The sequence below is a fragment of the Rutidosis leptorrhynchoides genome, chromosome 9 (genome assembly GCF_046630445.1).
Source record: "Rutidosis leptorrhynchoides isolate AG116_Rl617_1_P2 chromosome 9, CSIRO_AGI_Rlap_v1, whole genome shotgun sequence".
Lineage (NCBI taxonomy): Eukaryota > Viridiplantae > Streptophyta > Magnoliopsida > Asterales > Asteraceae > Rutidosis > Rutidosis leptorrhynchoides.
In genome coordinates, this window is record NC_092341.1 from 105,098,267 (window position 1) to 105,170,355 (window position 72,089).

Consider the following 72,089-nt stretch of genomic DNA (forward strand, 5'->3'; position numbering starts at 1 on the left):
AGTGCATTGACCTGGTGGAACAACTTGGTTAATAGTTTGGGAAATGATGTGGCTTATGGGTTAACTTGGAATAATTTCAAAGAAAGAATGATCACCTGTTATCGTCCCCGGGGTGAGCTTAAGAAGTTAGAAGCTGAACTTAAGAACTTGAAAATGAAGGGCACTGAATTAGATGCCTACGAGCAAAGGTTCTTTGAGTTGACTTTGTTGTGTCCTAATGTTTATGCTGATGAGAATCTTAAGATTGAAGCTTACATTGATGGGTTATCTGAGAAAATTGAGCATGGGGTTGAGTCTAGTGAGCCCCAGACTATCGAAGCTGCTATGTCTATGGCTCATAAGCTTAATGATAAGATTTTAAGGAGGAGTAAGGCTGATGTGACCGATGCTAGTGAAGAGGTTGTTAAGAAGACTAATAATGGGAAAAGGAAGTAGGATAATAACCGCAACCAGAACCAAGGTCAGCAAAAGAAACAAGATACTTTCGGGGCTAGTAACCGAAATCAGCGTGTGTATCCTCGATGTTATAAGGCTCATGATGGATATTGCACGGTTACTTGTAAGAGGTGTTCCAAACAGGGACACATTGCTAAGGATTGTACGGTGCTTCTGCCGGGTTCTGCTACTCCTGCTGTAGGTGGTAATAATAGTAACAATGCTGGTAATAGTGGTGGTAATGGTAATGGTAATGGGAAGCCAAGAAATGGTGGTAATCAGAGGGTTTGTTATGAATGCGGTAAGCCGGGGCATTTCCGTGATGCCTGTCCTAACAAAAAGACCACTGAGAATGCACGTGGTAGAGCGTTCAACATTAACGCCAGGGATGCTGAGGAAGATCCTAAACTTGTTACGGGTACTTCCTTGGTCAACGATTTATCAGTTTATGTACTATTTGATTCAGGGGCTGATTTGAGTTTGGTGTCGAGTAAATTAAGTCCAAAAATCAAAACACCATTAACTGCATTAGACAACACTTATGTTGTTGAAATAGCTAATGGTAAAGTGCTTACTGCTAAGACTGTGTATCGTAAATGTAACATTATTTGGCTAGTAGAGATTTTGAGATAGATTTGGTACCGATTGACCTAGGCAGTTTTGACACTGTTATTGGCATGGATTGGTTGTCTGCAAATCGTGCTGAGATTGTGTGTTATGAGAAAGCTATTCGTATTACTAATGTGGTTGGAGAGCCGCTGATGGTTTTTAGAGATAAGAAATGCAGACAGTTAAATCTTATTAGCTGTTTGAAAGTTCATAAACATCTTCGCAAAGGCTGTCATGCTATTCTAGCCCATGTTGTTGATCCCGATAAAGAAACGAAGAGCGTTGGCGATGTTCATATTGTTAGAGATTTTCCCGAGGTATTTCCCGAAGATTTACCTGGCCTTCCACCGCAACGCGCGATAGAATTTCAAATTGATCTTGTTCCCGGTGCTGCTCCTGTGGCACGTGCTCCTTACCGACTTGTGCCTTCTGAACTTCAAGAATTATCAAGTCAACTCCGTGAGTTGTTAGACAAGGGTTTCATTCATCCTAGCTCGTCCCTTTGGGGAGCTCCTGTTCTGTTTGTTAAGTAGAAGGATGGTTCTTTTCATTTGTGCATTGATTATCGTGAGTTGAACAAGCTTACTGTTAAAAATCGATACCCTCTTCCGAGAATTGATGATCTGTTCGATCAGCTTTAGGGTTCATCTGTTTATTCTAAAATCGATCTTCGTTCCGGCTATCATCAGTTGCGTGTTAAAGAATCTGATGTTTCAAAAACTGCTTTTTGCACCCGTTACGGTCACTTTGAGTTTCTTGTTATGCTGTTCGGATTGACAAATGCACCTGCTGTGTTCATGGACCTCATGAACCTTGTGTGTAGACCCTATCTGGATAAGTTCGTTATTATGTTCATCAAATACATCCTTATTTATTCGAAGAGTGATGAAGAGCACGAAGAACATTTGAAGTTAGTGCTCGATCTGTTAAGAAAAGAAGAGTTGTACGCAAAGTTCTCTAAGTGTGCATTCTAGTTACGAGAAGTTCAATTCCTTGGTCATATTGTTAGTAAACAAGGAATACAAGTTGATCCTGCTAAGATTGAGGCGATTGAAAAGTGGGAAATTCCAAAAACTCCTACTCAGATTCATCAGTTTCTAGGGTTGGCAGGTTACTATAGAAGGTTTATTCAAGATATCTCTTGTATCGCGAAACCTTTGACTGCATTAACGCATAAAGGGAAGAAGTATGAGTGGAAGGATGAACAAGAGGTTGCTTTTTAAATTTTAAAGAGGAATGATATTGCTCAATAATATTATATATATCTATCTCAATATCGTGTAAAATACTCTCTAATCAAGGATACTGAAAGCGTTTCTACAAGTGATAGGCCAAGATATGCAAATTTGTATCGGAGAGTGATTTGTAAAGAGTTTTGATGATTTATGACCGTGGTTGATCCCGATACAAGTTAAGGTCTAATTAGTGCTCTAAAATGGAAAAACAAGGCTTCAAATGATTGGGAATTCGTCTAAATGAAAGAAGATTGAAAAGAAAACGAGACAGTAAAATTTAGTACAATAGGACGCCGTCCAAGATTGTGGGACGCCGTCCAGCTTTTCATACTTGGACGCTGTCCAAACATTTGGGACGCCGTCCAAGCCTTAACAATGGGACGCTGTCTAGAAGATTAGGACGCCGTCCAGAAGTAGGTTTCAGCCTACTTTTGACTTTCTGACCCACTTTCTCCACTTTATAACCTCATGATTGAAGACCAGTTTACCAGATATGAACCAGAGAGTATAGAGACGAATTTTGGGAGTAATATTGGAGAACTCCAAGCTCTTGGAAGAGGCTCAACATCAAGGCATCAAAGATCAAACCTTCTTCATCCAAGAACTCATTGTTCTTGTAGGTTATTCCTTGTTCTAAAGCAATGATTTCCATTGATAATCTGATTGTTATGTTGTCTGTTACCATGATTGTTGGCTAGTTTCTATAATTTTTGTCTAGATTAATAACCGAGGTATTGGATGTAATCCTATTGATTGTATGTACTATGTGTGAAAGATTGAAGCTTGAATTAAAGAACCATGCTTATTGATGTTTAATCATTTGTATCTAGTTAATTGATATGTTGTTGATAAAGAGAACTCTTGTTAATGTATCATATTGATTTACAATCAACTTGTCTTAGATTGATTGTTTACTAAACCGGACCAAGGGGGTAAATTAGATCAATACGATTAAACGATATAGGAATGAATTGTGTAGACCGAACGCAAAGACAATTGTTATTTAAGTCTTTAATCTTGCTAATCAACTAGTCACAAACGAAAAGATCTAGGTAATAGGGAACCCTCACTTAGTACTTCTAGTTTGAGTACCCGCTAAAGAGAACTCTTGGCGGGTCGATTTAGGTGATTAGCATATTTCCTAGTTATTTGATTACAAACACGAGAACTATAGAGAAAAGGGAACCCTTGATCTTGTAATTGTGTTTGCGTGTTTATTTAAGAGAACTCTTAGTGAACCTATTAGATAACTTACACACATAATCATTCAATCAGGACTTAATAGCAAAACTTACATCCAATACAGAGGGTAAAATATCTAGATGAATATTTCATCTCTTTGATCTAAATCAAACTATCTTAATTGCTTTCTTTGCACTTATTTTCATTATATAAACTTAAAAGACCAAAAATATTGTTTTTACTTTTAACCTTCTCTGATTTGGCTAAATCGTTAAAAAGCCATAAAAACATAATATCTTGTACCTTTAAGTTTCATTTACTTAGTTAATCATAATATAGTTTCTAATTCTAGTTTGACTAATACAACTGTCCTTGGAACGATACACGGAACTAAACCATTATTTTTACTACTACACGATCGGGTACACTACCCGTTAGTGTGTAACAGTCTCGTTAACTGGTGTTTTCCAACGATAATTTATATACTGGATTTCGTACATCAAGTTTTTGGCGCCGCTGCCGGGGAACGAACCCGGGTCACCCGCGTGACAGGCGGGAATACTTACCACTATACTACAACGACTAATTTTGGCGCCAAAATAGAATTATTGACTAATTTGTGATTAAGTAGTTTCTTAATTATTTTAAATTATTAATAGTCTTTGAATTTTAAACTTATAGAATCGCTGCATTTAATAGTTTTGTTAGTTGTGTGATTGACAGATTTTAGGTTGCATATGCCACATACCCGAAGTTCAGATTCTCCATTACTTACACCGCTTACGGAACCTGATAGAAAGCTTGGTAGGATCCCGAAAGAAGTACTTGAACTTTTTGAATCTTCATCAAAGCAGAAAACTTTTGAGTCGGAATCAAGTACAACCAAGCCAAAATATTCTGAATTTGGAGAGCCCGTTCCTCCTCCAAAATTTGAAATGGAAGGAGAAGCAAGACCGGTGATACAAAGACAATCAATGGCAGCCAAGATGAAGGCAACCCGAACCGGACAAGGTAGTGCCATTACTCCGCCCACTGTTGAGGTAAATTTTGAAATAAAAGGACCTATTCTCCAAATGATTAATAACAGGTGTCAATTTAGTGGTGGTCCAAATAAAGATACAAACGAACATATTCGTCTCTTTCAAGAGATATGTCTTCTTTTCAAACTTAAACCAGACACTGACCAGGCCATATTTTTAAGACTTTTCCCATGGACACTCCACGGGGAAGCACGAAGTTGGTTAGATTCATTGGCCGAGGCTACGATAGAAACTTGGGATGGTATGTTGGAAAAATTTCTTAAGAAATATTTTCCAGCATCTAAGTCCGCGAGACTCCAACACGAAATTACCCAATTCTATCAAAAGCCGATGGAAACCTTGTACGAAGCATGGAATCAATTTTCCAAAATACTGAGAGGTTGTCCAAACCATGGTTTAGATACCTTCCAAAAAGTCCAAATCTTTTACAACGGTTGTGATGTTGCAACCCGAATTTCCATTGATCAAGCGTCCGGAGGTTCACTCATGGACAAAACCGAGCAAGAGGCTTATGAGATAATTGAGAAGCTAGCCGATTATTCTCATGAGTGGCATCAAGAACGACCAGTTACTCGTAATGCTCAAGTCCAAAGCGCCGGTGCTTATGATGACCTTAGTTCCCTAAGTGTGAAAATAGACGGTGTTGCTCGAAACATGGACAAAATCACCAAGGAAATTCATAGTATGAAAGTAGGTTGTGAATACTGTGGTGGACTCCATTTAGAAAAAGATTGTGATACCGGTCTAACAATGGCTCAAAAAGAAGAAGTGGTTTTCATAAGCCAAAGAAATAATAATCAATTTCAAGGAAGAGCCCAATTTAACCGGAACTTCAACAACCCCTACAACCCTCAAGGTCAAAATTCCAATTACCAACAAGGGTCAAGTAGTGAGTTTCAACAACAAACTCCGGGTTTTTATCAAAAACCCCCACAGGAAGAGAAAAAGTCAAATTTGGAGAGTATGTTGGAAAAGTTGATTGCATCACAAACTCAGCTTGTCACAAACATAAACCAAACAAATGAGAAAAACGAACACCAGTTTAGAAACCAACAAGCCTCAATTTAGAATCTGGAGAAGCAAATGAGTGGTTTAGCTAGTTTACTTAGTGAGAGAAAACCAGGAAGTTTACCGGGCGATACTAATAAGAACCCTCGAAATGAGCACGCCAATGTTATTACTGCACGGAGTGGTTTAGCATACGATGCTCCAAGAATGCCCAAAAATTCTGATTTCAGTGTTCCGTTGAACCGAAATGATGAACCGGTTAAGGAGCTGGAACAAGTGGTTGAAAAGGAAGAACGGGAGAAACCCGTAGTGAAACCATATCAACCACCGCTCCCATACCTAAGAAAGCAACAACAAGAAAGGCTAGAGGCCGAAAGGTCAAAATTTCTAGATATGTTTAAACAAATTAACATAAATATGCCTTTCATTGATGTAATCTCAGGTATGCCTAAGTATGCTAAGTTCTTAAAAGACTTACTTACTAATCGAAAGAAAATGGAGGAACTTTCATCCGTCACCATGAATGCTAATTGTTCTACAATTTTGATGAACAAAATACCAAAGAAGTTAGCAGATCCTGGAAGTTTTACCATACCATGTCTCCTAGGAGATTTGGAATGCATTAAAGCATTAGCGGATTTAGGGGCTAGCATTAATTTGATGCCTTATTCATTATATGTTAAGCTAGACCCTGGGGTACTAAAACCAACCCGAATGGCAATTCGACTAGCGGACCGCTCTGTTAAATTCCCTCGTGGAATTTTAGAGAATATGTTAGTAAAAGTGGGTACCCTAGTATTTCCGGCCAATTTTGTAATTTTGGACATGGAGGAGGATACACGTGTGCCTCTTATATTGGGTCGACCTTTCCTCAATACCGCTAGAGCTATGATAGATGTTCATGAGCAGAAATTGACCCTTAGCATTGAGGATATTAAGGTCACCTTGTCCGTTGACCATGCCCTGCAATACCTCGAGTCTACTGATGATCAATGTTATTATTTGCAAACCGTAGACACATATTCAGAGTTGTTGCAGGAATTTCCAGAATTGCACGGTTCGGGAGAATGCATTTTTGCAGAAGGTGATGAAGAGAACATGGTGGAAGAAGTGGAGATGTTGACCACTTTGATGGCTAACGGTTATGAGCCAAATGATGAAGAATACAGAAAGTTGGATTTAAAAAATGAGTATCGATGTAAAACATCGATTGAAGAACCTCCCGTTTTGGAACTGAAGCCACTTCCAAGTCACTTGGAATATGCTTACCTTCAAGAGGATTCTACTCTCCCGGTTATCATTTCATCCGAACTCTCTGTAAGTGAGAAATCTAAACTTGTTTCCATGTTAAAAGCCCATAAACCGGCTCTAGCATGGAAAATACATGACATCAAGGGTATAAGTCCCTCTTATTGTACGCATAAGATTTTAATGGAAGATAACTATAAGCCATGTGTACAAAGGCAAAGGCGACTTAACCCTAATATGCAAGAAGTCGTTAAAAAGGAGATTGTCAAACTCCTTGATGCAGGTCTTATTCACCCAATTTCGGATAGTCCTTGGGTGAGTCCGGTCCAATGTGTACCCAAAAAGGGTGGCATGACCGTTATCACCAATGAAAACGATCAATTAATTTCCACCAGGACTGTCACGGGTTGGAGGGTACGTATTGATTACAGAAAATTAAATGATGCTACCCGAAAAGACCATTTTCCCCTACCTTACATTGATCAAATGTTGGAAAGGTTAGCAGGAAAGAACTTTTATTGTTTTCTTGACGGTTTCTCGAGATATTTCCAAATCCCTATAGCACCCAAGGACAAAGAGAAAACCACCTTTACATGCCCTTATGGTACTTTCTCTTATCGACGTATGCCCTTTGGCTTATGCAATGCTCCTGCCACCTTCCAAAGGTGTATGGTAGCTATTTTTCATGATATGATTGAAGACTATATGGAAGTATTCATGGATGACTTTTCAGTCTTCGGTGATTCTTTTGACTCATGTCTTCATAATCTTGAGCGTATGTTGATTAGGTGTGAAGAATCTAATCTTGTACTTAACTGGGAAAAATGTCATTTTATGGTAAGAGATGGCATTGTTTTAGGTCATAAAATTTCCTCTGCGGGACTGGAGGTGGACAGAGCTAAAGTGGAAGTCATAGCTAAATTACCACCACCGTCGAACGTGAAAGGTGTAAGATTTTTTCTGGGGCACGCCGGTTTCTACCGACGGTTCATTAAAGATTTTTCCAAAATTGCAACCCCAATGAACAAACTTCTTGAAAAAGACGCTCCATTTGTCTTGACGGACGAATTTCTTAATGCCTTTAACCTCCTTAAAGCAAAACTCACGCAATCACCCATTCTCATATCGCCGAATTGGTCAATTCCATTCGAACTTATGTGTGACGCTAGTGACTTTGCTATTGGTGCCGTCTTGGGGTAAAGAATTGAAAAACATTTTCAGCCCATTTATTATGCTAGTAAGACATTGCAAGGAGCCCAACTTAATTACACTACCACCGAGAAGGAACTCCTGGCAATTGTCTTTTCGTTTGATAAATTCCGATCTTATTTGGTACTAGCAAAGACGGTTGTCTATAAAGACCATTCAGCATTAAAGTACTTGCTTGCTAAGCAACATGCTAAACCCCGGTTAATACGTTGGGTCTTGCTTTTGCAAGAATTCGACATTGATATTAAAGACAAAAAGGGGGCCGAAAACCTAGCTGCCGATCACCTTTCTCTACTTGAGAACCCGATTCTTGAGGTTCTCCATGAGACTGTTATCCAAGATAACTTTCCGGACGAAAATCTCATGAAAATTGAGAAAATTGATGATCCTTGGTTTGTTGACATAGCCAACTATCTTGTTGGAGGGTACTTAGAAACCGGTTGGTCACATCAGAAAAGTAAAAAATTCTTTAGTGACCTGAAATACTACTTTTGGGAAGACCCTTATCTTTTTAGGCGTTGTGCGGATGGTATGATTCGGAGGTGCGTTTCGGGAAAGGAATGCACTCAAATTCTTCTTGATTGTCACCGTGGTCCAATGGGTGGGCACTTTGGTCCCCAAATTATGGGGAGGAAAGTCTACGAGGCTGGTTTTTATTGGCCTACAATATTCAAAGATGCCTACGCCGTTTGTAAGGCTTGTGACGCATGCCAATGGGCCGGTCAAATCACTAAACGGGATGAAATTCCTCAACAAAGCATCCAAGTATGCGAGGTGTTCGATGTTTGGGGAATTGACTTTATGGGGCCCTTTCCAAAATCTCATTCTTATCTCTACATACTCGTAGCCATTGATTATGTTTCCAAATGGGCGGAGGCAAAACCTCTCCACACAAATGATGGCTGAGTTGTAGTAAACTTTTTGATGGAACTTTTCTCTAGGTTTGGCACGCCAAAAGCTCTTATCAGTGACCGGGGCACCCACTTTTGCAACAAGCAATTTGAAAAGGTGTTGAAGAGATATGGAGTAATCCATAAAATTTCAACATCTTATCATCCCCAAACAAGTGGGCAAGTGGAGAATACCAACAGTTCGTTAAAACGGATACTTGAAAAGACCGTTGGTGCGAATCCAAAAGAGTGGTCATTTAAGTTAAACGATGCATTGTGGGCCTTTCTCACGGCCTACAAAACACCAATTGGAACCACTCCTTTCCGTATGGTATACGAAAAAGCATGCCATCTCCCTTTGGAGATTGAACACAAAGCGCATTGTGCGCTAAGGGCATGTAATTTGGATTACCAAGAGGCGGGTCGGTTACGTTTGACCCAGTTAAATGAATTAGACGAGTTGAGGCTTGAAGCCAATGACAACTCTCTAATTTACAAAGAAAAAACCAAACAATGGCACGATAAGAGATTGAAAAATCCAAAGGAATTCATGGAAGGAGATCGTGTCCTTGTTTACAATTCCTGTTTCAAATTATCACCAGGAAAGCTTAAGTCCCAATGGACGGGACCATTTGTTGTAAGAAAGGTGTACCCTTATGGTACAATTGAAATGGTGAACTGGAAGGGTGATATTTTTAAAGTGAATGGCCACCGGGTCAAGCACTATGTTGATGGTCCCCTGGAAATCGAAGATGAGGTTAGCCTCAACTTCGACAACAAAGCATAAATCGATATGGGGACGAGTTGGGTGAACGACTCGTTAAAAATGGTTCACAAGTGTAAATATTTTGAATTGTGTGTACGATTGTTTTTAGTTTTGTTCAAAATGATTTACGTTTGGATTATAAACTGGCGAGTGTCGAAAAATTTGGTCAGAATTTTGTAGTTAACCTGGACGCCGTCCCACTTGTCTGGACGCCGTCCCATATTTTAATCCTGGACGCCGTCCCAAAAACCTGGACGCCGTCCCACTCTTTAAAGTTGGACGCCGTCCAGCAATCTGGACGCCGTCCAACATGTCTGACTCAGAAAAAAATACGCGTTTTAAACCCTATCCACCCCATTTTTCATCCACAAAACACACTTCTATCATATTTTCTATGCCAAACACAAACCCACTCCCAAAAACCCTAATTTCTTACTTCAAATTCGTGATTTCTTCTATCAATTCCAAGCTCCAATCATGTTTTCTAGGGTATGGTTACTTGATTTTCACACTTTTCTTTCTCAATTACTTGAATTGTATGTTTATATGTATACATTGGTGAAAGATAAGTGTGGGGTGTTTGATTTTCATGATTCTTGTTAAGATTAACATACCTTAGTTGTTTAATTACCCATATTGTCTTGATTTTGCAAAAATTACATGTTTTTAGGGGTATGCTCATGATTCTAGGGTTTGTAGTAATTGAATCCGAATTTAGGGTAATTAAGTCAAGATATTAAGTTTGTGTATGATGTTAATGAAACTTGTAAAGTGTTTAATTGTTGTTGGTGATATAAATGTCAATTTGGCCAGGTCATAATTTGAATGTTCTTGAATTTTTAGCATATTTTTGAATTGTAATGATCCTATGAAATATGTATGCTTGACTTTCACTTGTTTAGGCCTGTTGAAGTAGATTGATGGTATGGAATGCTATAATGTAGTGGCGTTATAATGGTCCTTTTGAGCTAAAATTGTGAAAATTTGTGTTATGATTTGTGATGAATATCATTAGAATGCAAGTTTAAATGCTATGACCTATGAACGCAACATGCTTGAGTCCTAAGTTGATGCTAAATTGTGAATTTGTGATTTTCATTTTTGAAAGTGTATTAGCGAGTTTGTGTTGACTTTGGTTGCCTTTGGTTAAAAATTTTGAACATACGCTTTTGCTTAAATGAATCATGATGCTTATGAACTATGAATGGAATGACTAAGTGCTCTTGCTATCCGGTTATGTTTTTAGATAACATTAACACAACGGTTTCTATGTTCTTTTGGTTTGGTGTTATTATGTTTTGCAGGGACAATCTAGCCGAAGAGGTCAACCAAAGAGAGGCAGGACCTCAGGTTTGGTTCCACCACCACCACCACCACAACAACATTCATCATCATCATCTGGCGAAGAAGAAGAGGAGGATCTAAATGATCCTCAAGTTTGGTTGAGACAAGTTCAAAACGACAACGATTACACAGAAACATTTGATAGGATAAACAGTAGGCCTATAAATGCCACGTGGTACTTTATTTGGGGCTCATTGGATGAGACAAATATGCACCAACATGTTTCCCGTTTGCTAGCCATCCCCTACGATAGGATCGTTACCTACGCATGGGAGCACATTTTTAGCATCTGCGAACCAATTTTTCCGGTGTTGCTAAAAGAATTTTACTCAACTGTACGGTTTAATAATGTTCTGGATTATTTGTTGAATGATTTTCTTCGATTTCGGTTAGGGGCGAATATAGAGGGATAAGCAGATTTGAGTTGTGCAGAGTGTTGGGGATTTTTGAGGAACTTACCGACAACCAATTGGGTGCTTACTTGCAGGGTTCCGATTACGTTGGTCGATTTGACTTTAATGAGATTGCTTATTGGCGAAGAATTTGTGGGCCAAATGCATCTACACCATTCAAATCGAGCAGACACATGTATAATGAGATTGCATCCAGGGATGATAGACTGCTTCATCGACTTATCGCATGAACTTTCAATGCGAGAGTCGAAGGTAACGAAAAGTTTAAAACGTTGGATCTGTGGATAATGGATCAAATAAAACGGGGTTGCTATACTGATATTCCTGGATTGATAGGAAACTATTTTCTGGCCATCGCTACCGAGACACGGAGAGAAAAGCCGCTTCTTGGAGGCCACTATATCACGAGGATTGCTCGTCACTTCAACATAGATTTCAGCCAATTGATGGAGTGTACTAACGTCATGAAACCATTAAAGAAAATTTCTTATATCAATGCTGAAATTCTTATAAAGGATGGAAATGGGCATTTAGTGCCTTTTGTGGCAGGTGGCGCGAGTAGTAGTGGAGCAAACGTGCAGCAGGAACAGCAGGTAAAGGAAGAAGCATAAATGGAAACCCAGACAAATGTTCAAGGTCAAGGTCCTTGGTATCCGTCTCAATCTGATTGGGATGATTTGGTCAACAGTATGAACAGTATTAGGTTGGGTCAGCAAGAAATGGAGCAACGCCAGGTTGCTCAAATACATAACCAGGGATGGAACAGTTATGGTATTGATTGGAATAACCATAACACTGAGTTATATTATTCCATCCCTGATCAGTACTATGGCACAACACGACTGACACCTCAGTACTACACTGATCCAGAACACCCACCTCCACCTTACCCAATTTATAATAATAACGATGCGATGCAGGATGCCAGGAGCCGATTTGAGCAGGAATACCCACGAGGACGCCGAAGTAGAGATGGCTCAGAAAACTACTTTTGGCCTTACAACAACTGAAGGCCTGCGAACCCATGATCATTTTGTTGAAACATTTTCGAACAATCTTGTTATTTGTTATGGTGTGTATTAAAACAATGTTTGGTTTGAAATATTTAAACTAATCGTGTGGTTTGATAAACGGTTGTGGTTGTAAAAACACCGTTATTTTTATTATTATTTGTGTAGTTTGTTATTTTGTGCAGCGTGGTTGAACTTCAAAGACTGGCATTAAGTTCAGCAACATTTGATATTATGATGTATGTATGTTGATAATCGAGGAATGGACGATGCTCTTATGCTGGCAGTAAGTTCAGCGGCATTCGTCTACATGTTCCACGATTTACAGGTCAAAAAAAATTTGAAAATTTCTAAAAACACCCTATCACTTTGCCCTCTAAATTTAATCATTTTTTCTGATTTCATGCAATGAGGGCCTTGCATGATCTTAAGTGTGGAGTGGGAGATAGAAATTTATCGGGAATTCGTTTTACAAAAATTAAGGCGTTTATGATAAAAATTTTAAATTTTTCAGGTAGCCTTAGAAACGAAAATTGTCCAAAACTATTTTACATACATTGTGTTCTAAAACTAGAAAAGAAATGTTGAGTTATGTTTTAAATTATTAATAGTCTTTGAAGTTGTACTATCATTCAATTATTTGAATGAAAATCCTACTAGCTTAGTAAAACTAACTGGTAGGTCACTTGTACCAAAACGAGTGTAAACCGTGAGAGAGCGGTGATTGTATAGCGTGGTCGAAAACCGGATCTCGCGCCAGATCGAAAACCCTAAGGACGATCCTAATTGTTTCTCCTAACAAGGACAATGTTGCGTCCGACCACTTCTTATGACCAATAAGATGTATCTATTCCATCCTCAAGGAAGTAAAGTCTTCCGAATGACACACTTACTGATTCAATTCAGAAGATGTAGTCCAGACCAGTTGTAGGGTGACGAAAAATCTTGAAAAGTCATTGCTAAAATCGACTGGAAATCTACCAGTCCTCAACATCAAATAGGGAAACTGGTAGTCTAAGCTTTTCTCAATGAGGGAGAATTTCTGGCCAAATGGGAAGCGCACCATGATACACAAAATGTTAGTGAATTGATCAGATTCCCAGTGGATAACCTCCGGAAAGGTAAGATATTAGCTTTTAAGCCTGATGAACCTCAATCTTTACGGTTGACTTAACAGATTAGATGATTACCTCATGATTATCGATGATATCTAGACATAATGTGTATCCTCCTAAACGCATTATTTTCGTACCAACATCTAATGATGTTAGGTACCGTGGGAGGGATTGGCTTGACCAGTAGCGGGAAACCCGCACTCATTTTTCAAAAATTCAGAAAATTCGACAAAATCGGAAAACGTGCCTAGTATTAAAACTTGCATGATATTTTCAAAACCATAAAACATTTTCATCAAGGTCCTGATTTTCCTAGGATCAAATTTTTCGGATACTTGGCTCTAATCTCCCAAAAATGTGTGTGTGTGTTTTCATTGTGTATATAGCGTGAGTGTGATTACAATAAAGGTGTGTTATACTTAAAGCGTGTGTTTCATATAGCGTGAGTTGCGTTTCAAAAGAACGTGTGTGTTTCGTGTGCTTCGAGTGATTTGTGTAATGTTTGTAATCAATATTGTGTAAGTATGTTTGATATTGTTCTACTTTGTAAAGAAAGAATTGCTTGAGGACAAGCAAGGTTTAAGTGTGGGGTGTTTTGATATTGCTCAATAACATTATATATATCTATCACAATATCGTGTAAAATACTCTCGAATCAAGGATACTGAAAGCGTTTCTACAAGTGATAGGCCAAGATATGCAAATTTGTATCGGAGAGTGATTTGTAAAGAGTTTTGATGATTTATGACCGTGGTTGATCCCGATACAAGTTAAGGTCTAATTAGTGCTCTAAAATGGAAAAACAAGGCTTCAAATGATTGGGAATTCGTCTACATGAAAGAAGATTGAAAAGAAAACGAGACAGTAAAATTTAGTACAATAGGATGCCGTCTAAGATTGTGGGACGCCGTCCAGCTTTTCATACTTGGACGTCGTCCAAACATTTGGGATGCCGCCCAAGCCTTAACAATGGGACACCATCCAGAAGATTAAGACGCCGTCCAGAAGTAGGTTTCAGCCTACTTTTGACTTTCTGACCCACTTTCTCCACTTTATAACCTCATGATTGAAGACCAGTTTACCAGATATGAACCAGAGAGTACAGAGACGAATTTTGGGAGCAATATTGGAGAACTCCAAGCTCTTGGAAGAGGCTCAACATCAAGGCATCAAAGATCAAACCTTCTTCATCCAAGAACTCATTGTTCTTGTAGGTTATTCCTTGTTCTAAAGCAATGATTTCCATTGATAATCTGATTGTTATGTTGTCTGTTACCATGATTGTTGGCTAGTTTCTATAATGTTTGTCTAGATAAATAACCGAGGTATTGGATGTAATCCTATTGATTGTATGTACTATGTGTGAAAGATTGAAGCTTGAATTAAAGAACCATGCTTATTGATGTTTAATCATTTGTATCTAGTTAATTGATATGTTGTTGATAAAGAGAACTCTTGTTAATGTATCATATTGATTTACAATCAACTTGTCTTAGATTGACTGTTTACTAAACCGGACCAAGGGGGTAAATTAGATCAATACGATTAAACGATATAGGAATGAATTGCGTAGAGTGAACGCAAAGACAATTGTTATTTAAGTCTTTGATCTTGCTAATCAACTAGTCACAAATGAAAAGATCTTGGTAATAGGGAACCCTCACTTAGTACTTCTAGTTTGAGTACCCGCTAAAGAGAACTCTTGGCGGGTCGATTTAGGTGATTAGCATATTTCCTAGTTATTTGATTACAAACATGAGAACTATAGAGAAAAGGGAACCCTTGATCTTGTAATTGTGTTTGCGTGTTTATTTAAGAGAACTCTTAGTGAACCTATTAGATAACTTACACACATAATCATTCAATCAGGACTTAATAGCAAAACTTACATCCAATACCGAGGGTAAAATATCTAGATGAACATTTCATCTCTTTGATCTAAATCAAAGTATCTTAATTGCTTTCTTTGCACTTATTTTCATTATATAAACTTAAAAGACCAAAAATATTGTTTTTACTTTTAACCTTCTCTGATTTGGCTAAATCGTTAAAAAGCCACAAAAACATAATATCTTGTACCTTTAAGTTTCATTTACTTAGTTAATCATAATATAGTTTCTAATTCTAGTTTGACTAATACAACTATCCTTGGAACGATACACGGAACTAAACCATTATTTTTACTACTACACGATCGGGTACACTGCCCGTTAGTGTGTAACAGTCTCTTTAACCGGTGTTTTCCAACGATAATTTATATACCTGATTTCGCACATCAAGGAAGTTGACTACCGCTCCGATATTGTCACTACCTGAGGGTAATGATGATTTTGTTGTTTATTGTGATGCTTCGCGTCAAGGCTTTGGTTGCGTTTTGATGCAACGAAAGAAAGTTATTGCATACACGTCACGTCAGTTGAAGATTCACGAGCAGAATTATACAACCCATGATTTAGAGTTGGGGGTCGTTGTTTTTGCGCTTAAGATTTGGAGACATTATTTGTATGGGGTCAAGAGTACTGTGTACACAGATCACAAAAGTCTTCAACGTATCCTCGGTCAGAAACAGTTGAACATGAGACAACGAAGATGGATTGAGACGTTGAATGATTATGATTGTGAACTTTTATATCATCTGGGTAAGGCCAATGTTGTGGCCGATGCATTAAGTCGTAAAGAAAGGGCTGAACCTCGCAGGTTTAGGGCCTTGAATATGACAAGTAGAACAAACCTCGCTAGGCATATTCTTGAGGCACAACAAGAAGCCTTAAAGGAAGAGAATTTTATGAATGAGAGCGTAAGAGGTATGGCTAAGAAGTTTGAGGTACGAGCAGATGGTACTAGATACTTTGCGGGATGTCTTTGGGTTTCGAAGTTTGGTGAACTGCGACAACTTGTTTTAGATGAGGCTTATAAATCTAGGTACTCTATTCATCCTGGTTCAGGAAAGATGTATCATGATCTTAAGGAGCTGTATTGGTGGCCTAATTTGAAAGCTGATGTGGATACGTATGTGGCTAAGTGTTTGACCTGTGCTAAGGTTAAAGCTGAACATCAGAAATCGTCTGGACTTTTGGTGAAACCTGAGATTCCCGAGTGGAAGTGGGAAGGTATTACGATGGATTTTATTACTAAGTTACCGAGAGTTGCGGGTGGCTATGACACCATTTGGGTGATTGTAGATCGACTCACTAAGTCGGCTCACTTTTTGCTGATTAAGGAAACAGATTCGATGGAGAAGCTTACTCGCTTGTATTTGAAGGAGATTGTTTCTAGACATGGTGTTCCTGTATCTATTATTTCAGACCGAGACAGTCGATTTGTATCGAGGTTTTGGCGATCCTTACAGGAAGCCTTGGGAACTAAGTTAGATATGAGCACCACTTATCATCCTCAAATGGATGGTCAGAGTAAAAGGACCATTCAAACGTTAGAAGATATGTTACGAGCGTGTGTTATTGATTTTGGTAATGGGTGGGATAAATATTTGCTGCTAGCTGAGTTTTCTTATAACAACAGTTATCATGCAAGTATTAAAGCCGCACCTTTTGAAGCGCTGTATGGTAGAAAGTGTAGGTCTCCTGTCTGCTGGAACAAGGTTAGGGATGCTCAACTCACAGGTCCAGAAATTATTCATGAGACTACCGAGAAGATCGTACAAATTAAGGAAAGATTGAGAACCGCCAGAAGTGGGCAAAGGAGTTATGCCGATAAGGGAAGGAAAGATGTAGAATTTCAATTTGGCGACCATGTTATGTTAAAGGTTTCACCTTGGAAAGGTGTGATACGTTTTGGTAAAAGGGGAAAGTTGAGTCCTCGTTTTGTTGGACCGTTTGAGATCATTGAGAGAGTTGGACCGGCGGCTTATCATTTGAAGTTCCCACTAGAACTCAGTGCTGTTCACGATGTCTTTCACGTATCGAATTTAAAGAAGCGTTTGGCCGAGGCCGATAAGACTATTCCGCTGGAGGAACTCCATGTTGATAAGCAACTACATTTTATTGAGGAACCTGTTGAAATTATGGACCGAGAGGTTAAGACTCTCAAGCAGAGTAGAATTCCAATTGTCCGGGTTAGATGGAATGCTAGACGCGGTCTCGATTTCACTTGGGAGTGTGAAGATCAGATGAAGCAGAAGTACCCGCATTTGTTCCCAGATGCTGAGTCAACCCCTGCACCTGCTTAAATTTCGGGACGAAATTTTCGTAACGGGAAGGTACTGTCACGACCCTACTTTTTCCGTTATCTTTTACCGTTAATTATTTAATGACCGTTAACTGTTATTCGTGCCACATCATCTCTATGACCTATATTATTATTTTTATAATAATATATATATTAATTATTATGTGTTATGTGAATATTTGTATTCATGTTTTAAGTTATACGTTTCTACGTGTCGCGGATTTCTATCCTGCGAATCTTTTCGGTTTTTAAACCAACGGTCGAGCTTTTGGAATTTTTAAGTCTTAAATATTTTAAATATGATATTTTAAGGTCATATGATTATATATAGTATTTATATATATTTTTCGTCGCGTATTTGTTATCTCTCCGTATTTTCAATCGCGTAAGCGTGTTTTCGCGTTTCGGGTTTCGTTCGGGCATTCGGGCATTCGGGCCACTAGTAAATCAACACTTAACAAAAATTGGCCAAGTGGGACCCACCTCACTCAACCCAATGGCCGAAACCAAGGGGAGGGAGTATACTCCCCATTTTTCCCATTTTTCATTTTATGTTTCACATTCCATTTTTTTTTATCAAAACCTAATTTCTTGTTTTTGCTCTCTCCCTCCTTTTTGCTCTCTTGGCCGTCACCCTACACACTCATCATCATCATAATCTTGCATCAAATCAAGGCTTGGATCAAGAAATAATTAACATCAACGCGTTCTACTAATCGTCTTCTACGCGATTCTATCACTTGTTTCTCGATTAGGGTATAAACCCTAACCCTAGAATTTTTAATTTTTCATTACTTTTCTGTTTTTGATGATTATTTTGATAGTATGATGATTACTTGTTATTGTTATGATGATTGTATGCGTAGAATTGCTCAAATACATATGTTTTCGGTTTGATTTGATTGGGACAGCAGATTTTTCGTTCATTTATGATATTTTAACTGATATAAAAGTGAAATTAAAGTATCTAGATGAGTTCCTCTCATCAAGACATTAATTTTAGACTCCGGATTCATGTCATTTCGATTCCCGGAGCTCTAGATATGATTGAAATGGTGTTTTGTTAAGGTTGAATTATGAAAACGAATTGAACCAGGTTTTTTCTGACTTTGTGACTAATTTTAGAGTCTTTAGGGTGTACTAGTGTGTTAGTATTGATGATGGAATGAACTTTCATGTTCGGGTCATCTAAATCCGAGCCACGGATCACCCGATATGACTAAATCATGATTTTGAATGAATTGAAGTTCCAAGTGTTGTAATGGCTGATCATCACGACTTGGGTATTGTTCTTGGTGTGTTCTTAAGTGCACCAATGTGTCGGGTGGTTTGATTAGGCGGAGATATATATAAGGCTCGCCGAAAACCGACACCCGGGGCTCAAGATATGACCCGAAGAACTTTTGAATAAAACTTATGGTTAATAATTAAAACTTATGATATAAATAATGAATTTCATTATTATTAAATTACTTATGATATAAAAAGTAATTATTAAAATTTAAGACTTATGATATATATTTATTATATCATTTAAATAATACTTATGATTTAATTAACATTTTAATTAAACTTATGATTAATAATGCTTTTATTATTAATGGAAAATACTTATGATAAGTATTAAACCTATATTATGAGACTATTATTATAAGACTTATAATAAGGATTAATTAATTATTTAATTATTATAAGGCTTAGTTATTATTTTATTATAATTAAATTATTAAATACTTATGATTTAATAATCATAATTAGAAACTTATGATATGATTAATAATTCATTATTAATTAATAATACTTATGATATGATTTAAAATTTATTATTAATTAATAATATTTATATTATGACTAATGTTTAATTAATTAATTAAATACTTATGTTATATTAATTATATCATTTAATCTTATGTAAACTTTAATAATTCATTTTAATTTAATTAAACTTATGTTATGACTTAATTATACATATTATACTTTAATAAACATTATAACTTACATTATTATTATAACTTACACTTTTAAAATTAACGTTGACTGTGTTTGACCAAGGTTGACTTTTGATTTGACTTTCGGTTGACTTTGACTTTCAGTTGACTTTTGTTGACTTTCTAATTAAGGAAACTTTCCTAACTTATAAACTTTCCTAAAATAGCAACTTTCTAAATTTAGAAACTTTTCAAAAATAGAAACTTTCCAAAAATAGAAACTTTTCAAAAATAGAAACTTTCCTAAAATAGAAACTTTCCAAAAATGGAAACCTGCTAAAAATAGAAACTTTCTAAAAATAGAAAGTGTGCGTCCGTACGTGTTCCGATCAAACCTATGCATGCTGAGTATTGTTCTATGTCTACTTGCAACATGTACAATAGCTATCATACTAAGACTTGACCTAAGTTAGTTATTTATATCGACCTGCTTTATTTATAGGTCGGCGTTGTGATCATTCCTGATCACTGTACTCCATTGTTGTTCACTTATTTGTGTTGGTTACTTCGTTACTATTAAGGTGAGTTATAGTCCCGTTTTTACGTACTTTTCAAAGTATATTTTTGGGATGTGATTACATGCATTTTATTTCACGTTTAGACACAAGTGACAATTAAATTTAAATTATTCATTGTGAGTTGGACAAAAATATTCCCTAGTCTGGTAACTGTAATCACTGGTTTCTAATGGTGAATGCGAATCCCATGGATAGATCTATCGAGTTTGACAACCCCATTTCGAGCTAGTCGCGCTAGCAATTTATAATCAGAATGTTTAGTACTTCGTATTTTGTTGTAGATACACTGTCCGGTGTATATCTTTTATTGTGTTTGGCAAGGGTAAATAAAGGGTTAAGTGGTTACCAGGTGGCTCATTGTTAATAGAATAATGTTTAATGTTTTCTAACATTTTAAATCTTGTAGTCTAAAGTTTATTCAATTATTTAAACCGATAATTCACTCAACCTTTTTGTTGACAGTTTACTCGCATGTTTTCACACGTACTTGAGTTTATGTGATGCTTCCGCTGTGTTTAGAAGAGTCTGCATGCATTTGGGCAGATTTTATGAAACAATTATGAAACTTAAGCTTGCATTCTATTTTTGGATAATTTAAATTTTGTGGGTTTGTTGACAATGTTTTATGTCAACTTTGGTTAATTAATATGTTGGGTTATTTTAAACTACATATTTTGGTATGCTTTCCTTTTTGGGAAACTTTTGAAATAAAAGAATGCAATGTCGTTTGTTAAATTCATTTAAGTTCGATCAAGCTGTGGGACCAAGTAACGGAGCCGTTAAGTTTTTTGACGGGGCCATCACAGAGTGTCTATGGTTATTCCAAATAATATATATAGATGACGTCGATATGATATGTCAAAATATTGTATACGTGTCTATGGTCTATCAATATTACATAATATATGTTAAAATACATGTATAATATAATATAAGTTAGTTAAGTTATGGTTAGTATAGATTTGTTACAAAGTTTCACGTAGCTAAAACAAGCAAAAGTATCCAATTTTATTTTACCCATAACTTCTTCGTTTTAAATCCGTTTTGAGTGAATCCACTTGCTATGGTTTCATATTGAACCAAATATTAATAATCTAAACAGAAAAATATAGGTTTATAGTCGGAAATATAAGTTATAAGTCGTTTTTGAAAGAGATAGTCATTTCCGTCGAAAGAACGACATCTTGATGACCATTTTGAAAAAACATACTTCCACTTTGAGTTTAACCTTATTTTTGGATATAGTTTCATGTTCATATGAAATATCATTTTCTCAGAAGAACAACTTTTAAATCAAAGTTTATCATAGTTTTTAATTATCTAACCCAAAACAGCCCCCGGTTTTACTACAACGGCGTATGTCCGGTTTTACGGTGTTCTTCGTGTTTCCAGGTTTTAAATAATTAAGTTAGCATATCATATAGATATAGAACATGTGTTTAGTTGATTTTAAAAGTTAAGTTAGAAGGATTTACTTTATTTGCGAACAAGTTTAGAATTAACTAAACTATGTTCTAGTGATTACAAGTTTAAATCTTCGAATAAGATAGTTATATATATGAATCAAATGATGTTAAGAACATCATTACTACCTCAAGTATAGTAGGTAAACCTATTGGAAATGACAAGAAATGATCTAGAGCTTCGAAGGATCTTGGATGGCTTGAAAGTTCTTGAAGTAGAATCATGACACGAAAACAAGTTCAAGTGAGTTTACTACTCGAATTAAGATTGTTATAGTTATAGAAATTGAATCAAAGTTTGAATATGAGTATTACCTTGAATTAGAAAGATAACCTACTATAAATAACAAAGATTTCTTGAGATTGGATAATCACTTGAAATGGATTTGCAAGGTTAGAAGTAAGCTAGTAAACTTGAAAGTGTTCTTGATGTGTTCTTGAGTTGTTATTTTGTAAGTTGGTTTATGTAAGGATTTATGAGCTAGATTGATGTAGATTCTGATGAAGATGATGAAGAACACTTAGAACATCAAGAGAGAATTTGAGAGAGATGTGTTTGATGCAGAAAAGTTGGAATGAAAATGTGTTTGTGGTGGGTGAAAGAAAACGTGAATATGAAGTCAAGATATAGGCTCCATTAGTTTGATTTTTAGTGTAATCATTCATGCTAGTTGCCAAATGATGGTTCCCACATGTTTGATGACTCATTAAGGTTGCTAAGAGCTGATCATTGAGTGTATATACCAATAGTATATACGTCTAGAGGCTGGGTATTGTACGAGTACGAATACGGATTGAATACGAGTAAATAGTGTTTACTGTAGTAAATAGTGTACTGTAGCAAATAGTATTTTACTGTAGCAAATAGTGTTTCACTGTAGCAAAGCAAAAATTAACTGTAACAAATAGTGTTTTACTGTAGCAAATAGTGTTTTACTGTAGCAAATAGTGTTTTACTTGTAATCTTTGATTTAATTGTATTTCTTATATATATATATATATATATATATATATATATATATATATATATATATATATATATATATATATATATATAATAAAAACTTACATCATAAAAAAATGATTATATAATCATCACAAGTTTTGACGTTCGTGAATTATCAGGCAAACGGGGTGGTCAATTGTCTACATAAACTCATTTCAATTAATCAAGTCTTAACAAATTTGATTGGTTAACATGTTGGAAACATTTAATCATGTAAATATAGTTTTCATTTAATATATAAACATGGAAAAGTTCGGGTCACTACATAATGTTTAGCTCTGTGACCATTAACTTTAAATTCAATCCCGTTTGAATTTATCAAATCTATTGTTCCATACGGGAAAACTCTTTTGACTATGAATGGTCCAGACCATCTTGATTTCAATTTTCCAGGAAATAGCTTGAATCGTGAATTGAAAAGAAGGACTCTGTCTCCTTCCTTAAATTCTTTTGAACTTCTGATTCTTTTATCATGCCATTTCTGCGTTCTTTCCTTATAGATTAACGAATTTTCATATGCATCATGTCTTAATTCCTCTAATTCGTTTAGTTGACTTAACCGTAGACGACCAGCTTCATGCAAATCAAGGTTACATGTCTTCAAAGACCAAAATGCTTTGTGCTCAATTTCTACTGTAAGGTGACATGCTTTTTCGTAAACAAGTTTAAAAGGTGTGGTGCCAATTGGAGTTTTGTAGGCTGTTCTAAAAGCCCAAAGTGCATCCTCCAATTTTGAAGCGACCCGTCCTAATCCATAAGGACGAATACAATAACATATGATTACATCGCGAGGTATTTGACCTCTATATGATACATTTTACAAATATTGCATTCATTTTTAAAAGACAAACTTTCTTTACATCGAAAGTTGATGGCATGCATACCATTTCATAATATATCCAAACTATAAATGACTTAATAATAATCTTGTTGAACTCAATATAATAATACTAATATTAACAATGATAACAATAATACTAATAATAACAAACCAATTAAACCAAATTTCCTAATTATGTATTATACATAATAATAATAATAATAACACTGTTATTCATACTAAATACTTATTCTAATAATAGTAAAGGAAGTAATAATAATAATATTAGTATAGATGACAAATTAAATTCGTTAACTTTCATATCTATATATTATCTATAATAATATAACTAATACCGAGATTAATTATTAATATTAATATTAGTATTAATAATAATAATGAAAGTAATAATAATATTACTATAATAACTATATTTTATCTTGTTTTTAATATATTGTTAATTATGTAATATTTAATAATTATATTATATAATATATTTTATAATAACTTTTGTTGATTCTTTTTTATTTAAAAATCTTATATATATATTATGATATACATATAATTATACATAGGGATCATATATATTTATATATAGATTCATTTTAAATTACACTTAATCATTCTATATCTTATTTTACATATTTAATTCTAATGTTTAAATTATATTTTATAATTTCAAATTATTATATATATATATATATATATATATATATATATATATATATATATATATATATATATATATATTTACAAGCAATTGTTCGTGAATCGTCGGAATTTGTTCGAGGTTAAATGAATGTATGAAAATAGTTTAATATCCTTGAAATTCAACTTAACAAACTTTGCTTATCGTGTCGGAATAATATAAAGATAAAGTTTAAATTTGGTCGGAAATTTCCGGGTCGTCACAAATTTCATGGACCATTCCTTCGAATTTGATCCTACAGTTTTCTCTAGAATACGTTTTAATGCTCGGTTGTTATTTTCAACTTGTCCACTTGTTTTTGGATGATGAGCGGTTGAGATTTTATGAGTTACTCCATATCTTTTGAGAACTTTCTCAAGTTGATTATTACAAAAATGAGTACCTCGATCACTTATTAAAGCTTTCGGTGTTCCGAACCTAGCAAAAAGACGTTTTAAGAAGTTGACTACAACTCGTGCATCGTTAGTTGGGAGAGCTTGTGCTTTCGCCCATTTAGATACATAATCAATGGCAACGAGAATGTAGATATTATTATGAGATTTTGGAAATGGACCCATAAAGTCAATACCCCAAACGTCGAATACTTCACATACTTGAATGACATTTTGTGGCATTTCATCACGTTGACTTATTTTTCCGGCCCTTTGACAAGCATCACAGGATTTACAGAGAAGGTGTGCGTCTTTGAAAATTGTAGGCCAATAGAATCCAGCGTCGTAAACTTTTCTTGCTGTGAGTTGAGGCCCATAATGCCTTCCTGTTGGTCCTGTGTGACAATGGTTTAAGATTTGACTAGCTTCATCCTCGAATACGCATCGGCGGATTATTCCATCGGGACAACTTTTAAACAAATGTGGATCTTCCCAGAAATAGTGTTTTATATCACTAAAGAATTTCTTTCGTTTTTGGTACGACAACCCTTTTTCAAGGAATCTACATACTAAGTAGTTTGCAAAGTCTGGAAACCATGGAATTTCACAATAATCAATTTTCAAGAGATATTCATCAGGAAAGTTGTCTTGTATAGCCGATTCATTTAGAACTTCTAATTCAGGATTTTCAAGACGAGAAAGATGATCAGCTGCGAGATTTTCTGCTCCCTTTTTGTCTCGGATTTCAATATCGAACTCTTGTAAGAGTAAGATCCAACGGATTAATCATGGTTTGGCATCTTGTTTCGAAAATAGGTATCTAAGAGCAGAATGGTCGGTATAGACCACCGTTTTAGCTAGAACGAGATATGAACAAAATTTGTCAAAAGTAAAGACAATAGCAAGGAGTTCTTTTTCAGTAGTTATGTAATTCATTTTTGCTCCTTGTAACGTCTTACTAGCGTAATAAATAGGTTGAAACCGTTTTTCAATTCTTTGACCTAAAACGGCTCCCATTGCAAAATCACTTGCATCGCACATGAGTTCAAATGGTAGATTACAATTTGGAATTATCATGATCGGCGCATTAGTAAGTTTTTCTTTAAGAATATTAAAAGATTTGATGCATTCTTCTGAAAAGATGAATGGAGCATCTTTTTCTAGGAGTTTGTTCATAGGAGTGGCAATTTTAGAAAAATCTTTTATGAAACGTCGGTAAAAACCGGCATCCCCTAGAAAACTCCTAACTCCTCTAACATTGGTGGGATGTGGAAGCTTAGCAATTACATCTACTTTAGCTCTATTGATGTGCAAAACGTGGTATATGAATTGTTGTATGAAATAGTATGGAAAAATACCGATTAAAGATTGTTACACACTAACGGGCAGTGTACCCGATCGTGTAGTAGTATAGTAAATCGTAAAATCCGTGTATCGTTCTAAAGACAATATCTAAGTCAAATTAGGATTAAAAACTAAATTATGATTAACTAATAAAATTACAATTACAAGGTATTTTGGTTTGCCCTTTTGCGATGGGCGAATCAAGTGATGAATAAGATTAAAAGACAATATTTTTGGTATTTTAAGTTTATGAAAGTAAAAGATAGTTTTGATATCAAATTAAGGAAATATGCTCATCTAGAATTTTTACCCTTAATGTTGAATGTTATTTAGGATTAAGATCAGATTGATTGGTTATGCACGAGAACTAATTAATTGGTTCACCAAGAGTAGTCTTGCGCAAACACTCAAACGGGATTACACGACGCAAGTGATGTTCTTGTCATCTAAGACCTCCTATTTGTAATCAACTAATTCAACTAGTTTGAAGACTTGAAGAATGATCAAGTCAATGGTGTGTTGTACATGATCCACTCCTATATCAACTAAAGGTTTAACTTAGTTCATTCCCTTGGTCCGGTTAAATGCTCAATTCACCCAACCCAAATAATTAACTAAGTGTTATAATAAGATCCCTATAAACGTCACTAGATAAGGCATATCACTAACACATGTTAATTAATGGAACTAGGTAGTTGAAAGTGTGTATAACAGATTCTAAGGAATTGGTCATTCTCCTAGACAATTACACATACTAATTAAGCTATTCCAAAGTATCTACAAGAGTCGTTCTTACATTCTTATGTAAATTAACCATTTGAACTCAACTTTTCCCTTTTGGTAAAAGACGGATAAACACATGTCACTAGGTGTAAATCAATACATTAACTTAACAAGATGATGTTTCTTAATCAAATGAACATATCAACTAGTTGAATCGAAAGGATTAAACTTAACAAGAATGGTTCTTGTATTCAAACATCAAACTACCGTGCATAATAACAATCAATCAATAGTAAACATTCAACATTTCGGTTATTTATCTAGATGAACATAAAATGGACTAGCCAACAATCATGCTTGAAAACTTAAACAAAACGGTAACAAAGATAGAATTCATTGTAAATACAAGATTGACCTTTTAGGAGTAATCTTGGATGAAGCTCTTGAATGATCCTTGATTCTTCAATGATTTGAGTGCTTAGATACACTTTGATAAGCCCAAGAATTACTATGATTCGTATATTTTAGTCTCCGAACAGAAAGGAAACTGGTGTCTTGAAATGAAGCTGGAAATGGAATTAAATAAGCTGAAAAGTAGTCGAAAAGTACTGTGCGCGGCGCGCACTTCACCTACTCCACTTTTTCTTTACAGCTCGACATCGCACGTTCAAATCTGCTTTTCTGGTAAAAGTGCGCGTAGGGGTGGGCTGAGCGCACTACTGTGCGTGGCTCGCACTAGGATTGGCGCACTTCGGTTTTGTCCAAGAACTCTTCTGATCAAAATTATGCATTGTGCGCTGAGCGCACCCTTTGTGGTGCGCTGAGCGCACCCTTCTGTCTTTGGATTTCTGGTCTTGGTTTCGATCTCTGAGCTGTATCATACATAATCTTCCATATTTCTTCAAGTTTACAATGATTCTAGACTATATTACAATAATATGAAATACAAACGGAATTACTATGTTTACATACGAAATAAACAACAATAGGACGTGATATTACGACTAAAGATATGACTAATTTGAGTAATATCAAAATCCCCCATACTTAACTCTTGCTTGTCCTCAAGCAAGTCTTGTTCTAATCATTCGTATATGTAACAACCCAACCCGTTAACCAACCAAAAATGCAGCATAAAAATAAAATAAAACAGAGCTGACCAGATGGGGTGCGCGGCGCGCAGCCCCACCTGTGCGCGGCGCGCACAGGGCCTGGCAGCCCGCTGTCCACTTTTTCCAATTTTCGTAAAAAGATCTATTGCTTCCCGACACTTTTAGACCAAACGCTTTTCACAACATTTTATTTTAGTTAAAACTAACACGTTCCAATAATAAAATGAGTTTTACGAGACCGGGCCCACATCGGCCGTTATACAACTTTCGTACAAAAATACTAGTTTTCAACTACATGATTTTTAACACAAAATAAAGACCGAGCATGGTGATTGGGAATATGCTACCCAATCCTAATCAAATCCAAAAGCAAGATCTTCTAAGCAACTACGCAAGTCCACTAATCCCCACGCTTACCCGAGCCACCACATCCATGCAAATCTATAAAAATGTAAACAACGAGAGGGTAAGCTAAAGCTTAGTGAGTGAGAATATACTACATACATATATATGCATAAAATGGACACGCCACACAAATAATCAAATAACGCATACCGGAGCATCCAAGTATAAGGCAAGCTAAACTAAGCATACCGTACGATCACTAAGCAACAAGCTAACAACATCAACAATAAAGTTAGTTCACCAACGACGATGTGAACAGCGCCAATGAGCTACACCCGGAGGGTTAGCTACATCAAAAACAATACATCAATATATATAACAATATATAAATGTCAAAGGTTAACCCCTTAACCCAATACCGAAAACCAAATAACACAATGAAGATTGGCCGAACTACACGAGCCTTAGTAATCCGCATCCACACGAGACTACTATCTTCATTACCACAACAACATCGAGGTTGGCCGAACTACACGAGCCTTAGTAAATCCGCACTACACGAGACCACTACCTCAATAAGATGACCGAACTACACGCGTCATCGTGAATCCGAACTACACGAGATTCACTTTCACAATTCAATAAGATGACCGAAACTACACGCGTCATCATGAATTCGCATCCACACGCGACTCACTTCTCAACATCAAAACCCTTCGCCATTGGGGTTATATCATCCACATCACAACCACGTGTGATAATGTACACACAAAACGTGTACCTCGCCAAAGGTGGTCAACCAAAATGCACAACTGTGCCAATTAGACCCATACACAAGTCCATCAAATCCACCTATATGTGAAGTGAGATCTATAGCCGAGAATCACTTCACCCGACCCGCACCCATCCTACACATACATATGCACATAGGATATTAACACTCACCTTGTCGCCTTGATGAATGCCACCGAATAATCCACAACCCGTCAATGGAAAGTACCTATTCCATTATCACAAATACAGCAACACACTTAGAGTGGATTTACAAACCAACTCAATTCGACACTTAGTGCAAATTCGACCAATTGCACTTACAAACACGAAACACGCCCAAACTAACCAGTAATCACTAACACTAGTGACAATGGTCCTAATATGCTAATTTAACCCAATCATAAATGTAAAACACTTATAATTCTCAAAATCACCCTATAAACCCTAATTTTGACTTATTACAAAATTAGTCTTTCAAACACCTTAAAAGGGTTCCAACACTTGCATAATCACTAAACCTAGTGATTAAACCCAATTACAAGTTCTAATCATGGCCAATTTATTCACCAACCCAAAACCCACCAACAACAATCAATAACCCGATTACTAGCATCAATAAACTCACTTCGAGAGTTTAAGTGGGTTTCTTAACAATTTAAGTTCAAACCCTAACTTGAATATCAAAATCAAACAATGAAATTCGGAGTTAGAACTTACCACAACAACCAAAACGTAGCTAGGAACGAGGTAAACAACTTTAAAACTCGAGCTTTTGATCAAACCAAGCTTCTTCTTCTCCAAAACCCCAATTCTCTCTCTAGAAATCTCCCTCTCTCTCTAGATAGTTGAGAGTGTGTTTGTGGATGTGAAAATGATCCAACAATGGATCCAAACCAGCTGATAAGTCCACAAATCCGGCCTCAAGTGAAAAGACCAAAAAGCCCGTCATTAAACTCAAAATAGAAAAAGTCAGGAAACTGTCGCAGGCATAGTGCGCGGCGAGCTCACCTTATGGTGCGCGGCGCGCACACTGGTCTGGCACTTTCTGAGCTTATAAGTTACGCCCTGCATCATACACTTCATGTACGCCATTTATACTCTATGTAAAATAAATATTAGGGTCTTACAACTCTCCCCCACTTAGAATCGATCACGTCCTCATGATCCTCGTCACTTAACCAACCAGACCTACACTCCACGGTCCTCAACATAAGTCCCAATCTGACTTTTCTAGACAATTCAACCCAATGAATCTCCCTTATCAACGAAATCGTCACCCGCGATTTATCAACTCACAAGCCGAGCACTAAAACCTTACACATTCCCTCACATCGGGAAAACTCAACCAAATCTCGAACCGAGATATCAACCCCTAGCATACCATACCAAGTACATCGCTAGTAAAAATCGCTCATCAAAATAAAGTCAACCATCTAAATCGACGAAGACCGAATTGAACCGAATACCTACGGATAACACTCCCCACTTAACATCCTTTGTAGTGCGCAACACGACCAATACGTAACTACCGTATCATCATAACGACGGCTAAAAACCGATAGCGTCCAAACGACTATGGCAACGCTATATCCCAAGGAGTACAACATCGACTATTGTCACACCTGTGACAACATGTGAGCGAAACACGGCTATCGCATCACTACTTCCACAACATGGTCCTTACGACCCCACCATCGGCATATAAAACAACCGATAGTTGCCACAACATCCGTTAGTGTACAACGACATATAACACTAACTCATGGACAACGCATATCCATTCGCACATGGGGATGGTACTCGAATTTCCCATCGGTGCTCACACATCCAACAACATGAAGGCTGGCCGAAACCACACACGCCTTAGTGAATCTGAACTACACGCGACTCACTACCTTCACCGTAATAACAATCGGGATTGGTCGAACTACACGCGCCTTAGTGAATCCGAACTACACGAGAGTCACTATCCCAAAAGAATGGCCGCAACTACACGCGTCATTTGTGAATCCCAACTACACACGACTCACTTCCACAATGAGATGACCGAACTACACGAGTCATCGTGAATCCGCAAACACAGGCGATCCACTTCCAAATCTCAACACCAGATGAAGTCAGCGAACCCCGTCAACGGTCATGCTTCACCGATATAACACCACTCCCATGATGAAGTCAGCGGACCCCAAAGGCCATGCTTCACCAATATAACACTACTCTCATGATGAAGTCAGCGGACCCCGAAGGTCATGCTTCACCAATCACATAAGCACTTTTGGCCTCAAACAACGAGTAGTGCAACATCGTCCTCTGCTACACTATAGTGAACCCTAACGGATACCACTAACCATCTACACAATTGATCAAGAACCACCTATATCAAATATAGGCACAAAACAATAATTCTCTAGAAGAGAATCCGATACGCACATCCCTTAACCGAGGGATTTCACCTTGCTCGCTACATACGTCCATTATCTCTCAACGAGATTTACCACATTACCACCTCGGTGATAATTCAAATCCAAAATCATAAGTACAATTTAAGCGAAATTGTACTCTACCACAAATCGACCAAAACTAGGTCCCAACAAAATTTTCGAATCTACTAAAAACGGTATCCGAAATCTCACACTAGAACTTCCTCGTGCGGGAGTGTAACTCCCCCACTTGGAACTACGTTCCATTACCGCATCTTGTACAACCGTACAATGCTACCAAAGGTAGACTTTACCAACCAATTGGGTTCACACGACCCATCACCACATCTTGCTCCAACCTTGAGCACACGAAGGATTTCAATCAATCCTTAAACACTTCGAACGAAAAGTGTACCACAATTACTTAAAACATTCCTTCGCCATCATCCAATTGCTTTAGTTTGTCAAATTTCACCCGATCACTCATGTACCTAAGGGTTTCACTTCGGTACCCTAAGTACAATGTAATCGCAACACAATCGGAGTCGAACACCACGCTAGTAGGTATAAAAGAGGCACCTAATGTCGCGTCACGTAGACTCCTTTATCAACATACATCGAGATCAACACTCAATTTCTCGGGCTTCATCCCATCCGTCGAACCTCATAGTTCATCAACTTCAACATAAAAGCAAACACGTGCTTAACGACCGAACACCAAAACCCATTTCCGTGGCTTGGTAGAAACATTTCCCAAATACTAAGGAATGTTTGGTTGCACCAAGTCTTACGCCCTACGCCCGTTAATCAAAACATCACCATAGGGTACTTCCATTAGGAACGTCACCCATAACTATAATATGCACAACACAATGCATTTAACAAACTCAAACTCAACAGCACATAATAAATAATCAAATGAGATATTTATTAAAACAAAACATACCTTAACGTCTCCTTGCCACACCCGTCCCCGCTAACTCGGGACATTCCGACTTACGATGTCCTTCTTCTTGGCAATGGAAGTACATCATGCCATCACCCTTTGGTACCGAACATTCCCAAGACTTGTGACTCCTCACGCCACAATTGTAACACCTAGACGCACTAGAATCCGATATACCCGTCCGTGTACCACTTGCTCACACTCGGACCCTTAGTCCTCTTACTTTGAGCACCATAAGAAACAACCCTTCTCTCACTTGAAGGTTCACTCATCTTCGATCGTGAATACGACTCGAAACCTCTAGCCACGGCGAATAATTCCGCAAACGATTTCGCGTAACCCCGGGTAATCTTATTCTTCAAGTCATCATTCAAGGTTCGATAGAAATCCTCCATCATTAAACGATCATTCCCTAAATACTCTGGGCAAAAATGTGCCTTCGCCATAAAGGTTGTCTTGAGAGTATTCAAATCCATAGAACCATGTTGCAAATGTCGCAACTCACTACGCAATTCTGACAAATCGGCTGAAGTCCGGAATTCCTCGAAGAATTCCTCCTTAAACTCGTCCCACGATAACACCATAAACGGTTCACCACCGACAAGATCAATCTTACCATCTAACCAATCCTTCGCCCTACCCCGCAACAAACTAGTAGCGAGTCTTGTCCTCTTCTCAGGAGGGCATTCAATAGTACGAAAACACCCTTCGACATCCGAGATCCAAGTTGTGCTTACCAAAGGATCCGGTTTTCCATCGTACATCGGGGGTTTAGTCCTCATGAAGCTCTTAAGACAACGCTCCATTTCACCACTACTTTGATATTCGGAATACTTCCTATCCATTTCTTCTCGAAACGTACCCATTTGCTCCGCAACGGCGGCCGCAACTCTAGCGTTAAACTCTAGATCGTTCGTCTCGATCCCATTTCCCGTCGCCATTCTAAGGAATGCAAAAGCGATTAGATCACGAATGTATAAAGCACACACAATACCGCCCCCATCTCGCTAAACACTCGTCGTACATCACTTGCTAGACAAGATTTGCACCTGTAATAAGGTTTGCAAGTCCTTATTACTGATAGTGCTCTAAATGAACATATATTTAGTCGCAATATCATCCCAATATGTAAAGTTTATAGTTGTAATTATTCTATTTTTAAGTTGTAATCGTTTAAATAAATAAATGCGAAGACGAAGCACGAAGATTAAAGAATTGAAGAAAAAGTGCCACTAAAACTGGAAAAGGGTCCTTAAAGCCATAGTGCACTCAAAAGCGTCCCAAAAATTGAGTTAAAAGACTTGCGCGGATTTTGGGAGTTAAGGAAAATAATTTTTTGTGCAAATTACAAATTGCAAAACGCAAAGTACAAGATATTAAATTATACGATAGGACATTCGACAATCCGGAACCGGGACCTATGCCAACTATCAACGCCCGACTCAACGGACCAAAAATTACAAGTCTACTATGCACAAGAATATAATATAATATTTAAATAATTATATAACTTATTTATATATTATATATATTTAAATAATACGTCGACAAAGAAGAAAACAAAGCAATGTGGCTGGATCCAGCTGGCCATGCAATCGCACGGCCTGGAAGCATGATTTCCATGCGATCGCATGGGGCCAAAACTCAGGCCACATCTATAAATACCAGGCTTCTGATCGAGTTTAAAAACACCAAAAATAATAATAATACTCCCTCTGTAATAATAATATATATAATATATATATAGTATAGGTTAGTTTTATATTAGATTAGTTTGGGTTATTTAAAGGTTATTTTACGGGTTTTAAAGTCGGAGCTCTGTCCGTGTAACACTACGTGATAAATAATCAATGTAAGCTATGTTCTCCTTTTTAAATTAATGTCTCGTACTTAAGTTATTATTATGCTTATTTGAGCCGAAGTAATCGTGATGTTGGGCTAAATATTAAAGACGGGGTAATTAGGCTTTGGACCATAATTAGGGTTTGGACAAATGAACGACACTTGTGGAAATTAGACTATGGGCTATTAATGGGCTTTATATTAAATTAACGATACCTCGTTAATTTAATATAAAGGTTACAATTTGACGTATTTATATATAACCACATACGCTTAATCGGATACGATGGGCGGGATATTTATAAATACAAATAATTGTTCATTTCACCGAACACGGGGATGGATTAATAGTCAATGGACTCATTAAAACAGGGGTGGATTACATTCAAGGATAATTGGTGTAATTGTTAACAAAGTATTAAAACCTTGGTTTACACACAGTCGATAACCTGGTGTATTCATTAAACAAGGTATTAAGACCTTGTTACAGTTCGAATCTCCAATTAGTTGGAATATTTGACTTCGGGTATAAGGTTAAATTTGCCGAGCATTTTATAATTATGACCAATGAACTATTATGGACAAAAACCAGATAGGTTTCAAATACATCCAGGACAAAGGACAATTAACCCAGGGTAATAAATAATCAAAACGTCAAACATCATTGTTATGGAAGTTTAAATAAGCATAATTATTATATTGTTATTTATTTTACGCACTTAAATTATCGTCATTTATATTTTGCATTAGGTTTTAATTGTGACTTAAAATATAAAACCGACAAACCGGTCATTAAACGGTAAACCCCCTTTTATATATTATTATATATAATTATATATATTTTGTACAAATATAGTTAATTAAAATATAGTGTGAAATAAGCCATCTCCCTGTGGAAGGAACCGGACTTACTAAAAACTATACTACTTTACGATTAGGTACACTGCCTATAGTGTTGTAGCAAGGTTTAGGTATATCCCATCTGTAAATAAATATTTAAAAATTATGTTATTTGTATCGTATTTCGTAGTAAAAATAATAAGTATTTCGTATACACCTCGCACGGCATCAAGTTTTTGGCGCCGCTGCCGGGGACTCGGCGAAACGCGATATTTTTAATTTATTTTTGTATAAATATATTTATATATAATTTTTAGAAAAACAATATAAAATTAAAAAAAAAAACTGAAACCCATGCCCATACGATCGCATGAGCCGGGTGCATTAAAACCATTGGATCGCATGGCTTGATTTGATCCGTCTGATACCTCTGCCGACAGAAATTAGGGTTTTTAATTAATAATAATTATTATTATTAAACCCTAATTAGGGTTATATTTAATATTATTTAGTTTAGTTTTATTATTTATTTTGTATTATTAAGTTTAATTAGTTTTATAATTTATAAAATTAATACTTTTATAAAATAAATAATATAAAAATAATATTTTTCTAAAAATTGTACTTTTTACAAATTTAAGTTTATTTTTATATTTTATATCTTTTTATTTGTTTTTAGCGTAATATTTGTATTTTTCGCTCGTAATTAGTTTTAAGATATAGTTTTTGCCATAGTTATTTTAATTTCTAGATTTTTAAGACTTTGCCATAAAATTCCTTAAGTGCCTTTTCTTTAGACTAAAATTTAGGTGCTTTAGAATTTTGCGACACTGTTTATAAATTTTAGTACCTTTTAAGATACGACGCGCTACTTTCTTATTTTTATTTTTCGACGTTTTTCAACGCGTAATCTTTTTCTTTCTTATTTCTCGACACGCTAGTTTTTAGGACAAATTTTCTATTTCTTCTCTAAAATTTCAAACGAAAAAAAAAATTATTTTAAGCGGTTAAATTGATAGACATCCAAAATTTTCTGGTTCGTAGTAATAGTTGGATTTGTTAGTGGCTGAGTTGTGAGCTTCCGATTTAAAGGGTTCTGGCTCCCTGCTGCATCTATTGGCTATTCGAAACGTGAGCAAAATCAGAAAAGTCTATTAATTTGATAACTTATATAATTTTTAGTTTTATAACTAATAGGATAATTAGTAAATGCACCACATTGTAGCTAAAATTTGGTAATAAGCGCATTATGGAAAATCTCGAGAATATTTTGGAAACTCTTTATGACATCCGAAATCAATTTAATCAATACTCTTAAACGGGTGTTGATGACAATTCGTTCGGTCAATCTTGGATCACGAATGACAAAACAATAACTGGTTGTGAAATCTGTGGAGATTATCACTCAACATGGGAATGTTATTATTACGTTCCTATGGAAAATTACTCACCCACGGAACCTGAATGGAACGATTATGAGGAATACAATTCTAATTGGGATTATTCCCAAGAATATATCCAAACTCAACAACCAGAAGACGAGGAAAATTATGTGTCTGAAAATTCTTTAGATTATATGAAAATCAAACTCGAAGAACTTGATGCTTAAAATGAACAAATAAGAGAGTTTGTAAATCAGCAAGCTGAAACTCTATCAGATTACACACCTATTGATCTGAGGAGTCGTGTGCAAGAAAATCTCATATCATCGAATTTTGATGAATTCGAGAGCTCCGAAATCACCAACTATCCCGATGATACTTTTTATTCAGTTTTACCAATTTCATAACATATCGACACATTAGCCTCTACCGACGAAATCATCGATCCATCAATGGATGAAAAAGAAGTAAGGGTGACAAATTGGTACTCTTGGGAAAACGATAACATTAAAAATTTTATCCCCGAGACCAAAATGGTGGGACTGATAAGTACCATTAATGAAGAAGAATTTGCTTCGATCCCGAAATTCACCATTCCACAACCTTCCAACCCAATATTCTCAATAGACGAGTCATCTACCAAAGATGAACTACAAGCTGTAATAGATATTGACACCTCGAATTTCACCTAATTGGGTAATAGAGGTGAAAACCTTGATCCCGAGAATAAATGGAAGGGAATGTTAGGAATTGTCCACCCTATAGAAATATGTATGTTGGTGTATATCGATCCATTTGACCAAGAACCAGAAAAGAGACATATCCATTTACTAAAAGCTACACTTACAAAAGAATTAAGTAGTGACGATCGGGTGGTTCTAAACTTTAAACCCATTGATATATTATACACCACCCGAGATGTAAATAACTGGCTCACTATTTTAATTCGTGGAACTTATTCTACCGACTTCACATGTCGTCAGCTAAGTGTGGGGAAGTCTAACCCCACTTAACGTTAAACTAGGGGTTCAGGTTAGTGCATTACTCGTTAATAAAAATGCACGATTAGGGTAAAAGACGCATTTTCAAAGATTAGCAAATAGTTCAGAAAAGCAACCATTTTTGAAGAAAAACATGTGTGATAAAACAAGAAGGAATGAACGATGAGGCGTGCCATCTATCATTCGACGAGCTTTGTAATTACAAACTGGGTATTATTAATCACTTTTCTACACTAATCACCCTCATGAATTTATAATTAGAGTCTGATTTTATGCAAATGAGGGCATTGCATAATCTCAAGTGTGGGGAAGGGTTATAAATTCTCTCGGGTTTATACTTGGCTTATTTTCTAAATATTGTGAAAATTTTAAAATTTTTCAACTAAATGAATTCAAAATCATGTTTATACATATTTATGAACGATAAAACTAGGTGTTAATACCGAAATTATCGTTACCTCGGAAAGGACATAAATTGAGAAACAACTAAAACGCTTGAATTTATATATTAATATATAAAAAGACGCATTAAAAAGCCAAGTGTGGGGAGAATGTACCAAGTTATTCAATTAAAAACTATCTATCACCTGTTTCTGTAAAGTTATTGCAGGTGCTTTTGTTTTGGACTAATTTAATATGTTTTACCCGGGAAAATTGTAATATATTTGAAAGAAAGATGGATCTACATGATGAATCAATTCCATCATTAAAAGGAAGTAAAGTCTTCCGAAAAAGACACGCGCTTCTTGATTTAGGTCAAGAAGTTGTCGTCCAGACCAGGTGTAGGTTGATGAAAAATCTAGAAAAGTCATCTCTAAAATCAGCAGGAAATCCACGGACCTCAGCATCAAACAGGGTCGCCAAGTGATCAGACTTATCCTAACCATGAGAGGATCTGTCTCGTAAAATGGGGAGGACGCCGTGCAAATTAGCTTGATAAGACTAATGAATCAGATCCCCAGAAAGGATAATCTCCTTAAAGATTAAAAATCTGCTTTTAAGACTAATATTACTCAATCCTTGAGATTGATTTTAAAGATTGAGAATTACAAACTCATGGAATTCAATGATATCTAAACTCGAGCTTGAACGAGAAAATACTTTGATCAAAATTACAAACTGATTTGTTTTCTGAAAACCCATTTTTAGTGCGTTCATTACCATTGAACGTAAAATTCTAGGAATTCACCTGGAATTCATTAGGTCACCTGAACCAAATCGGGTGTCAACCGTAAGAACGGTAGTTGCATAGCATGGTCAAACACAGGACTTTGTGCCAGACTGAAAAACCATAAGGGTGAGCTTTACTATTGCTCCTACCAAGGATAGTAATTGCATCCGACACGTTATAGACCATAATTAAAAGCATGTCAGGGGACATTGCCTTAACAGTTACTTGTTCAACGCTTTCCTTTACAACCGGATGGTAGTTTATCGAAAGGTAATATACGGAGCAAGTATACTGGACGTGTTGCTTTCCTAATACAAGGTTAGCAAGTGGGTGACATAAAACCATAAGTTTTGAGCTAAAATTTTCAAATCTGAAACCCACAAAACCCACAAAAACAATTTGCAAACACCGGTGAAGGGTTATTCCGGAAAACCTGTCTAGGGTAAAATCTAGCTTGAATTTTCAAAATATCAAATGTTTTCATAAAGATCCAATTTCCTTAAAGGATCTAAATTTTCATAGTCATGTGGGACTGTAAACCACATCGTTACTATCATTGTTTATACCGCCGTATCAAAATCACTAATGTATAAAGTGTGAAGAATAAAGAAGTAATTCGTGTGATTTAATTTCAAGTTCTGTATTGCTTGAGGACAAGCAACGATCAAGTGTGGGGATATTTGATAGTGCCCTAAATGAACATATATTTAGTCGCAATATCATCCCAATATGTAAAGTTTTTAGTTGTAATTATTCTATTTTTAAGTTGTAATCGTTTAAATAAATAAATGCGAAGACGAAGCACGAAGATTAAAGAATTGAAGAAAAAGTGCCACTAAAACTGGAAAATGGTCCTTAAAGCCATAGTGCACTCAAAAGCGTCCCAAAAATTGAGTTAACAGACTTGCGCGGATTTTGGGAGTTAAGGAAAATAATTTTTTGTGCAAATTACAAATTGCAAAACGCAAAGTACAAGATATTAAATTATACGATAGGACATTCGAAAATCCGGAACCGGGACCTAAGCCAACTATCAACGCCCGACTCAACGGACCAAAAATTACAAGTCTACTATGCACAAGAATATAATATAATATTTAAATAATTATATAAATTATTTATATATTATATATATTTAAATAATACATCGATAAAGAAGAAAACAAAGCAATGTGGCTGGATCCAGCTGGCCATGCGATCGCATGGCCTGGAAGCATGATTTCCATGCGATCGCATGGGGCCAAAACTCAGGCCACATCTATAAATACCAGGCTTCTGATCGAGTTTAAAAACACCAAAAATAATAATAATACACCCTCTGTAATAATAATATATATAATATATATATAGTATAGGTTAGTTTTATATTAGATTAGTTTGGGTTATGTAAAGGTTATTTTACGGGTTTTAAAGTCGGAGCTCTGTCCGTGTAACACTACGCGATAAATAATCAATGTAAGCTTTGTTCTCCTTTTTAAATTAATGTCTCGTACTTAAGTTAATATTATGCTTATTTGAGCCGAAGTAATCGTGATGTTGGGCTAAATATTAAAGACGGGGTAATTGGGCTTTGGACCATAATTAGGGTTTGGACAAAAGAACGACACTTATGGAAATTAGACTATGGGCTATTAAAGGGCTTTATATTAAATTAACGATACCTCGTTAATTTAATATAAAGGTTACAATTTGGCGTATCTATATATAACCACATACGCTTAATCGGATACGATGGGCGGGATATTTATAAATACAAATAATTGTTCATTTGACCGCACACGGGGATGGATTAATAGTCAATGGACTCATTAAAACAGGGGTGGATTACATTCAAGGATAATTGGTGTAATTGTTAACAAAGTATTAAAACCTTGGTTTACACACAGTAGATAACCTGGTGTATTCATTAAACAAAGTATTAAGACCTTGTTACAGTTCGAATCCCCAATTAGTTGGCATATTTGACTTCGGGTATAAGGTTAAATTTGCCAAGCATTTTATAATTATGACCGATGAACTATTATGGACAAAAACCAGATAGGTTTCAAATACATCCAGGACAAAGGACAATTAACCCAGGGTAATAAATAATCAAAACGTCAAACATCATGGTTATGGAAGTTTAAATAAGCATAATTATTATATTGTTATTTATTTTACGCACTTAAATTATCGTCATTTATATTTTGCATTAGGTTTTAATTGTGACTTAAAATATAAAACCGACAAACCGGTCATTAAACGGTAAACCCCCTTTTATATATTATTATATATAATTATATATATTTTGTACAAATATAGTTAATTAAAATATAGTGTGAAATAAGCCATCTCCCTGTGGAATGAACCGGACTTACTAAAAACTATACTACTTTACGATTAGGTACACTGCCTATAGTGTTGCAGCAAGGTTTAGGTATATCCCATTCCTAGGTCTTCCCTGCGGGTATTGCTCCTCAAAGCGTCTTTGGCATCTTGCATGGCCACTTGTTCCTCATATAACGGAGGACTAGGAATTCGGTTTGGGGTGTGGTAATAGGTCAGATGTTGGTAGGAGGTAGCATAATACTCTTGGGGGTTTTGCATATATAAACCAACGTTATGGCGAAGCCAATCACCCCTGTAATTCCCCCACCTTTGGTCATACCTTACCGCCCTATTATGCTCGCGTTGTTCTTCATGATATTGGTTAAATTGTTGCCTTTGTTCCTCATATTGGTTATCCCTGTGTTGATAACCTACCCTCATATCATGAAAACCAGAAATTACTTCCTCCAACTCTTCTTCCCTTGACCTTTGTGTCCGCCTATGCCTTTGCCTTTGAGCTTGTGGTAACTCTTCTTCAGTTTCAGGTTCTTCCATGTGAACCTCTTCCTCCACATCATCTCCTCCAACACCGCTACCACCCGCTTCATGATCATGGGCACGGGGTGGTTCGTTTACCCTCGGAACAAACGGAATAAGCCTTTGATGATTATTATAGCTCAAAAATTCCGCATTCAAATAATAAGTCTTGTTTAAAGGCTTCATTGTTGTATTGTTTGGAATCAACCGAGATAAATCGACACCAAAATGCCTAGCAATCTGGGTGATGTATTGCCCACCAACAATCTGATTCAACCCTCTATCTCCCCTTGAATTATCAAGATAACACGCCAACGTAGATGGAATGTCGACACTGCATGGTTGTAGATTTTTTCTACAAGAAAAATATCGAGACGTGTTACCTTATTTGTGCCATGTTTTCTTGCATTAAACGTACATGAAACTAGCCGATGAAGCATTCTTTTATCTTTATCATTTATATCGGTAAACTTGTTTCGGCTAGAGGAGAATTGAGTGTCGCTCATAACGTTCCAAAACGGGCGTGGATCGTAAGAATCGTCATAATACTCTGATGACCGCAAATTAGCATTGAGTTGGTCATCATCAAGTTTGATATACAGCCCGAATATTCGAGCAAGCTCAATTTGACTAAGTGCCCGATCGATCCCACCTAAACGAAATCTCATAAAGCTTTGATTTGTCGGGTCCATAATGAGATCAAAACATAAATATGCTATAAACTCTTTGCATAATTGAGGGTATATGACATCATTGAATCGCATAATTCTTTCCAATGCCCTGATTGTTATTAACCTGCCCGTTAAAATCTGGTATTTAACCTCTAACATTCTCGACACTCTATCATATTCCCGTGCTTCTACCAATGGAGCCGGGTCAAAATACCACGTGGCATCACATGATTTGTTGGCCACCCAATTATATGCACTTGCGTAATCCGGATGGTTTCGGACATAGGCTAACCAAATCCTTGGATCATTTTGATCCGATGATCCTTCGGGTGAAGGTTGTCATTCATTTGGTGGAGAATTTTGTTCATCTGAAGAATCTTGTTCTTCTCGGTACTGGTGTGAAGGTTCTTCTTGTCGTTGATTTCCCCTTGATCTAAAGTTGTACTGCACACATAAGACATACACCAAAACAAAAGAGGCGCATAGAAAATAGTATGCAAGCGTGAGTTTATCATAAATCAAGTATATGTTCAAAAATACATATAGCACATAATTATGCTAATCATTCATGTAAACATTTTCTCAAAAGATCCAAGCTTAACATAACTAGTCTAGCGTTTTTAGAAACCAAATTTGAACATGAACCACATATCATTCTCATCCCTTTAACAAACTATCACATTAGACACAAGGTACTGGAAACTTAACAATTTTCAAGTATTTATCTCAATTAAGAACCAAAACATGTTAGATTTCCAAAACATGAACCATGTCATGCTCAAAATGTGATACATACTTATGAAGTACACAAATTATCTCAAACATTCACAAACACTTAGCTAGGAACCAAATTCAACTAAATTCAAAGCCAAAATTCGGATTTAAATTCTACATAAACCCTAGAATCATGAATATACCCTAAAAACACAATGTAATATGATTTCAAGGCATACAAGGCAACTATAACAACCTAAAGCATGTTAATGTTTATAACAATTATCAATTCAAGAAAACTCACATAAATTTCTTAAACAATCCAAAAAATTAAGCATGAAATCGAAATATTGGAAAGAAAATTAAGTGGAATCATATGAACATACCCTAGCCATCTTTATTTAGGCTTTGATTTGAGAAGAATTGGTTAAAATTTGAAGAATTGAAATTAGGGTTTGGAGTGTTTTAGAGTAAGAGAGAAAATGGATCTGCAATTTTATATGATGAATGGACAGAAAAGGGATGTGTGGTGTTAAAGAGGTGATAAAATCATAGACCCCACAAAAAATTGAAACAGATTTGAGCTAAATGGGAGAGTGCACTGAGCGCACACTTAGGGGTGCGCGGCGTACACAAGTGTTCCAAGTTGAAAATCCTTCTGACTAAAATTTTACTAAGTGCGCTGAGGGCACATATGAGGGGTGCGCGGCGCGCACAGTTGTTTTTCAGGTATTTTCGCGTTTGGTCAGTACAGGGAGGTTGGTAACAGATTGGTGATCGTAATGGTATTTAACAAAAATTAAAATCACTCAAAATCATTAAAAATCATGCAATCCTAATCCTAACATTTGTGAAGGTTTAAAAGCGAGTCGCTTCACCCGACTCTCCCCCAAACTTTAGGTAGCTTTGAGGTTGGAAATGAGTTTTACCGCATCTTCAATGTTCATGGGTCCATCAACATATAGTTTGACCCTGTGTCCGTTTACCTTAAACGTATCACCCTTTGCATTCCTTAATTCCACCGTTCCATATGGAAAAACCTTGTTAACAACAAATGGTCCCATCCATCGGGACTTGAGTTTTCCAGGGAAAAGTTTAAATCGTGAGTTGAATAACAAAACACGATCACCCTCTTTAAAATCTTTCGGATTCTTAAGACGGTTATCGTGCCAAACTTTGGTCTTTTCCTTGTATATGAGCGAGTTTTCATAGGCGTTATGTCTGAACTCATCCAACTCATTTAGTTGGTTTAAATGAAGTTTTCCCGCGTCTTCAAAATCGAGATTACAAGTCTTAAGAGCCCAATGTGATTTGTGCTCTATCTCCAAAGGGAGATGGCATGCTTTCCCATAGACTAGGCGGTAAGGTGTGGTTCCAATAGGAGTTTTGTAGGCGGTTCTAAATGCCCACAAAGCATCGTCAAGCTTCGTTGACCACACCTTAGGATTGGATCCAACCGTTTTCTCAAGGATCCTTTTAAGTGCTCAATTCGTATTTTCAACTTACCCACTTGTTTGTGGGTGATAAGATGTAGAAATTTTATGGATTTTCCCATATTGTTTTAACACCTTTTCTAATTGGGTGTTGCAAAAATGGGTACCACGATCACTAATTAAAGCCTTCGGAGTACCGAACTGGGCAAAAAGCTCTTTAAGAAAAGTTACAACAACTCGTGCATCGTTTGTGGGGAGAGCCTTTGCCTCCGCCCATTTTGATACGTAGTAAACGGCAACGAGTATGTATTGGTTGGAATGAGATTTTGGGAATGGTCTCATGAAATCAATGCCCCAAATATCGAAAACATCACAAACTTGGATTATGTTTTGAGGCATTTCATCTCTTTGACTAATCTTTCCTGCCCTTTGGCAAGAATCGCATGATTTACATATTTGGTGGGCATCTTTAAAGATGGTAGGCTAATAAAAACCGACCTCATAGACTTTTCTCCCCGTGATTTGGGGTCCGAAATGTCCACCAGTGGGACCAGGATGACATTGGAGAAGAATTTAGTTGCATTCTTCCCCGGAGACACATCGACGGATTATCCCATCGGGACATCGTTTAAAGAGATACGGGTTTTCCCAAAAATAGTATTTCAAGTCACTGAAAATTTCTTCCATTTTTGATGTGACATACCGGTTTCTAGGAATCCACCCGCAAGATAGTTGGCTATGTCTACAAACCAAGGATCGTCAACTTTCTCTATTCTCATGAGATTTTCATCAGGAAAATTATCTTGAATAACGGTCTCATGGAGAACCTCAAGATTTGGGTTCTCAAGGCGAGAGAGGTGACCGGCTGCTAGGTTTTCGGCTCCCTTTTTGTCTTTAATATCAATGTCGAATTCCTGCAAAAGCAAGACCCAACGTATTAATCGGGGTTTAGCATCTTGCTTAGTAAGCAAGTACTTTAAGGCCGAGTGGCCCGTGTAGACCACCGTCTTTGCTAGTACCAAGTAAGATCGGAATTTGTCAAATGAAAAGACAATTGCTAGGAGTTCCTTCTCGGTGGTAGTCTAATTAAGTTGGGCTCCTTGTAATGTTTTACTAGCATAATAAATGGGCTGGAAATGTTTTTCAATTCTTTGCCCCATGACGGCACCAATAGCAAAGTCACTCGCATCACACATAAGTTCGAATGGAAGTGACCAATTCAGTGATATGAGAATGGGTGATTGTGTGAGCCTTGCTTTAAGAAGATTAAAGGCGTTTAGACACTCGTCCGTAAAGACAAATGGAGCATTTTTCTCTAGAAGTTTGTTCATAGGGGTTACAATTTTAGAAAAATCTTTAATGAATCGACGGTAAAAACCGGCGTGCCCCAGAAAACTTCTTACACCTTTCACATTCGACGGTGGTGGTAATTTGGATATGACTTCCACTTTAGCTCTATCCACCTCCATACTGCACAAGAAATTTTATGACCTAATACAATGCCCTCTCTTACCATAAAATGGCATTATTCCCAGTTAAGCACAAGATTAGATTCTTCACACCTAATCAACATACGCTCAAGATTATTAAGACATGAGTCAAAAGAATCACCGAAGACTGAAAAGTCATCCATGAATACTTCCATAAAGTCTTCAATCATATCATGAAAAATAGCTACCATACACCTTTGAAAGGTAGCAGGAGCATTGCATAAGCCAAAGGGCGTACTTCGATAGGAGAAAGTACCATAAGGGCATGTAAAGGTGGTTTTCTCTTGGTCCTCGAGTGCTATTGGGATTTGGAAATATCCCGAGAAACCGTCAAGAAAACAATAAAAGTTCTTTCCTGCTAACCTTTCCAACATTTTATCAATGTAAGGAAGGGGAAAGTGGTCTTTTCAGGTAGCATCATTTAATTTTCTATAATCAATACATACCCTCCAACCCGTGATAGTCCTAGTGGAAATTAGTTGGTCGTTTTCGTTGGTGATAACGATCATGCCACCCTTTTTGGGTACATGAAATGCCCCGTTCATATACAATATAAATGATTCACAATAGTTGATTACATTGCGAGGTAATTGACCTCTATATGATACATTTTACAAACATTGCATTCGTTTTTAAAAGACAAACTTTCTTTACATCGAAAATTGACGGCATGCATACTATTTCATAATAACTCCAACTATAATTGACTTAATAATAATCTTGATGAACTCGACGACTCGAATGCAACGTCTTTTGAAATATGTCATGAATGACTCCAAGTAATATCTCTAATATGAGCAAATGCACAGCGGAAGATTTCTTTCATACCTGAGAATAAACATGCTTTCAAGTGTCAACCAAAAGGTTGGTGAGTTCATAGGTTTATCATAAAACAATAAAATTCATCATTTTGATAGACCACAAGATTTAAATCCTGCATGGTACAAATGGGCCCGAATCATATACCCACCTGTAATGTACATGCGATATCTTTTAAATACAGTACACCTTTCTCGTGTACGAAATCATCTTTCATAAATCTTAGTAACCGTACACATATCTCGTGCACAAAAATAACAAAAACAACCTGTGTATAAAATCATTCTCTCAATACATAACATTCACTTTTCATTGCTTTCATAGCTTGGCTTGGTAGCCGACCTTAACATATAATGCGCATAATAATATCCCCAAAACAGAACATCTCGTCTGTATAATAATCATATAAACTTCGAAGTACTAAACACCACGCCCACTAGCCCTTCCGTCTAGTGAACATTCTGGGAGAGGGTGTTAAACCCGGTTGCTACCTTTAGGATTCGCGTCAATTAGGCGTGCACTAATTCTCAAAATTAGTGATGTTCCCTAATTCTTAGGTTACCAAGCAATAATAATCAGGGGGAAAATATTCATATCAATTGTGGCAATTATCACGTCCACATAATTCAATGGTGGCAATTATCACGTCCACATAATTAATTCGAGGAATGTTTTGCTTGTATCTATCTCTTCAAACATTTATAAAAGCATTTCATGTATTCGTAGTTTAAAATATATTTTAAAAGCATTTAATAAAGCAGTTGTAAAAACAGCGCACGTATTCTCAGTCCCAAAAATGTAAAGAGTAAAAGGGAATCAAATGAACTCACAATACTGTATTTTGTAGTAAAAATACATATGACTATATTGAACAATGCAGGGTTGGCCTCGGATTCACGAACCTATATCATTCGTATATATATATTAAAACATATACTTGTAATCGAACAAATATATATATTATTATTAGTGATATAACTATTATTTAAATGAATTTTATATTCCATTAATAACTTGAATAAATTTATTTTAAGTAATTAATTATTATTTATCATCATAATAATAAATTTATTAACATCAACATTTTAAATAATTATAAAATATATTAATACGTTATTAAATTTATATAAGTCTAATAGATTTATACGAAACGTTATATTGTATAATTAGGTACTAATTACTTTAATATAGGTTTTAACCAAAAGTATATTTTTATATAAATATATATATATATATATATATATATATATATATATATATATATATATATATATATATATATATATATATATATATATATATATACATATGATTCATATGTAACTAACATTTTCGTTGTAAAGTTGTTAAGTATATTAAGTAGTAGTTATTAATGAAGTACTCGTTAACACTTACGTTAAAGTTTAAATCTTTATGTATTATCTATATAAGTCTAAATATATATGTATATATATTATCCTTTCGTATAACTATATAAATCGTCATGACTTTAATTTTTGAATTATCTTATAATAATACCTCATAATACAATATAAATCTTATATATAGTAATCATAATGTTTATCGTTTATACATATATTAATAATAATAACAATGATAACAATTATAATACTACTAATAATAACAATAATAATAATACTAATATTAATAATTTTAGTAATGATAATACTAATAAGTTTTAATTGATATTACCTATAATGATAACATTATTCATAAAATTAATTCTAGTGATAACAATCTTTAATATATTAATAACATAATTAATAAAATTAATAATAACAAATAAATAATTAAGTAATTAAACTACCTTGAGTAAAATCAGCTTTCTTAAAAAAAAGAATCCCAGCTGAGACTCGATCCCACGACCCCCTGATTCATACAACACCTCTCTAACCATCAAAACCAAACCGTTTTTTTTCTGTTTTGGAAACCCCTTGATTTTTTTTATAACCCGTTTAACAGCTTCTGCTTCTTCTTCACTTTTATCGACCAGAGAATGAAATCAGTCATACTACTCAATCAACTAAACAACATTTGGTTCTTTAAATAAAATGAAAGTAATCGGTATTGTTTGGTTTGGATTAATCAAAAATAAAATAAAAAAATAAAAATAAAAAATGCAGGAGCAGGTTCACGATACACTTTTGAAACTCAAACATTGAATCAAACATTTAGACTATTTCAGCTTATAATTACAACATGAAATACCTTTTAAATCGTTCAAAGAAACTTTTCATAACATCAATTTAACCGGAGATAATAAAACAAGCTCGAATTTCACGAAGAACAATTTGGTTGACTTTTTGACTATTATCTTTGACTCTTAATTTCGGATTCGTTTTGAAAAAATTGAGAGTTGTAACGTTTCAGATAGATTCAATAAAAGGTTCCTAACAGAATTGTATCAATAGATTTTGAAAAATAAGTTGAATTTGAGTTTTGGCACTTAAAATTTCACGAACAGAGGTGACGAAGCAGTTTATGTGTTTTTTTTTCTTCCAAATTTCTTTTTCATATAAAGGCAGTTGATTGTGATTGTATTTGATAATGGTATTGAAGAATTGAATGATTTTTCAATGACATAAAGAAATCCGTTTGAATTGTAGCGAATTGAGGTGGACAGGTATCTATTCTATCAGACAAATAAATAAAACAGATTTGAAATCTTTCACTAATTGGTACGGTTGATACATAGGTGTAACAAGAAATCAAAATTAAATAAAGTTCGATAGAGATATTAAACTGAATGGATTCTTTCTCTGATTTTATATCCCGTATCAGTAATATAAATATATAGATAATACTAATTAATAATAATACTAATTAATAATGAGAATATTAATAACCATAACAATATTATTGATGCAAGTATAAAATGATAATATGTTAATATTAATAATAACAAAAATGGTAATTTTGATAAAAATAATAAGTTTAATAATAATTAAGAATTCGTTTAAATATAATTTTTATTCATTCTTATAATATTTATTTTTTAAAAAATATCTTTATTTTGATAAATAATAATAATACTAATAATACTAATGTTGGTAGTAAGGAAAATAGTATTAATAATATCAATGTAAATACAACAATTATATTTTTAACTTACATTATGTATTTTTAGTTATGTAGTGTCATATAATATGTTATATACTAACTTTTTATTGAATATCTAATAAATCATAAGTCTATATATATAACAACATGCATATAATAATAATTATACATGGAAATCATATTTATTTATATATAAATTTAAAGTACACTTAATTATTTATCTTATTTTATAAAGGTTTAATTTATGTTTTTATAATTTCAAATTATTATATATACTTATATATATATGTACATACATATAATATTAATTGTGTACAGGATTCGTATATATATGTATATATATATATATATATATATATATATATATATATATATATATATATATATATATATATATATATATATATATATATATATATATATATTTATATTTACTAAGATCTTATGTATTTTGTATATTACTCTACACATTTACTTTAAATGAGTGAATGGTATTATTTTCATTTAATTTAATATATACATGATAATGCTAAAAACGAACATATATTTCATAGCATTATTCCCCAAGAAAGACAAGCTTTTAGTTGCAATTGTTCTATTTACAAGTGATATTCGTTTAAATAATAAAAGGTGAAGACAAAAGACAGATTCGACGAATTGAAGACGCAAAGGTCCAAAAAGCTCAAAAGTACAAAATACAATCAAAGTGGTTCCAATTATTGATAAGAAACGTCTCTAAATTACAAGAGTACAAGATTCAAAACGCAAAGTACAAGATATTAAATTGTACGCAAGGACGTTCGAAAATCCGGAACCGGGACCAGAGTCAACTCTCAACGCTCGACGCAACGGACTAAAAATTACAAGTCAACTATGCACATGAATATAATATAATATATAAATAATTCTTAAAAATTAGATATATATTATATTAATATTTAAAATCGTCGGCAAGAAAGAAGCCAAAGCTGGTGAGCTGGAATTTCAAACTCCGCGACTCGCAGAGTTTGAAGGCAAAAAATGCCGCGAGTCGCGGAGTTCCCCTGGACTCAATTCCCTATAAAAGCAAACGCAGTTTGATCGCAAAATCCATCCAATATATCTCTCTCTCAATATATACGTAAATATATATATATATGATTTATATTTTAATTTTAATTTTAAATTTTAAATCCTAATAATAAGGGTATGTTAGCAAATGTTGTAAGGGTGTAAGTCGAAATTCTGTCCGTGTAACGCTACGCTATTTTTAATCATTGTAAGTTATGTTCAACCTTTTTAATTTAATGTCTCGTAGCTAAGTTATTATTATGCTTATTTAATCCGAAGTAATCATGATGTTGGGCTAATTACTAAAATTGAGTAATTGGGCTTTGTACCATAATTGGGGTTTGGACAAAAGAACGACACTTGTGAAAATTAGACTATGGGCTATTAATGGGCTTTATATTTGTTTAACTAAATGATAGTTTGTTAATGTTAATATAAAGATTTATAATTGGACGTCCCTATAAATAACCATATACACTCAATCGGACACGATGGGCGGGATATTTATATGTACGAATAATCGTTCATTTAGCCAGAAACGGGAATGGATTAATAGCCACTAGAATTATTAAAACAGGGGTGAAATTATGTACAAGGACACTTGGCATAATTGATAACAAAGTATTAAAACCTTGGGTTACACTCAGTCGACATCCTGGTGTAATTATTAAACAAAGTATTAAAATCTTGTTACAGTTTAAGTCCCCAATTAGTTGGAATATTTAAACTTCGGGTATAAGGATAATTTGACGAGGACACTCGCACTTTATATTTATGACTGATGGACTGTTATGGACAAAAACCAGACGGACATATTAAATAATCCAGGACAAAGGATAATTAACCCATGGGCATAAAACTAAAATCAACACGTCAAACATCATGATTACGGAAGTTTAAATAAGCATAATTCTTTTATTTCATATTTAATTTCCTTTATTTTATATTTAATTGCACTTCTAATTATCGTATTTTTATTGTTATTGTATTTAATTGCACTTTTAATTATCGTACTTTTTAATTATCGCAAGTTTATTTTATTGCACTTTCATTTATCGCAATTTCATTATCGTTATTTACTTTACGCTTTAAATTAACTCTTGTATTTATTTATTATTTTACATTTAGTTTTAACTGCGACTAAAGTTTTAAAATCGACAAACCGGTCATTAAACGGTAAAAACCCCCCTTTATAATAATAATATTACTTATATATATATTTGTATTTTTATAAAAGTAAACTAATATAGCGTTAAGCTTTGTTTAAAGATTTTCCCTGTGGAACGAACCGGACTTACTAAAAACTACACTACTGTATGATTAGGTACACTGCCTATAAGTGTTGTAGCAAGGTTTAAGTATATCCATTCTATAAATAAATAAATATCTTATGTAAAATTGTATCGTATTTAATAGTATTTCCTGCTAAAATTAAAAGCTATTTTATATACCCCTTAGCTTTAACATCAAGTATTTTTGGCGCCGCTGCCGGGGAAAAATCTAGCTTAAAAGCCGGAAGCGCAACGCTAATAATTATAAAAAAAAAGATTTTTATTTTTAGTTTACTTTTATAAAAATACGTTTTTGTAAAAATACGTTTTAAATATTCGAAAATATAGAAAAGAAAAACAAAAATATAAATATTTTTAAGAGTTTATTAAATATTTAAGTTTTATAAAGTTTCTTTATTTTTATTTTATAAAAATATAAGTTTTATTTAAATATTTTTATTTAAAACATAAAAAAAACGAAAAAAAATTTAATATATATATAAATCTATTTTTAAGATATTTTTAAAATTATAAAGTAGTTCTATTTTTATTTTAGTTTTTAAATATAAGTTTTTATTATATAAATATTTTTATTTAAGCAGAAAATATAAAACAGAATATAAAAAAAAAACGCGTCGAATTTTAATCAACCTGTCATTTGAATTTTGGAACCCCGCGACTCGCGGAGTTTGCAGCTTCGAATACCGCGACTCGCGGAGCCATCCTGACACCGACAGAAACCCTAATCAGCATTTATTACGGATAATTATTATTATTATTAAACCCTAATTACTTAATTATTATTATAATTAGTTTAAGTTTTTAAATTAAATTGTATTTTAAATTTTAATTAGTTTTATTATATATAAAAATTAATAGTTTAATAAAATTAATAATATAAAAATAATATTTTTATAAAAATTGTAATTTTTACAACTTTTTGTATATTTTTATATTTTGTCCCTTTTTAATTGTTTTAGCGTAATATTTGTATTTTTCGCTAGTTTTTAGTTTTAAACTTAGTTTTTGCCATAGTTATATTTTTATTTCTAGATTTTTAGGCTTTGCCGTAAAATCCCTTAAGTGCCTTTTCTTTAAACTAAGATTTAGGTACTTTAGAATTTTGCGACGCCTTTTTAAGTTTTAGTTTCTTTTTAAGTTTAGACGCGCTATTTTTTTTTTCTCGACGCCTTTTACCTACGTATCAATTATCATTCCAATTAGTAATCTCAATTTGCGATTATAATTTTAAGTTAGTGATAGTAATAAGATTGGGTTAGTCGAGTATTTTTAAGTTCTATAAGTCACTCTTTTTCTTTCTTATTTTTATTTTTCGATTTTTTTCCGACGCACTCTTTTTCTTTCTTATTTCTCGCTATTCTAGTTTTTAGGACATAGATTTTTATTCTACTTCTTATCTAAATTTCTTAAAATTACGAAAATTTATTTTAAGTGGTTAAATTGATAGACATCAAAATTTTCTGGTTCGTAGTAATAGTTGGATTTGTACGTGGACCGGGTTATTGGAGCCAAACAGTCCTCAATTATATTGAGACCAAACGAATCCTGCCCCTCTGCTGCATCTTTTGGCTATTCGAAACGTGGGCAAAATCAGAAAAGTCTATTAATTGGATAACTTATATAATTTTTCTTTCCTTTTAAAAACTAATAGGATATTCAGTAAATGCACCGAGCAAGACGTTCACCACCTTTTGTACGTTCACCTCCTGTAACTAGATCAAGACATTTAGCAAATATTACCGCCATTGATTTTTCTTTAGAATCGTCATCTAGTCAACCAAGTACTCCAGTTCAAATTTCCGATAATCCATTTTTTGAACCCGACCTCACAATTGAGAATCCGGAGAATATTCAGGGACGATTCATAGATCCTGAACCATTAAATTTTCCTCCGGAACCACCAATCATTCAACCAGAGATTGTTGAGGAACGAACCATTAAATCAGAATCCTCTAGTGATTCCGATTCAACAAATTCAATTATGGAGAATCTAGAACCTTTAAGTATGGAAGACCGAATGAGAGCTAAACGCACTGGCCAAGGTCACGCAATTACTCATCTAGACATTAATGCGCCAGATTATGAAATCAAAGGACAAATTCTACACATGGTGACTAATCAATGCCAATTTAGTGGTGCGCCGAAGGAAGATCCAAATGAACATCTTCGTACCTTTAATAGGATCTGCACACTATTTAAAATCCGAGAAGTGGAGGATGAACAGATATATCTCATGTTATTTCCCTGGACTTTAAAGGGAGAAGCCAAAGATTGGTTGGAATCGTTACCTGAAGGGGCGATTGATACATGGGACGTTTTAGTTGAAAAATTTCTTAAACAATTCTTTCCTGCATCTAAAGCCGTAAGACTTCAAGGAGAAATTGTTACGTTTACACAAAAGCCAAATGAAACTCTATGTGAGGCGTGGACAAGATTTGGAAAGTTATTAAGAGGATGTCCGCAACATGGTTTAGACACCTGTCAAATAGTACAAATATTCTACCAAGGATGCGACATCACTACAAGGAAAGACATAGATATAGCAGCTGGTGGTTCCATTATGAAGAAAACCGAAACTGATGCTTATAAAATTATTGATAACACTACTTCCCACTCACATGAGTGGCACCAAGAAAAAGATATCGTTAGATCATCTAAAGAAGCTAGAGCCGATTCTAGCCATGACTTAGATTCCATTTCTGCAAAGATAGATGCTGTCGAGAGACGAATGGAAAAGATGACTAAGGATATTCACTCAATACGAATTAGTTGTGAGCAGTGTGGAGGACCACATTTGACAAAAGATTGTCTCCGTATTGAATTAACAATGGAACAAAGAGAGAATATTTCATACATAAACCAAAGGCCTGGAAATAATTATCAGAATAATTATCAACCGCCAAGACCGATCTACAATCAAAACCAGAATTATAACCGAAATATTCCATACAACAACCAACAAGGTCCTAGCAATCAACAAGTATCCAATAATACTTACAACCAGCAAAGACCTAATTTTCAAAACAAACCACCACAACAAACCGATGATAAAAAGCCGAATTTAGAAGATATGATGACAAAGCTAGTTGAAACTCAAACGCAGTTTTTCACATCTCAAAAACAAACCAATGAACAAAATGCTCAAGTATTTAGAAATCAACAAGCTTCTATTCAAAACCTGGAACAAGAAGTAAGTAACCTAGCAAGATTAATAGGTGAAAGAAAACCGGGAAGTTTACCTAGTGATACAAATGCTAACCCCCGGAATAAAACAGCTAAAGCCATTACCACAAGAAGTGGTACAACACTTAAACCACCTGAAATACCTGTAACTTCTGATGAAGCTATTCCTACTCCACAAGAACCACAACCTGATCAAGATAAGGAAAAAGAACCGGTAGTTGAAAAGGTTAATGAAGATAACACAGTTAAGGCTAAACCTTATGTTAAACAATACCAACCACCACTTCCTTACCCGAGTAAAATGAAGAAAGAGAAACTTGAAGCCGAGCAATCCAAATTCTTGGATATGTTTAAACAGATAAATGTAAATCTTCCTTTCATTGATGTGATTTCAAGAATGCCTAGATATGCTAAATTCTTGAAAGATCTAATCTCAAATAGAAAGAAAATGGAAGAAATCTCGGCTGTTACTATGAACGCTAATTGTTCAGCTGTGCTGTTGAATAAGATACCAGAAAAATTATCTGATCCAGGAAGTTTCACAATTCCATGTTTTCTGGGTAGTCTTAGTTCAATAGAAGCATTGGCAGACTTAGGTGCTAGTATAAATTTAATGCCGTATTCACTATACGCTAAACTAGACCTTGGAGAATTGAAACCAACAAGAATAAGCATACAACTAGCCGATCGATCAATAAAATATCCTAGAGGGATAATGGAGATCATGTTTGTTAAAGTTGGTACTTTAGTATTTCCAATAGATTTTGTTGTTCTGGACATGGAAGAAGATTCTCAAGTTCCTCTCATATTAGGAAGACCATTCTTAAACACGGCTAAAGCAATGATAGACGTGTTTGGTAAGAAACTGACCCTAAGTATAGAGGACGAGAGTGTTACCTTTTCAGTTGATAGAGCAATGCAACAACCACAATCTGCAGATGATACATGTTATTATATTCAAACTATAGATGCACATGCAGAATTGTTAGAAGAATTTCCAGAATTACAAGGAATAGGAGAATGTTCTTTAGGAGAAGGTAAAGAACAAATTGATGAAGCTGAAATGTTAGCTACACTTATAGCTAATGGATATGAACCAACAACAGAAGAAATTCAAATGCTAAAAGAAGAAGACAGATATCGATATAAATCATCGATAGAAGAACCTCCGAAATTAGAGTTAAAGCGACTTCCAAACCATTTGGAATACGCTTATTTACATGGTGAATCTGAATTACCTGTAATAATATCGTCTTCTCTTACTGAAAATGAGAAATCACAACTCATTTCTGTGTTGAAATCTCATAAACCAGCCATTGCATGGAAGATTCATGATATTAAAGGAATAAGTCCTTCGTATTGCACGCATAAAATCCTTATGGAAGAAGGTCATAAAACGTATGTGCAACGCCAACGAAGACTAAATCCGAATATGCAAGATGTAGTTAAAAAAGAAATTATTAAACTGCTAGACGCAGGTTTGATATATCCAATTTCTGATAGTCCATGGGTAAGCCCAGTTCAATGTGTACCTAAGAAGGGTGGCATGACTGTCATTACAAATGAGAAAAATGAGCTTATTCCTACTAGGACTGTAATAGGATGGCGTGTGTGTATTGATTATAGAAAATTAAATGACGCCACCAGAAAAGATCACTTTCCCTTACCTTTCATTGATCAAATGTTGGAAAGATTAGCCGGAAATAGTTACTATTGTTTTCTAGATGGATTTTCCGGATATTTTCAAATTCCAATAGCACCCGAGGACCAAGAGAAAACCACGTTCACGTGCCCTTATGGTACTTTTGCTTACAAACGCATGCCATTTGAACTTTGCAACGCCCCTGCAACCTTTCAAAGGTGCATGATGGCAATTTTTCACGACATGATAGAAGAATGCATGGAAGTTTTCATGGATGACTTTTCAGTCTTCGGTGATACATTTGAAACATGTCTAGCTAATCTTGAACGAATGCTTATTAGATGCGAACAATCAAATCTAGTACTTAATTGGGAGAAATGCCATTTCATGGTTAAAGAAGGCATCGTTCTTGGACATAAAATTTCAAAAGAAGGAATTGAAGTGGATAGAGCTAAAGTAGATGTAATTGCTAAACTTCCACATCCCACCAATGTTAGAGGAGTTAGGAGTTTTCTAGGGCATGCCGGTTTTTACAGACGTTTCATAAAAGATTTTTCTAAAATTGCTACTCCTATGAATAAACTCCTAGAAAAGGATGCTCCATTCATCTTTTCAGATGAATGTATCAAATCTTTTAATATTCTTAAAGAGAAACTCACTAATGCGCCGATCATGATAACACCAAATTGGAATCTACCGTTTGAATTAATGTGCGATGCAAGTGATTTTGCAATGGGAGCCGTTTTAGGACAAAGGATTGAAAAACGATTTTAACCTATATATTATGCTAGTAATACATTACAAGGAGCACAAACAAATTATACAACTACTGAAAAAGAACTCCTTGCTATTGTCTTTGCTTTTGACAAATTTCGATCATATCTCGTTCTAGCTAAAACGGTGGTCTATACCGACCATTCTGCTCTTAGATACCTATTTTCGAAACAAGATGCCAAACCAAGATTAATCCGTTAGATCTTACTCTTACAAGAGTTTGATATTGAAATCCGAGATAAAAGAGGAGCAGAAAATCTCGCCACTGATCATCTTTCTCGTCTTGAAAATCCCGAATTAAAAGTTTTAAATGAATCGGCCATACAAGATAACTTTCCTGATGAATATCTATTGAAGATAGATTATAATGAAATCCTATAGTTTGCAGACTATGCAAACTACTTAGTATGTGGATTCCTTGAAAAAGGATTATCGTACCAAAAACGAAATAAATTCTTTAGTGATATAAAACACTGTTTTTGGGAAGATCCACATCTATTTAAAAGTTGTCCCGATGGAATAATACGCCGATGTGTATTTGGAGATGAAGCTATTAAAATTTTAAACCATTGTCACACAGGACCAACATGAGGGCACTATGGGCCTCAATTAACAGCAAGAAAAGTTTATGAAGCTGGATTCTATTGGCCTACAATTTACAAAGACGCACACCTTCTTTGCAAATCCTGTGATGCTTGTCAAAGGGCCGGAAAAATAAGTCAACGTGATGAAATGCCACAAAATGTCATTCAAGTATGTGAAGTATTTGACATTTGGGGTATTGACTTTATGGGTCCATTTCCAAAATCTCATAATAATTTATACATTCTCGTAGCCATTGATTATGTATCTAAATGGGCGGAAGTACAAGCTCTCCCAACTAACGATGCACGAGTTGTAGTCAACTTTTTAAAACGTCTTTTTGCAAGGTTTGGAACGCCGAAAGCTTTAATAAGTGATCGGGGTACTCATTTCTGTAATAATCAACTTGAGAAAGTTCTTAAAAGATATGGAGTAACTCATAAAATCTCCACCGTATATCATCCACAAACAAGTGGACAATTTGAAAATACCAACCGAGCTTTAAAACGTATTCTAGAGAAAACCGTAGGATTAAATCCGAAGGAATGGTCCATTAAATTGGAGGATGCACTCTGGGCTTTTAGAACAGCCTACAAAACTCCAATTGGAACCACACCTTTTAGACTTGTTTATGGAAAAGCATGTCATCTTCCAGTAGAAATTGAACACAAAGCATTTTGGGCTTTGAAGACATGTAATCTTGATTTACATGAAGCTGGACGTCTACGGTTAAGTCAACTAAACAAATTAGAAGAATTAAGACATGAAGCATACGAAAATTCGTTAATCTATAAAGAAAGAACGAAGAAATGGCATGATAAAAGAATCAGAAGTTCAAAAGAATTTAAAGAAGGAGACAGAGTTCTTCTTTTCAATTCACGATTCAAGCTATTTCCTAGAAAATTGAAATCAAGATGGTCTGGACCATTCATAGTCAAAAGAGTTTTCCCATACGGAACGATAGAATTAATAAATTCAAATGGAATTGAATTTAAAGTTAATGGTCACAGAGTTAAACATTACATACATGGTCCGATGGAAGTTGACAATGAAGTTAATCACAATTTCGATACCACAGCTAATTAAGTGTGGGGATAATCAAGTCTTTAAAGGATAATATGTATTTCTGTTAGAGTTAGATTTTCTGTTTTCGTGTAGTTCTCAAAAATGGAACCCGAATGGTCTTTCCCTAGCAGATCCTAAAGAACTAGTCTTCTCCCCCCATTCTGAATTTTTATTTTTTTAGGTTTTTACGAAATGAAGACCGCCTGTGAACTAAACCATGGTCTAATGCTACACACTTTGATCACTAAACGTAATAATGACACACTACCGAGTGAAATAGTATCAGTAATCAGAGAAAGATTGGATGGAGTAAGAAAAGAATCCAGATGCGAAGATAATAAGTTACAATTTGGTAAAGGAAAATCAAAATCCGCAGCGAAAAGAAGAGCACGACACCTTGAAAGATGTCACAAATGCGGAAAATGGTAACATGGAGGTAAATGTTCAAATAATCAAACCTATTCAAATACCGAATTTGTTACTTTATGCAGAGACGGACCGTTCATATGTTTAGAAGAAAAAACACTGAATGCTCGAGGTTACGCCTATGTAGCCATGGAAAATCAATTAAACTGACTATCTTATGAATGGGATAGATCATATAACTAAGAATACTATCTCACAGGTAAGTCTGTACAGTTTTTATTTTTATTTTTTTTAACCTTTTGATAATAAACGCTAATTTGTTCGCTATAAAGTATTAAATTGGTATTAAATAAAATTAGGTTTGGCGACCGAAATTATTGATATCATACAAAAATTTATTACATCACTGCGAAATTTAACGTTTATTCTTAAGGTATAAATATCTTTAATCAATCAATCCCAAATATTTCAAAAATTCGTCATGAGTTAAATTAGGTCTTGGAACTGAAATTACTTTACCGAAAAGAGGGGCGCATATTTTTGATAATATTTGATTGATTAAAGTGGGATAAAAGGCAAAAAGATTTTTAATTTTATTTTTACCATGTTTTTAAAATTAATATATAAATCTTAAATTAATATTGTAAACTTTGTAAAAACAATATATTTAAAATTGTAAATATTTAAAAATTAATATAAGTTTGGTGTGATTTTATTATATGAATTTTTAAATTAAGTTTGGTGTGAATTTTTAATTTTTAAAATATGAATTTTAAATTTTATGCATTTTAAATTTTAAGTTTGGTGTGAATTTTATGTATTTTTAGTTTAAGTTTGGTGTGAATTTAAAAACAAAAATTTACTTTATCTCATTAAGTTAAAAATATGATTTTTAAAATTCGTCATAAGTTGAAGACTAGGTCGTTGAACCGAAATTGCTTTACCCGAGGGAGGGACGAGAACTTTTATTATCATTATTTTTAATTTTATTGAATTAAAGTATGCCAAAAACATTAAAAAAAACCAAAAATCTTAGCTTTTAAAACAATCGCTACAAAAAGACAAATTTTAAAATTTTGTCGAAGGACGGACTAGGACATCGATTCGAAACGACCTCATCCTAAATAACAAGGAAAACAAAATTTTAAAATTAATTACTTAATTGTTTTAATTAGTATAAGATGTTTAAAAAAAAAATACAAACTCTGCGACTCGCGGAGTTTGAAGGGTAAAATACCGCGACTCGCGGAGTTCTAAAATACAGAAAAAAATAAAAGGGCCAAAACTGATCAGTTGCACAACCCAACACATCACAAATACTGCGAAACAAAGCCGAAAAAACACTCCCAAATTCACAATTTTTGACTGTTAATCATCAAATCTTTTACTAAAATCATGTTAAGAAGGATGCTATCAAAGAATTACTCAAGAAAAACGGTAAATTTCTATACCTAAACACCTTTTAATTCGAAAATTAGTGTTCTTGAGCAATTTTATACCCAATTTGATTTTGATGCTTTTTAGTGTAATTATGCTTAAATTGTTTATGTATTATTCTTGTATAACCTAGATTGATGCTATTTAACATGATTAGAAGCCTTAAACTTCAAATTTTGAGTAACCTAGGGTTTGTGTTTGTAACGACCCGGATTTTTCCGATCGTTTTACACTTATAAGATTAATATTTACATAAATTAAAACTTACCAACATGATAAGCAATCTAAATTGTTGAGATTTATGATTTTGAAAAGAGTTTTACATAACGTTTAACCGTCTAGTTTGACCGATGATATCACGAACTATACAATATATGTTAATTATACGTTTGTGTATATATATGTATATATACATATTTAACATGATTTAAGGATGTTTAAATATCTCATTTTGTATTAATAACAATAAGTTATAAGTATATTTTGAAACTACTAACTTAAGCTTTCAAAACGATAACTATACGTAACGTTATTTGACATAAATACTTACGACCTATAATGTTTATACATATATCGTATATATAATGTATTTAATCACTTTTAAAGACTTAAATACATAAAACAATATAAGTATATTCACAAAAGATAGCTATATTTGAATCCTCATTCCATTTTTCACAAGATTTCTATACGTATATCTAGAGTATATGTACTCGTATCATACCTAGCTTCTATACGTATTTACTATTGGTATATACACATCAAATCACCACCAACCAGCCCTTGTTCATGCCTTATGTATAAGGTAACTACTTTTGTTATTTAGTATGACAATTTCACATGATTAAAAGATCTTTTCACAAAATTACAAATTTATACACCTTTTACACCACCATAAATACATGCATCCATTTTCAATTTTTGGAACATCATTTCTCTAGCTAAACACACACACTTACTAGCCTCATGTCTCTCTAAGAACTCCAGCAAAAATCCTCTCAAGAATCACCTTAAACACCACCATAAAAAGATCAACAAAAACACTACAAAAATACAACTTTCAATTCAAGTTTATGTCTTAAGTTGCTTCCAATCTTTCATCCAATTTCATCACTCTTTTGATTCTAGGTTTTTACTCTTCTTTTACAGCAATCTTTTCCAAGTAACTTGAGGTAGTAACTTTGTTCATAACCTTATTCGATTCATATATATATAGCTATCTTATTGTATGGTATACAATTTTAACAACAAAAACATAGTTTGAATGATTTCAAACTTGTTTGCAAACTAAATAGATCCTTCTAACTTAACTTTTAAAATACTTCAAGACCTGTAATATAACTTAAATATATGCTAATTTAACAAGGTATAACTTGGTTTTTCAAAGAATACCTTAAAAAACTGTTTTTATGACGTCGGAGTGCAACCGGGGGCTGTTTTGGGTTGGATAATTAAAAACCATCTTGAACTTTGAATTGGAGGTTTATATTCTGGAAAAATGATATTTCTTATGAATATGTTAACACATAAAAATTTCATGATTTAATTCATAGTATAAGTATTTTTAGAAAAATGGTCATTAAATGATGTTTTTGTAACAAAAATGATTAACTTCATAAGTTTCACCAAAATTTGACCTATGACCTATGATTTTGAATACAAACTAAGGTATTTACAGTTCATATTCTTAAAGAGGGACTCGATCCAAGGAAGTGGAAAGTTGAATCAACGAAAACGGAGTTGTAACGAAGAAATTATGACCAAAACAAAATCGGATATCCAAGACTAGTTTAGCCACGAAAATAATTGGAGAAAATTAAATAAATCACATCTTCCTAAAGTAACATGATATTTTATACATATGTACTCATAATTTAATTTTATATGGTTCAGGATCACCCGTAAACAATACGAGAAGATTAATCATAAGATCCCATGATTGTACGCAACACGTCATTTGACAACACCGGTACTTTATGTACGCAACACGTCATTTGACAACACCGGTACCATGGGTCAAGATTAATCTCGACCAATACATATACGATGGGGGTTTTATTTATTTCATTGGGGGTTTATTAAACAACTAAATATGAACCATTAAAATTGAATTACTAACATCGGACTGCTAACTACGGACTAAGGAATTATTAAAAGTATTAAAAGTATTATAAGTATATATATGTGACGATTGTTTAAAAAGAAAAGGTATTGATATATTATATATGGATAGGTTCGTGATATCAATCGGAGACCAAGTCGAAATTACATATCTTCAAGACAAAAGTGAGTATATAGTCCCACTTTTAAACTCTAAATATTTCGGGATGAGAATACATGTATTTTATGTTTTACGCTATGGACACAAGTAACTGAAAAATATATTCTACTTTGAGTTGTACCACTGGCATACTTCCCTGTAGCTTGGTAACTAATATTTACAGCGGTATTGTAAACGCGAATCCTGTTGATAGATCTATCGGGCCTGACAACCCCAACCGGACTGGACGACCAGTATTCAACGGTTGCACAGTACTTCGTTTCGTGACTACACCTTGGTACGGTGTAGTAAGATTTCATAATAAAGGGAATATGCGACGTGATTAAATGTTAAGTATGGTTACCAAGTGCTCAACCACTTAGAATATTTTTATTAAAATGTTTATATATGAAATCTTGTGTTCCATTGTTATAACGCTGCTAGCATCAAACCTATATATCTCACCAACTTTATGTTGACGTTTTAAAGCATGTTATTCTCAGGTATGAATTAAGTCTTCCGCTGTGCATTAGCTCATGTTAAGGATACTACTTGGGACCTTTTAAGCCATGATACAAAGACGTTGCATTCGAGTCATTGGAGTTCAATAGAGAATATAAATAAGTAAATGACAGATTAGGTCATTTGGATATTATGAAATGTTAGACGAAAATGTCAAATATTGATGTAATGATAGTTTGCCTTTTAAGAATAAATGCAACGTTTGTAAAATGTATCATATAGAGGTCAAGTATATCATATGTTATTGTATTCGTCCCTATGGATTGGGTCGGGTAGTCTCATGTGGTATCAGAGCGTTGGTCTTAGCGAACCAGGCCTTGCATTAGTGTGTCTAACTGGTAGTTGTTAGGATGCATTAGTAAGTCTGGACTTTGACCGTGTCTACATGTCAAAAGTTTTGCTTATCATATCTAGTCGAAAATCATCTGCTTATCATCCTTAAGAATTGCCTGCTTAGTATTCTTAAGTCTAGACACGTCTTACTGCATTTGGTGCATCGATAGTGTATAGACAAAATTCGTATCCTAGCGTATCTGTTGCTATAGACATTGCCTGACGAATTTCAAAGATTCTCCGTAATTCACGGGATTTTGAGTATTATAAATACATATGTAAATTATGTATTGAAGAATACCAAACCCAACTCCTATAATCTATTCCAAACCAAAAATTCATTTCCCCGACTGTACAAGATGAACTCCGCGTCCAGTTTGAATTCCTCCGACTCCGACAGCTACGCTGATATGGATTTCCATTCGGGCTCCGAAGGCAGCGTCACTGGAATGGATCAACCAATTTCTCATCATCTATTCTGGATGAATTGGGGATGGGTTCGTAGTATACTAAATTTTTGGAGACAAGAAGAAGGTGATCCCTTTCACCCACCGAATTGCCCCATTGGCGACGAACCTGAAGCACTTACCGGCGAACCTGTTCGAGAAACCATTTTCTCTCTCATTTCTCGAGTATCTCGTCACGATTATATCCTATGCCATATTTCGGATCTTGTTCATTCGCTCACTCCAACCGCCAATCATCCTGGTGTACTAGCAGAAATTAACGAACTTCGCGCTCGTGTGACGGCTTTGGAGAACACGGTGCGAAGGTTACAAACACCAGCAGTAGCACCAGCAGCATAACCAGTACCGTTAACAACATCAACCTCGCAATCTTCAGTACCAGTAGCATCATCGACGTCAACGACATCATCAGCATCAACACCAACCGTATCATTACCACCACCAACAATCACATCCGCACCACGTACCTCAACATCATCATCTGAACTTCGAATATGATCTTTGTTCTACATATCATTCTACACCGATTACCTCTTCTTTACGTATCGTTCTTCGTTCGACATGACGATTATGTAATCTCTAATGTTTTGGAGATTATGTAATCTAGTAATAACGATAAATCAAATGAGTTGAATATTTTATTGACTCATTAAATTCATAGTTACCTCCGAAGAAAATATATATGCAAATATATTTTCATAAAGATTGTAATTAAAAATTTCATTCGTACAAACTGTTAATGATGAAAATATTTTAACGGGTGGGTAGTACCCAAGGAATATTTAGAATTCACATTAACAAGTTACACTGTACATTCTTCGAATCTGATTCAACGATCATTTATTATCCTACTTACAATTACCGATATACGTATCCGTTCACCCCAGATTAACCATTTCCATTTAAATTTCATATTTGGATTTTTACCTATCCGAATCCAACAAGTGGCATAATGAAGAAACATTGGCAAAATAAAAATTGTTAGAAACAGATGAATTAATTAATTGAAATTGTGATAGGATTACACGTTAACTGTTCCGGCTAACTGTTCCCAGCTAACTGATTAATATTTAATTTATCGCAATTTACATTCTTGCAATTTTAATTTCTGTACTTTACATACCGTCGGGACACATGTACAACAACACGTCGGATTAATTCTGAGACAACACGTTGTATAATGGGTCATGATATATATTTATTTATTTTACGCATTTTAAATAACGGGACACGTATACAAGGTTTCGACTTATCATATTGATCCATCTATATATATATTTCGGAACAACCATAGACACTCTATATGTGAAGGTGGGAGTTGGCTATACAGGGTCGGAGTTGATTCCAAAATATATATATACTTTGAGTTGTGATCGACACCGAGACCAGTACACGGGTCACGATACGTATTAAGTAATTCGAATATTATATATTTAGTTCATATATGAATTTATTGAACCATTGGACAATCGGACTATTGGACTGCTAACTTTGGACAATTAAAAATGAGTTAAAATGATGATTATTACATATGAAACTAAACAATCCTTCAAGTTTGCCACTTGATTCTATTTTAAACCTCATTTGTATCTTGACGATTACAATTCGCATTCACAACTTTTCATGATTCTTGAAAACATCTCGATCGAGAAGTTCAACCAGCCGCACCTCGTCTACGGAATAAAGATTTATGCATACAGTTATGCACCTAAAAATTTTTGAACTCGAAGTTATAGTTAAAACGTATCCGCATCGAATTCCTTATCATCCATTAGCAAAAACAATCACGCGATTCCTTTTCAATTAACTAATTTTGTCACAGCTCCACTTCGATATCTCAGTAAGACTACTCTTATTACAATCTCGATATATATATATATATACGTTGTTCTTTCGCCATCGTTACCGGAGAACCTTTTATATTCCATCATATTACCATCATCGTTTAATCATCTAAAAATATAATTCTCCTTAAACCATCTTGGTTTGATAACCAATGACCCAGATCCGATAACTTTGAAAATACTGACGAAGCAGCATGTTGTAGAAGGTCTTAATGACCAAATTTTGATGATAAAAGAAGGAAGTGTTAGGAACGCTCGATAGAAAATTGGTACTGAAAACCGGATTGAACAAACCATGAAGGAGACTCTGAACAAGTTACAAGGACTAAACTTGTACATAAAGAATTATGACGATTCTGTAGCAAACACCTTGCTTCTGAATCTAAACCCTTACGGGTCAATCTTCATCATCATCCTTCGACATTAGAAATTCCAAGATATTATCATATCTTTCATTATAAATATCCTCAATATTTCTGAAGATATTTTCACCACTATCCTTATCTGAAATCATTTATCTCTCTGTAATATCTGCGTTACAATATAAAGGAAACTGTGTTAGTTTCTAAATCCTTCAAGTTTAAAATAGGAATGTTCTGAAGCAGTGTTGGGAACTGATGCATGAACTAGTATAATATAATGAAACTTGATCAACTTCATTATATTACAGTAAGTCATGTTAAGTTTCTAATGGAATATGATGATTCACAGTACCGTCATCATGTGCCATGTTACACGACTTTTACATTCTATCCAATTCCGAAACATATTAAGAACAAATCATCTTGATAGTTCTATTTTCCTGGATATTCTGGTAATTTGACAAATCAAAATCGTGCCATTACCATTCCTTTCTTAGAGCATTAGCTATGTTCATTCCGAATTTTATACCTACGAATTTCGAACTATTGATCGCTTGACTCAAGGACGGGAAGAAGAAACGAAGGGACAAAGTCCCAAAATAGAAATTGGGGTATAGATTACAGCAAATAGGAGAGAGTATTAACTATGGATGACAATGATTATGGAAAACAGAAGCAGGAGCATCGAAATATAAGGAAAGATATCAAACCCAATAACCACCCAGAAACTACAAACCGTGTGTATCAATACGTATGGCGACGTAAAGACACGGGAGAATTAGAAACATTATAATTCCAAGAAAATCATAAAAGTGAATAGATTCTTCTAGCGGTAGATGAAAGAGAAGAATGAAAGATATGAAAGTTAGAAGTATAACAAAAATCAGAACGGGATGAAGCATTTTAAAGGATACCTTAAGGTATGAATTAGAGGAGGAAGAGTAAGAGATGTGAGGTATGGAAGTAAGAAAGGGAAGGAGGTGGATTTATAGTGAAATATCCGACAAAGAAATCGAAACAGATTATCGCATTAAATCAAAGGAGATCCTGTTTTCTAAATCATCGAAGAACCAAATCTTATTACATAAGATTTTCTTTAAATCCCTTAAATTCTGGAAATCAATCCTAATCTCGACATCGGTTAAAACAATTCTATATTCACTCATTTCATTCTTTTGTGATAGCTTCACTCGTGCGCTTCACATGACCGAATCGTTTTATCCATATCTTCCAATAATGATAAAACTCTATTAATACCTCATATTCGTCATGAAAACATTCCTATTGTTATTTATGACAACCTCTACCAAATTTCGGGACGAAATTTCATTAACGGGTGGGTACTGTAACGACCCGGATTTTTCCGATCGTTTTACACTTATAAGATTAATATTTACATAAATTAAAACTTACCAACATGATAAGCAATCTAAATTGTTGAGATTTATGATTTTGAAAAGAGTTTTACATAACGTTTAACCGTCTAGTTTGACCGATGATATCACGAACTATACAATATATGTTAATTATACGTTTGTGTATATATATGTATATATACATATTTAACATGATTTAAGGATGTTTAAATATCTCATTTTGTATTAATAACAATAAGTTATAAGTATATTTTGAAACTACTAACTTAAGCTTTCAAAACGATAACTATACGTAACGTTATTTGACATAAATACTTACGACCTATAATGTTTATACATATATCGTATATATAATGTATTTAATCACTTTTAAAGACTTAAATACATAAAACAATATAAGTATATTCACAAAAGATAGCTATATTTGAATCCTCATTCCATTTTTCACAAGATTTCTATACGTATATCTAGAGTATATGTACTCGTATCATACCTAGCTTCTATACGTATTTACTATTGGTATATACACATCAAATCACCACCAACCAGCCCTTGTTCATGCCTTATGTATAAGGTAACTACTTTTGTTATTTAGTATGACAATTTCACATGATTAAAAGATCTTTTCACAAAATTACAAATTTATACACCTTTTACACCACCATAAATACATGCATCCATTTTCAATTTTTGGAACATCATTTCTCTAGCTAAACACACACACTTACTAGCCTCATGTCTCTCTAAGAACTCCAGCAAAAATCCTCTCAAGAATCACCTTAAACACCACCATAAAAGATCAACAAAAACACTACAAAAATACAACTTTCAATTCAAGTTTATGTCTTAAGTTGCTTCCAATCTTTCATCCAATTTCATCACTCTTTTGGTTCTAGGTTTTTACTCCTCTTTTACAGCAATCTTGTCCAAGTAACTTGAGGTAGTAACTTTGTTCATAACCTTATTCGATTCATATATATATAGCTATCTTATTGTATGGTATACAATTTTAACAACAAAAACATAGTTTGAATGATTTCAAACTTGTTTGCAAACTAAATAGATCCTTCTAACTTAACTTTTAAAATACTTCAAGACCTGTAATATAACTTAAATATATACTAATTTAACAAGGTATAACTTGGTTTTTCAAAGAATACCTTAAAAAAACTGTTTTTATGACGTCGGAGTGCAACCGGGGGCTGTTTTGGGTTGGATAATTAAAAACCATCTTGAACTTTGAATTGGAGGTTTATATTCTGGAAAAATGATATTTCTTATGAATATGTTAACACATAAAAATTTCATGATTTAATTCATAGTATAAGTATTTTTAGAAAAATGGTCATTAAATGATGTTTTTGTAACAAAAATGATTAACTTCATAAGTTTCACCAAAATTTGACCTATGACCTATGATTTCGAATACAAACTAAGGTATTTACAGTTCATATTCTTAAAGAGGGACTCGATCCAAGGAAGTGGAAAGTTGAATCAACGAAAACGGAGTTGTAACGAAGAAATTATGACCAAAACAAAATCGGATATCCAAGACTAGTTTAGCCACGAAAATAATTGGAGAAAATTAAATAAATCACATCTTCCTAAAGTAACATGATATTTTATACATATGTACTCATAATTTAATTTTATATGGTTCAGGATCACCCGTAAACAATACGAGAAGATTAATCATAAGATCCCATGATTGTACGCAACACGTCATTTGACAACACCGGTACTTTATGTATGCAACACGTCATTTGACAACACCGGTACCATGGGTTAAGATTAATCTCGAACAATACATATACGATGGGGGTTTTATTTATTTCATTGGGGGTTTATTAAACAACTAAATATGAACCATTAAAATTGAATTACTAACATCGGACTGCTAACTACGGACTAAGGAATTATTAAAAGTATTAAAAGTATTATAAGTATATATATGTGACGATTGTTTAAAAAGAAAAGGTATTGATATATTATATATGGATAGGTTCGTGATATCAATCGGAGACCAAGTCAAAATTACATATCTTCAAGACAAAAGTGAGTATATAGTCCCACTTTTAAACTCTAAATATTTCGGGATGAGAATACATGTATTTTATGTTTTACACTATGGACACAAGTAACTGAAAAATATATTCTACGTTGAGTTGTACCACTGGCATACTTCCCTGTAGCTTGGTAACTAATATTTACAGCGGTATTGTAAACGCGAATCCTGTTGATAGATCTATAGGGCCTGACAACCCCAACCGGACTGGACGACCAGTATTCAACGGTTGCACAGTACTTCGTTTCGTGACTACACCTTGGTACGGTGTAGTAAGATTTCATAATAAAGGGAATATGCGACGTGATTAAATGTTAAGTATGGTTACCAAGTGCTCAACCACTTAGAATATTTTTATTAAAATGTTTATATATGAAATCTTGTGTTCCATTGTTATAACGCTGCTAGCATCAAACCTATATATCTCACCAACTTTATGTTGACGTTTTAAAGCATGTTATTCTCAGGTATGAATTAAGTCTTCCGCTGTGCATTAGCTCATGTTAAGGATACTACTTGGGACCTTTTAAGCCATGATACAAAGACGTTGCATTCGAGTCATTGGAGTTCAATAGAGAATATAAATAAGTAAATGACAGATTAGGTCATTTGGATATTATGAAATGTTAGACGAAAATGTCAAATATTGATGTAATGATAGTTTGCCTTTTAAGAATAAATGCAACGTTTGTAAAATGTATCATATAGAGGTCAAGTACCTCGCAATGTTATCATATGTTATTGTATTCGTCCCTATGGATTGGGTCGGGTCGTCTCAGTGTTCTTGAGCAAAGTTGGGGCTTTTTGATATAAACAGGTTATGGCTGATTTTTTTCATGAATTGTTGCTAAATTAAGTAGTGTAACATGTTTAGGTAGTTAAATGATCCAAACTTTGAGCCTAAACATGATTTTGAGAATTAAAGTGGACTTTTTCAAGTCTAAAATTCATGAACTTGATTTTTGAGAGATAATGCCATATGAAACTTGTTTAATTGCTAGTAATGATTATTTTGACATGTTATTTGAGTTGAATGCTTATGAACTTGGCGAACATTTTCGTATATGCTTATTTGAAAAAGTGTAGATTTGATGAAAATATGAAAATGAGCTTAAGTTTGATATAAATTGGAAATGTCATTGTAATTATTTTGATTGATGATTTTGCTGACACTAATGCATATTTGGATGCACAAAAATTGTGTTTGATGTGTTTTGTAGACTGAAAGGGGTGAATCTTCATCCCAAGCTCGCAATGCTCCTGCTGAGAGTGTGGAACAACAGGAGGTGGATAACTACTATAAACAAGATATACCTCATCCAGTCATGACATTTTCTGATATGCACTTGGAAGATTTGCACCCGAACCTGAGATTTGACAGACTTTGGATAGATTATCCAAAATACCAAAGGGGTTTGCATACTCTTCATTCTAAAGCTGTTGAGGTACCTAGGGTCATAGAATGGGGACCATTAGAAGCTGTAGAATTGGCCGGGCCAATTAGGGAATTACTTGCACAGAGGTATGGTAATTCTACTTTTAACGATTGGGTACGGTTATTCAACATACGTAGACCTGTATATAAAGTATGGTGTGAAGAATTGTTGTGTAGTATAGAATTAAATGATCGGGTAGCTAGTTTAACCGATCGATCTTTTATTAGATTTTTGTTAGGAGGTTCAATGCGCCACATGTCTTTACTAGACATGGCTCAGGCTTTACGTATATATACGCCTGAGGAGTTAGCATCTGCCGATTGTAGAGGGTTGATACTAAATGGTAGAAAGATAGACGAAAATTTTGATACGCATGGTGTATGGAGTCAAATGACTAGCCATCACCGATTTAAAGGGGGAAATTACTCTTATTTGGATATAGATAGAGCAGAGTTAAGAGTAATTCATAGGTTTTTAGCTAATTCGATTACACAAAGAGGTAAGAATAAGGAAAAGGTAAATGAACAGGATTTATTTT